Genomic DNA, 72089 nt, shown 5'->3' with positions numbered 1-72089 from the left:
TGACCACCCATCAAAACGAATCTGACTGTGGGGGGGGGGGGGGGAAGGGTAGCGGTTCAAAGGAGTGACACCCCAGCTATAAATTTTTAGAGTGGCAACCATCCAACCAATTTTTAAAATATGTTAACAATTCAACGGTTCTAGATTTTTAAATGAAATCTTAATAATTATAAATATATTTTTTCCGGTTACTTTATCATTTCAATAAAATGTCACTCCTTCGATATGGTATTTATGACTCTTCTGAAATGTCACTCTTTCGATTCATACCCGACTGTAGTAATGCCAGAGGTTCTTCTCTTAAAAGCCCAGGTAAGAAGGACCAGACCAGTTGGTTTCATAGGGTAGTAGTGCCACTGAATAATGGCCTCTATAGAAGACGTTATTTGGTCACTGATAACCCGCCACCTGTCCCATATTTTTCCTTACTCGGGGAGTAAGCCTACAAACTAATTTGTTGTTGTTGTTCTTGTTGTTGTTGGGGGAGTTAGGAAAGTCTAAAAGGGTCTAAAATATTAGTTTCGCGTTGAGTTAAAGATACGGGAATTTTAGGATAGGATATTTATGATTTATTTATTAGATCGAAAATGTAAAAAATAAATAACGAACATGTTAAACATTACAGAGTAATTATTTCTAATGAAAATATAACTTGTTTATTCCAATCATCGTTGGTGAAACGACGCTCTATTTGACCGTGGAATTTAGCACGCTCCATAAGTAAGCTGGAGGTCGGATCACTCCTTGTTTTTGTTTTTTTTTTATCTAGGAAGAAAATTCGGACGAAATTTGAAATCCTTTTCGGTGCGAAAGATAAAACGAACGTGCCTGTAACGACAAGGAAGGCAAAAAGGAGAGACGAGGCCGGAGAGAGCTGGGGGGGGATGTCGGTGTGGGGGTGGGGCGGGCGGGGGGGGGGGGCCGCGGGGGGAGAGTAGAAAGATATAAAAGTGCAGCAAAAGGAAAAGACCGACATCTGCTGAAATAGCCAGAGGAAAATCGTAAGAGCTAAGAGCTGGGTGGGTAAGAAGAAGAGAGACAAACGGAATCGATGAAAATAAAAGTGAGAAAAGAGAGTGCAGCTGCCCCTATGGCCATAAGTGATGCCTCACTTACGTGAGAGCTAGAGACAGAAGACCCGCAGACACAGCAGAGACGTACACAGAGGAAAAGAATGGATTTACGAATTGGATATTTTAGGAACTTGATCCGAAAAGGTGATGAGGAATATTCATGGTATGTGGTGCCCTAAACTTTAAGGAGTAATGCCTCCATGCATAGTGCCCCAAAAAATTGGGAATTTTGGATTTGTGGTGCCCTAGGCTCTAAAGAGTAATAACTCCATTCATAGTGCCCAGAAAATTGGGCATTTTAGGAACATTATACGAAAAGCTGACGAGGAATATTCAGAATATATGGTGTCCTAGACTTAAATGAATAAGACCTCCATTCATGGTGCCTAAAAAATTGGATATTTTAGGAACATTATAAGAAAGCTGAAGAGGAATATTTAAGGACTTAAATGAATAAGACCTCCATTCATGGTGCCTAAAAAATTTGATATCTTAGTAACATTATACGAAAAGCTGACGAGGAATATGTAGAATATATGGTCTCCTAGACTTGAAAGGGTAATACCTCTAATTACCTGCATAGTGCAAAAAATAAGTTAATTAATTAATTAATTAATAGGAATGATAATTATTTTTACTTTATAACCGGATTGACTATATTTATACGACGATATGAAGATGATTTTAGGAAACAGAAGATTTTATTTTTAGTAGAATTTTTGCTGAAATCCTTCAGTCTAACGAAAATGGAGAAGGTATAAATTTCTCGCAATCATTATTGTCACTTTACTTGTATTTCTGAAACAAAAATGCTCTATTTACTCAGATAATAGTATTTCTCTGAAAGTAGAGAAATGGTCTGCCATAACAATGACTTTGTGCAAGGAGAATATTCATTTAGCTTTTGATCCACTTAAATGGCACGCCATTTAGTGGATGCAGTATAGTTCATAGCAGGTGTCAGCGACAGGTGACGATATCCCCTTTATCTCTTAAGAATATGAGGGTGCCAATATTTCTGTTTTGACCAACGGAATAGATATTGCTTCTCTGGATTTGTACAGTAGCTTCAATGACAAAAAACTTATTTATATCCCAATATTACGATTCTCTGATTTGATTTGAAATTTCCACTTACATGACTTGTCCCAAAATGGAATTCGTCAAAGAATTTAAGTTAACAGGGCGTGATTCGACCTCCTGCTTAAGCGAGGCGCGTGCTAAAATCTGCGGTCAAATAGAACGTTGTTTCACCAACGAAAACTGAAATAAATACGCTATATTTCATTAGAAATCATTTTTAGTTTTTCTGTACTGTCTTGTCATTTGCACATTATTTATTGTTCAAATTTTCATTCTAAAAAATAAGTCATAAATATCCTATCCTAAACTTCCTGTATCTTTAACTCAACGCGAAACACATTTTTCAGACTTTTTTAGGCTTCCCTACCCCTCAACAACAACCTGAACAAGAACAACAACAACAAGTAGTTTGTAGGCTTACTCCCCGAGCAAACGAAAATATAGAAGCTATAGTTGGTGCATAAATTTTCTCTCTGCAGTGTCTGTCTAAAGCTCTCTCCCGTGACTTACTGTATTCCGAAGTGGGTATTTTTGAATTGAATATAAAGTGACCGTTAAATTCCCCCCAACCCCCCTTCACCTCCCCACTCCTAAAGGAGTGACGACTATAGCACTCCTTGCAACGCAATTTGGTTCTTGAGCATTACGGAAATTGCTCTGTCATCTCTCATAGAATCCATAATTAATAGATGCCATTAATATTGGGACCCTCTGGCCTTGTCTTTAGCATCAAGGCACAATTCATCCTCGCTGTTTGTCTATAATTTAACTCGCCTTACATATATATACATTCGTTTCATTTCCTCATTCCCCCCAAAACGTAAGATTTAACAGGACTGCGTGATTTTCCTCCATAATTATGTATGCGACTATTCATTGCTTTTTTTATACATCCCATCCATACACTGTTGTTCATACATAAGTGGAGAATCGCCTGCTGTTAAGCTTTATACCTTTGCTTAATAATTGCTCATTGTTTGCCGTAGGTAATGAGACGCAATGAGACGCGTTTTCCCTCTGTTCATTAGGCTAATTACCTTTCAACGTAAAAACACCATACAAACAAATAATTACCTTTCAAGATCTGCTGTTGTCTCCTGAAACGTTAAAATAGTGTCTGTCTTTTGCGCTTGCTGCTAGCGTTTCTAGTTTTAGAGCTCCTTATGTTTATTCATTGAATCGAATATAGAATTTAGGCCAAAGGGCCAACCTCTACGACCTATGAGGTCATCCAGCGCTGAAAGAAAAACTGGCAGTAAGAGTTTGAAAGGTGTAACAGAAGGAAAACCTCAAAGCAGTTGCACTATGAATCAATTCTCAGAAGGGGGAGGAAGGTATTGGAAGAAAGAGAATACGAAAGGAGGTACAGTAAAAGAAACGAGAGGGGTTGCAGCTAGGGGCCTAAGGAAGGCTAGCTAGCTGCAAAGAACCTCCAGTAATGCCCATACAGTGCACAGCATGATGTGCACTACCCCCCTACGGGGTATCATTATCAACTTCAATAAATTCCTCGATGAGGATTTGGCTTCGCCATCAGGTAGACATTCAGTTTTCATTGCCTCTCCTTTTCTCTATCTGCTGATGGCTTTTGGCTGAGGTCTTTTATCTCCTGTCTTTAGCCTCTGTGGCTCGAGAGGCCTTCGCTCTCCTTCGGCGAAGAGATCGCTCCGTCTCCAATAAATGGGACAAATCTCCCTCAGTAGTTTGTCTATTTCGATTGTAAGCCGGATTTATTTATTCTTTTATTTTATTTTTTCATGGGTCCTTCTCCAGTCTATTTGGATATCTGAAGAAAACCGAGAGAGAGAGAGAGAGAGAGAAATACATTTGGCTGATATTACATAAAACGAACGTTCACCTTAACAAATGCATTGCCTCATATCACATTAAAGAAAGATAAATTAAAACCAGGTCCTTGTTAGCAGGTGACGTTAGCAAGTACACAAAAGCGGTACCTACTATGAGATTCAGGGCCTCCGTAACACGGTTTTTTCGCAATAACTTTTTATCTATGCATTTCATAAATATAACGCTTATTTAGAATACATATTATATCTACACATACATTTTGATTGTATTCTGCATTACGTAGGTTGAATAAATTTGGTACTTGTAATGTAAAAGTGACTTTTTTTGAAGACGGGCCAACTTACTCAGAGAAAAGGTTTCGAACGCACTCGTTACGTAGCTTATGACAGCATTTCTTCCCTCTTTCTCGATGGATGATTGCCTATACGTAACGAAGGCTATACCTCTGGCAACAATGACAAACAAATTTAAATACAAGCAAAGCAGCACACCTTTATGAACTCTGGAACCTCTCCACTGATAATTGTCATAATGAACAAACCAACAAATATGTTAATAAATACAAAAACACTTCGATTATTAGTCTAACTCCCAAAATAGGTTTCCTAAGAAATTACAGTCTACTTTATAGGTCACAATCAGATTGACAAGATGGTAGGGAATAGTTGGTAATTTTCAAAAACATAGTAGACAAGCTTGATTTGATAACTGCTATATCCAATGTCAAACAATTTTTATTTATTGGCTATCTACCTATTTACTGAAAAAAAAAAAATAGCCGGTACCGTATATTGGCTTTAAACCTTCACCAATAATTATCGTCAAAATGATGACTTCATGAGGCTCCACCCACTTTCGCCTCGTTATAATTCAGGATAACACTGAAGGCTACCATGGGCATTGTTGGATTAGAAAATTTAACTTCTGGCTATAAAAACTTTACTGCTATACTGTTGCAGCACTACTGCTACAGTAGTATTACTACGCTAGCACTGATACCCCACCCACATCTATGTATCGTTCCGCCATTCATAAAGTCTTTGGGTTTCAGAGCCAATGGAGTTTCTGTCTGGTGGATGGGCGGGGCAACATTTCGTCAAAAGGTGTTTAGCTTGCTTACGTAATGAATGTTTTTCGACTCTTGGCTCGTAATCATTGGCCATGGCGTCGGCTAGATCATTTTTACTCTATAAAAATTAAAACTATTGGGTTTAGGTTATTGATAATGCTGACAAAATTTGTGTGTGGTAAAATATACATATGTCAACTTTCAGCTACATCCGATGCTTTGACAAGGAGCAAAGTCCAAAAAACCGTGTTATGTTACAGAGACCCTGAATCTCATAGTAGTCGTTAGTATCAATAAATATAAACATATCAACAGTAGCATATGTGGGTTTATTTTAATTCGATTTCGCTTTCAGTATACGAAACGCCAAGTTCAACGGCAACTAAGATTTACGAGTTAACCAAACTCTCCTGGCAATATATTTTAGGAGGGGTGGGGGGAGAGGGCCTCTATGGAGAAATGTATTCCGCAGATGTATTCACGTACTTAGAGAGAAAGTATGTGAATTCTTAGTTTGAATCCATTCCTTTTTATTATATCAGATCAGACCTGTCATGCATTAACGAATGCTTTTAACATTTCCTCTTATTTGCACACTCGTGGGTAGATAGATCTAAATCCAGACGTTCATTTCCTTTGGCTGTAAAGTTTCTTCGTATAGTCAGTAAGTTGTTTGTTTCCGTGAATAACTTTAAATCAAGACGGGGTTGGCAATGATTAAATCAAACTGATTTAATCAAGTGATTAAATCAGTTTTATTTTTTTATTTTTTTATTTGAAAGCAAACGAATTGAAAAATATGGGTTGGAGGTTAATAAAAACTTGAGCCTAACTGTGCTGCATCGAATTATTTTGATCAATAGTAATTCTGTCGTAAAATACATTTTGAGGAAAATGACAAAAAAAAAACATCTAGCAAATAAAAAATAAATAAATAAAAAAATTCAAAGAAATAAAAAAAAATAAATTAAATCACTGATATTTTAAAAATAAAAAAATCACCAACACTGAATCAAGAATCAAGTTTACAATTCTCTTTCTTGTCGAGCTTGGGCTAGACACGGGTGTTGGGTTCATCGACGAATCTCCCAAGAATGAATGAATTTCATCTGCAAAATACACGGTTTGTAGAGGTGTTTTAAATCTAGTTTATTTTTGCAACTTGTGGCCTTTGCGTCGTAATAGTGTAAGATTTAGAACGATGGAGGAAACTTGTATTTTGTTGGTGTCAGCCATCCTGTTCACCACCGACATATGATATTATGTCAGTATTTCGGTCATAGTTTCCTTATCCAAGATTACAAACGTTTTGTGTAAATGCTTATTATTATTATTATTATATTATTATTATATTATTATTATTATTATTATTATTATTAAAAATAATAAAATTCATAACTTTTGTGTAAGTGCGTGTATTATTATTTATTATTATTATTATTATAATTGTTATTCTGTTTTGTTTTATTTTATTTTTGTTTTTATAATTTTTGAATTTATTTTTATAATGTTATTTTTATTGGTTGCTCAATCACAGTCCTCCAATTCGACTGGGAGGCATTTATAGTGTGGGGTTCCGGGTCGCATCCTGCCTCCTTAGGAGTCCATCACTTTTCTTACTATGTGCGCTGTTTCCAGGATCACACTCTTCTGGATGAGTCCTGGAGCTACTTCAGCCTCTAGTTTTTCTAGGTTCCTTTTCAGGGATCTTGGGATCGTCCCTAATGTTCCTCTGAATGTGGGTACAATTTCCACTTCCATATCCCATATGCTTCTTATTTTCATATCAGGTCTTGATACTGTCACTTTGTTGTGATATTTTATTCTTAGTTATTTTATTATTCTTGTTTTTGTTATGTATATGAATTGTATTATTATCCATTTAGTTTGTTTTCCTTCTCCCCGGTGGTTTGTCTGTTTGGTAATTGCCACTAATGACCATCCTGTCTTTTCATATATTTGTGAGTGAGTGGTGCGGTCACCGTGGCCGTGTCGGAGATTTTTTCGCCTGAAGGAGTCAGTTGATCTCTGAGCCTTATTAATCCCGGTGACTGCTGGATTTGATACATAACGCCTGCTTGGACGTAATATTATTTTTGAAGGATTACTCTTCATCCTGCTTCACCCTCGGCTCAGTAAATGTAGAGGGGCTCTCGCTTTGCCAAGGTATAAGTAACTGATATTTGTTGGAATATTCAAGCGATCTTTGACTTGTTTCTTTTGGACGTCCCGGGTTTCCTGGAGTATCATCCTCGTGGACGTAGGATCGCTGCTTTATGGGTCCGGTCGAGTACCATAAGTATATATATGTACATTCACCACTTCGCTCCTTCAGTTTTGTCTCTGGACGCAGAGACATATAAATATTTATAAAGATCACAGTTATAACTCCAGTGTTACGGAGGACAACTCATATATAATTAAGGAGATCACGGCAACAGCTCCAGTGTGTCAAAGGAGGGAAACCACCGTTAAGGTTTTTAGTTTGTAATTGTTAGGTTATTCTTGCTTTCCGTATACCTTCTCCTATCTGAACCCCCTTCCCCTTTTGGATGTATCTTTGCCTTACTATCTTTATTGGGTAAGTGTGTTGTTTTGTATAATTAGTTCAGGGTGATTGGTTTTCATTAACATATGTATTCCGAGGTTCAGGAATAACTTCTGTCTTTATGTTTTGTATTAAATTTAAGTGTTTTTGTGGTGTTTCGTTTTCCCCCATGAATTAATTATTGCACTCATGATATTATTTGAGAGCTATTCCACTGATTGTGGACTTAGCTTGTGGTTGTGAACAGAGTTTGGTAAGAAAGGAATTTTATTTTTAGTAACGGCGGAAAAGGACCGTTACATTACTTATCCATTATTATTATTATTATTATTATTATTATTATTATTATTATTATTATTATTATTGTTGTTGTTATTATTATTATTATTATTATTATTATCAGCTTCCTTACAGGAAACGCTTATGTGGACTTGTTCAATACTCGAGAAATTCTCCTCCCACGCACCGCGATTCCTTTTAGCTTTCGTTATTTCCCACAGTTTCGGTAAATGTGACGAAGTTCGTGTGTGTGTCTGTGAAAACGACGGAAGGCTGAGCGCAAAAGTTCCAAATTATTTTCATCTATTTATTTTATTTTTGTTTTATTTTATTTTTTATTTTTATTTATATTCTTATCATAATATTAATTAAAATTCATTTTCATCTATTGTTGATTCATGCATTTATATTTATTTATAATTTTTTATTTATTAATTAATTAATTATTTATTTATTTTTTATTTTTTTAATTTTTGTTTTTTATTTTCTTTTAATTTTTATTTTTATCTATAATGCTTTAGTTATTATTTATTTTTTCATTTTTTTATTTATTTATTTGCTTTTATTTATATGGTTTTTTTTATTTCTCTAGTTCATTTTCACTTTATTTAGTTTATCTTTATTTGTAGTTTTTATTACTTATTTATTTATTCGTCCTTATTTATTTATTTCTATGTATTTATTTATTTTCACTATTTTTTATTTATTAATTATTCTATTAATTATATATTATTTCTTTTTATTTTATTTATTTTTATGTTATATATTTATTTTTTATTAATTTTTCATTATTTTGAATTCTTTCATATTCATTTTTATTTATTGTTTTTATTTTTTTAATATTTTATCTATTTATTCACGTTTATTTATATATTTATTTCTATTTTTTACTTATTTATTTCTATTTATTTATTAATTTATTTATCTTTATATATTTTTTATTTATTAAGTTTTATTAATTAATATTTTTTATTATTATTTTTTATTTTTTATTTTTTATTCATTTATCTTTTTATTTATTTCTATTTATATTTTATATACATTTATTTTTATTTTCTTCTTTATTTCTTATCTATGTGTTTTTTATTTGTTTTTATTATATAATTATTCATTTATTTTTACTTATTTATTCATTTTTAATGATTTATTTATTTTTATATATAAATTTATTTTTATGTATGTATGTTTTGATTTTTATATTTATTTATATATATCTTTATTCCTTTATTTGTTTATCTTATTTATTTAATTATTTATTTTTATTTATTTATTTATTCATTCATTTTTTTACTTATTATTTTTTTTATTTTTTTTTATTTTATTTATTTTATTTATTTATTTATATTCATATTCATATATTTTTTTCATTTTTATTTATTTTTATTTATTTATTTGTTTTTATTCATTTATTTATTTTTATTTTTTCTATTTATTTATATATCTATTTTTATCTATTTATTTATTTTCTTAATCTATTTATGTATCTATTTATATTTATTTATTAGTTTTTTTATTCGTTTATTTTTATTTATTTATTTTATTTTTTGTTCATTCATTCATTATTATAGCTTATTATTTATTATATATACTTTTTTATTCATTTGTTTATAGTTTTTATTTATTTATTTATTTATTTATTTGTTTATTTAATTATTATTTCATTGTGATATACATTTATTTTATTTTATTTTATTGTATTGTATTTTTTCATTTTTATTTTTACAATTATTTTTATTTTTATTTCTTTTTACTAATTATTCTTATTCGTTTTTTATATATTATTATTTTTTTTTTTTTAATTTGTGTATTTTAATTGGAAATTATTATTTATTTGTATTTATTTTTACCTCTATTTTTATTATTTTTTCATTTTTATCATTAAAAATATTACTTTATTATTCTTTTTTTTCATATATATCATTTATATTTTGAAGCTTATTTATTATTATAGTTTATTAATTGTATTTATTGTTATAATTTTAGAATTATTTTTATTTCAACAGTTATTGTTTGTATTATTAAACTTCACTGGACCAGTACCAGTGGTTAAATGAAGGCAAGGACAGTAAAACTAAATGAATAAACTATCCTTTTGTGTGTACCAGTTCTCTCTCTCTCTCTGAGTTTTTTAAATTGATTTATTATCGTATCTTTTTCGACATCATAATAACAACAACAACAAAAAACTTGATGGCGTTTTCTTGTCATATACATATTGGAAAAAATATGTGAAAATTTGAAAAAACCATATAGAGAAAATAGTTACTACTTTACTGTATTCTGCTATAAATTTGCGTTTGTGGCTTAGCAGCAGACGGACTTCCCCAGTACTCCATTCCCGGATTCTTTCAGTCTCCGAGAATCCGGGAAGGAAGGGAGAGAGCTCTGAGACTCCGCGGCATTTTCCAAGACGAGGCCAAGTGACAGGTTGCTGCTTGATATTGCAAAACAAACCAAAAATGACTTTTATAATGTGTATTGCTTTGTGGATGTTCCTAGCAGGAACATGTATGTGTTTTGATCGCCTCGGATACGAGGCTTCTTTACTTTGGCCCCAGGTCTGTGGAAGATCGGGGATATGGATTTATTACATCGGAAGGACAGTGTGCGAAGAAGATAGTGCAACGCGAGAGGACAATGCTCCAGCTTGTTGATCTCATCAAAAGGATGCAGAAGTCCAAAGGAGCGATGGACTCTCGTGTTGGAAAAAAACGAAAAGAGCAAGTAAAACGGAAGGCTGAGCATCAACCAGTGCGACGAACCCAGACAGAACAGCCTGCTGCCAAGAAGCCCAGAGGACGCGAAGAACAGAGGGCTCGAAAACCACCAGCTACCCAGAAGCCCAGAGGACATGATGAACGGAGGGCTCGTAGACCACCGGCTACCCTGAACCCCAGAGGGCACGATGAACGGAGAGCTCGAAGAACACAAGCTAACAAGAAGCCCAGAGGACACGATGAACGGAGGGCTCGTAGACCACCTCCTACCAAAAAGCCTAAAAGGCACGATGAACGGAGGGCTCAAAGAGCACCTTTCAAAGAAAGCCCCCCAGAACACAATAAACGGAAGGCAGCCAAACCACCTGTTAGGCCGAGGATGTGGCAGGAGGTACAGGAAGAAAGAGACGAACTGGTCTTTGCGTTGTTGGACCAGATGGGGAATTTGTATCCAGTCTCTGAAAATATCTTTTTAATAAACCACTTAGACAAACACGTCTATGAACTTGAAGCGGCCACAAAAGACCATTTGGAAAAGGTGATTACGAAAGTCAAGCAGTGCCGCTGTCACCCGTTAGGTTCAGAAGAAAAAGAAAAGCCGCGTCTTGGTCGGAGGAAGCTAAATAAGTTGCTGGCAAAACGGAAACGTTTATTGGATGCGCTGTATTTACAAGTTGAAGGCATTGATCCAGCGGAGGAGAACCTCTCCATCATATATCACCTGGATGGTCACATACTGGACCTCCTTCTGGCTGGAAGAGGCGCGATGGCAGCAGTCATAGCAGAGACCAAGAACTGCCAATGTCAAGCCTTCGAAGGACCAAAGAAGAAGAAATGGAAGAAGGTGAGAGAACAGAAGGACGAGTTAATCTACGATCTGATGATCCGGATAGAAAGGAAGGAGCCAGTCCCGGCAAATCTCACTGTGATAGATCACTTGGAACATCACATCCGGGACCTCGAGAGGGCAGCAGCACATGAGCTCAAAGCTGTGATCAAGAGCATCAAAAAATGCTCATGTCAAGCTGCACTGCCCAAGAAATTGAAGAAAGATCGGGAGGAGAAGCCGCCCTTTGGGATGATGAGTTGGAAGAACGTTCTGAGAGAAATGAATAATCTAATGAAGAAATTGTCAGAACAGTTAAACGAAGGAAACGACTTCACGCTAAGAGGACACTTGGAGAACCACCTGTGGCTCCTCCAGCGAGCAAAAGTAGGAGACCTCGAGTTCCTTCTAGAAAAGGTGCGAAACTGTTGGTGCCAGAATCCATGGGAATATGGAACTTATGGACAAGAGAGCACCATTCAGGAAACGGAAAGCGTCGTAGAATATTCATCCTCATATGGATTTGAAGATATTCCAGGCGACAGACGCGAATATTCGTCTTCTCGTGAAAGTTCGCCCCATTATGGGTTTGAAGACTTTCCAGGAGACAGAGACGAATATTCGTCCTCTTATGAAGAGTCCGCCCATTACGAATATTCGTCCTCTGTTTCACTAGAGAGAACCGGAGAATGGTCGTCGCAGGAGCTTTCCACAGAAAGACAGCAGAGAGGAGAGTCCAGAGATCGAGAGACTCCCAGGACAAATAGTAGTGATACACTCATCAGCCTCTATGAAGGCGAACCCTCTCTTGCCATCATCGTCGAACAGCAACTCAGGGAGAAATTGCAAGAGGATAAGAATTCCCTCATTAACGAGATGAAAAGGAACGACGAAGCGAGAGAGCTTTTACTAAATGAGAGACGTGCTCTCGATGCGGAAAGGGAACGCTTCCACCAGGAAAAGGCAGAGCTCGACATTGTGCGACAGCAGTTCCATGAAGAGAAGGCCGCCTTTGAGATGGAACTCGCTCAAAGGAGGGCCGTGGATTTGGAATGGGAAGCCCTCCAGAAAGAGAAGGAAACCTTCTGCAAAGAACTCGTCGACTGGAGTGAAGAGCTGAGAAGAGAGAAAGAGAACCTTCTCAGGAATCAAGAGAGGTTCGTCCAGGACATGAAATTGGAGAGGGAAGCCCTGCAGAATGAGAAGAGGCTCTTCGCTACTAACCTCATAAAAATAAGAGGAGACCTGATGAAGGAAAAAGAGGACCTCATTATGACCCAGGAGAAGCTGAGGCTAGACATTGATGCCTTCACCAAAGAGAAAGAAGAATTCGATCGAGAGTCTCGAAGACGACAGGGCTTCCAAGACAGGAAGGACGAACAGGAAAAGGATTCGAGACTCCAAGAAAAGCATCAGGATATAAACCGCAGATCAGTCGACACCCAAACAAAGAGACGGGGGAAAGACACAGTGCAGGACATGAGCGAGGACTTCTTCAGAGCTCATGAATCATTACAAAACACAAGAACGGAGGACGTCAGTGAAGAGGAGGTTAATTTAAGCACGAAGTCTACTACAGCTGACAAATTTCCGAAGTCGAAAACTCGAGGAGAAAAATACACGAGTGGGAAATGTTCGAATGAACTGCATACCGTCGAAAGATACTCAAATAATTCGTGCGTAAACTGTCTTCTGGATGAAGTGATCGACGAACTTCGTAGAATCTGCGAGAAAATAACCCTAATAGAGGGCATATAAAGATGGTGAAGAACTGAATGCAGGTATAGGAGAGAATTCCGAAAATGGTTCGTCACAGGGAGATCAGAGCAGGAGGAGGATGATAGCCTACAGCTTCTTGGAGGAAGGAAGACCAGCTCTCAGTTTGAGTGCTAACAGCTGTTCAGAGGAAGGGGGACGAGCTCTCAGTGAGAGCCATCAGCTGTTCGGAGGTTGGAGGACGGGCTCTCAGTTTGAGAGCCAACAGCTGTTTGGAGGTTGGAGGACGAGCTCTCAGTTTGAGAGCCAACAGCTGTTCGGAGGTTGGAGGACGAGCTCTCAGTTTGAGAGCCAACAGCTGTTTGGAGGAAAGCCAGAAGGCCCCCAGAAGGACCGCAGAAGGACCCCAGAGGGATACCAGAGGAAAACCAGAAGATGATTTTGTAGGAATAATCTAGAAGACCGGCTCTGCAGAAAGAGGGAACTCTTCCTTCGAGTATGCTCTGTCCCTTGATGAAGACTCTTCTAATAGAAGATCTCTGTCAAAGCGGACAAATAGTCGGATATCTAGATCTATTCCTGCAGATGTCTTCCTTCTGGTTATTCTGTGGGAATAATCTAGAAGACCGGCTGTGCAGAAAGAAGGAATTCTTCCTTCGAGTATGCTCTGTCCCTTGATGAAGACTCTTCTAATAGAAGATCTCTGTCAAAGCGGACAAATAGTCGGATATCTAGATCTATTCTTACAGATGTCTTCCTTCTGGCTATTCTGTGGGTATAATCTAGAAGACCGGCTCCGCAGAAAGAAGGAATTCTTCCTTCGAGTATGCTCTGTCCCTTGATGAAGACTCTTCTCATAGAAGATCTCTGTCAAAGCGGACAAATAGTCGGATATCTAGATCTATTCCTGCAGATGTCTTCCTTCTGGTTATTCTGTGGGAATAATCTAGAAGACCGGCTGTGCAGAAAGAAGGAATTCTTCCTTCGAGTATGCTCTGTCCCTTGATGAAGACTCTTCTAATAGAAGATCTCTGTCAAAGTGGACAAATAGTCGGATATCTAGATCTATTCTTACAGATGTCTTCCTTCTGGCTATCTGTGGGTTATAATCTAGAAGACGCGAACAGCAGAAAGAAGGAATTCTTCCGGTTCGACGTACGCTCTGTCCCTGATGAAGACTCTTCTTATAGAAGATCTCTGTCAAAGCGGACAAATAGTCGGATCTCTAGATCTATTTCTGCAGATGTATTCCTTCTGGTTATTCTGTGGGAAAATAAATCTAGAAGCCCCGGCTGGGTGCAGAAAGAAGAATTCTTCCTTCGAGTATGCTCTGTCCCTTGATGAAAGAACTCGGTCTAATACCGAAGATCTCTGTCAAAGCAGACAAAAACTAGTCCGGATATCTAGAAGCTCCTCGCAGATGTCTTCCTTCTGGTTATTCTGTGGGAATAATCTAGAAGCCCACGGCTCTGCCCACGAAAGAAGGAATTCTTCTTCGCGTAAGCTCTGTCCCCTGATTGAAGATCTTTCTCATAGAAAGATCTCTGTCAAAAGCGGACAAATAGTCGGACATCTAGATCATATTCTTACAGATATCTTCCTTTCCCTTAGGTTATTCTGTGGGAATAATCTAGAAGACCGGCTCTTGCAGAAAGAAGAAAATTCTTACTTCGAGTATGCTCTGTCCCTTGATGAAGATCTTCTAAATAGAAGATCTCTGTCAAAGCGGACAAAATATAGTCGGTATGATCTTAGATCTGTTCCTGCAGATGTCTCCTTCTGGTTATTCTGTGGGAATAATCTAGAAGACCGGCTCTGCAGAAGGATTCCTTCCTTCTAGGTGCTCTCCCCTTGATGAAGACTCTTCTAACTAAAGAATCTCTGTCAAATTGCGGACAAATAGTCCTTGGATATCTAGACTATTTCGCGATGTCTCCTTCTGGTTATTCCCTGTGGGATATCTAGAAGACCGGCTCTGCAGAAAGAAGGAATTCTTCTTCGTAATGCTCTTTCCCTTATGAAGACTCTTCTTATAGAAGATCTCTGTCAAGGGACAAATAGGTCGGACTAAATAGTCTTCTATCTGGGGATAATCTATAGCGGGCCTGGTTTGCAGAACCAGAAAGGAATTCTTATCCTCGTAAGCTTCTTGTCCCTTCTGAAAGACTCTCTCATTAGAAGGATTCTCTGTCAGCGGGACAAATAAAGGTCGGAATAGTCTAGATCTATTCCCTGCAGATGTCCCTTCCTTCTGGTTTTATTCTGTGGGAATAATCTAGAAGACCGGCTCTGCAGAAAGAAGGAATTCTTCCTTCGAGTATGCTCTGTCCCTTGATGAAGACTCTTCTAATAGAAGATCTCTGTCAAAGCGGACAAATAGTCGGATATCTAGATCTATTCCTGCAGATGTCTTCCTTCTGGTTATTCTGTTGGGAATAATCTAGAAGAACCGGTTTCTGCAGAAAGAATTGGAATTCTTCCTTCAGTAAGCTCTGTCCCTTGATGAAGACTCTTCTCATAGAAGATCTCTGTCAAAGCGGACAAATAGTCGGATATCTAGATCTATTCTTACAGATATCTTCCTTCTGGTTATTCTGTGGGAATAATCTAGAAGACCGGCTCTGCAGAATGAAGAAATTCTTCCTTCGAGTATGCTCTGTCCCTTGATGAAGACTCTTCTAATAGAAGATCTCTGTCAAAGCGGACCAAATATCGATATCTAAATCTATTCCTGCAGATGTCTTCTTCTGGTTATTCTGTGGGAATAATCTAGAAGACCGGCTGTGCAGAAGAAGGAAATTCTTCCTTCTAGTATGCTCTGTCCCTTGATGAAGATCTCTGTCAAAGCGGACAAATAGTCGGATATCTAGCTCTATTTCTGCAGATGTCTTCCTTCTGGTTATTCTGTGGGAATAATCTAGAAGACCGGCTCTTCAGAAAGAAGGAATTCTTCCTTCGAGTATGCTCTGTCCCTTGATGAAGACTCTTCTCATAGAAGATCTCTGTCAAAGCGGACAAATAGTCGGATATCTAGATCTATTCCTGCAGATGTCTTCCTTCTGGTTATTCTGTGGGAATAATCTAGAAGACCGGCTCTGCAGAAAGAAGGAATTCTTCCTTCGAGTAAGCTCTGTCCCTTGATGAAGACTCTTCTCACAGAAGATCTCTGTCAAAGCGGACAAATAGTCGGATATCCTGATCTATTCTTTACAGATGTCTTCCTTCTGGTTATTCTGTGTGAATACCTTAGAAACCGGCTCTGCAGAAAGAAGGAACTCTTCCTTCGAGTATGCTCTTTTCCCTTGATGAAGACTTCTTCTAATAGAATATCAGTCAAAGCAGACAAATAGTCGGATATCTAGATCTATTCTACAGATGTCTTCCTTCCGGTTATTCTGTGGGAATAATCTAGAAGACCCGGCTCTGCAAAAAAGAGGGAATTCTTCCTTCGGGTATGCTCTGTCTCTTGATGAAAGGACTCTTCTAATACGGACAAATAGTCGGATATCCTGATCTATTCTTACAGATGTCTTCTTCTGGTTATTCTATGGGAATAATCTAGAAGACCGGCTCCGCAGAGAGAAGGAATTCTTCCTTCGATATGCTCATGTCCTTGATGAAGACTCTTCTAATAGAAGATCTCTATCAAAGTGGACAAATAGTCGGATATCTAGATCTTATTTTTACAGATGTCTTCTTTCGGTTATTTCTGTGGGAATAATCTAGAAGACCGGCTCTGCAGAAAGAGTTGGGAACTCTTCCTTCGAGTATGCTCTGTCCCTTGATGAAGACTCTTCTAATAGAAGATCTCTATCAAGTGGACAAATAGTCGGCTATCTAGATCTATTCCTGCAGATGTCTTCCTTTCTGGTTTATTCTGTGGGAATAATCAGAAGACCGGCTCTGCAGAAAAGAGGAATTCTTCTTCGGGTATGCTCTGTCTCCTTTGATGAAGACTCTTTCCTAATACGGACAAATAGTCGGATATCCTGATCTATTCTTACAGATGTCTTCTTCGGTTATTCTATGGGAATAATCTAGAAGACGGCTCCGCAGAGAGAAGGATTCTCCTTCGAGTATGCTCTGTCCCTTGATGAAGACTCGTCTAATAGAAGATTTCTATCAAAGTGGAAAAATAGGTCGGATATCTAGATTTATTATTAAAGATGTCTTCCTTCTGGCTATTCTGTGGGTATAATCTAGAAGACCGCTCCGCAGAGAGAAGGAATTCTTCCTTCGAGTATGCTCTGTCCCTTGATGAGACTCTTCTAATAGAAGATCTCTGTCAAAGCGGACAAATAGTCGGATATCCTGATCTCTTCTTACAGATGTCTTCCTTCTGGTTATCGTGTGAATAACCTAGAAGACCGCTCTGCAGAAAGAAGGAACTCTTCCTTCGAGTATGCTCTGTCCCTTGATGAAGACTCTTCTAATAGAATATCAGTCAGCTCAAAGACAAATAGTCGGATTATCTAGATCTATTCTTACAGATGTCCCTTTCTTCTGGTTATTCTGTGGGAATAATCTAGAAGACCGGCTCTGCAAAAAGAGGGAATTCTTCCTTCGGGTATGCTCTGTCTCTTGATGAAGACTCTTCTAATACGGACAAATAGTCGGATATCCTGATCTATTCTTACAGATGTCTTCTTCTGGTTATTCTATGGGAATAATCTAGAAGACTGGCTCCGAGGCAGAGAGAAGGAATTCTTTTCCTTCGAGTATGCTCTGTCCCCTTGAGAAGAATCTTCTAATAGAAGATCTCTATCAAAGTACAAATAGTCGGATATCTAGATCTATTATTTACAGATGTCTTCCTTCTGGTTATTGTGGGAATAATCTAGAAGACCGCTCTGCAGAAAGAGGAACTCTTCCTTCGAGTATGCTCTGTCCCTTGATGAAGACTCTTCTAATAGAAGATCTCTATCAAAGTGGACAAATAGTTGAATATCTAGATCTATTCCTGCAGATGTCTTCCTTCTGGTTATTCTGTGGGAATAAATCTAGAAGACCCGGCTCTGCAGAAAGACAATTCTTCCTTCGGTATGCTCTGTCTCTTGATGAAGACTCTTCTAATACGGACAATAGTCGGGATACCTGATCTATTCTTACAGATGTCTTCTTCTGGTTATTCTATGGGAATAATCTAGAAGACCGGCTCCGCAGAGAGAAGGAATTCTTCCTTCGAGTATGCTCTGTCCCTTGATGAAGACTCGTCTAATAGAAGATTTCTATCAAAGTGGAAAAATAGTCGGATATCTAGATCTATTATTACAGATGTCTTCCTTCTGGCTATTCTGTGGGTATAATCTAGAAGACCGGCTCCGCAGAGAGAAGGAATTCTTCCTTCGAGTATGCTCTGTCCCTTGATGAAGACTCTTCTAATAGAAGATCTCTATCAAAGTGGACAAATAGTCGAATATCTAGATCTATTCCTGCAGATGTCTTCCTTCTGGCTATTCTGTGGGAATAATCTAGAAGACCGGCTCTGCAGAAAGAGGGAATTCTTCCTTCGGGTATGCTCTGTCTCTTGATGAAGACTCTTCTAATACGGACAAATAGTCGGATATCCTGGTCTATTCTTACAGATGTCTTCCTTCTGGTTATTCTATGGGAATAATCTAGAAGACCGGCTCTGCAGAGAGAAGGAATTCTTCCTTCGAGTATGCTCTGTCCCTTGATGAAGACTCTTCTAATAGAAGATCTCTATCAAAGTGGACAAATAGTCGGATATCTAGATCTATTATTACAGATGTCTTCCTTCTGGTTATTCTGTGGGAATAATCTAGAAGACCGGCTCTGCAGAAAGAGGGAACTCTTCCTTCGAGTATGCTCTGTCCCTTGATGAAGACTCTTCTAATAGAAGATCTCTGGCAAAGCAGACAAATAGTCGGATATCTAGATCTATTCCTGCATATATCTTCCTTCTGGTTATTCTGTGGGAATAACCTAGAAGACCGGCTCTGCAGAAAGAAGGAATCCTTCCTTCGAGTATCCTCTGTCCCTTGATGAAGACTCTTCTAATAGAAGATCTCTGTCAAAGCGAACAAATGGTCGGATATCTAGATCTATTCTTACAGATGTTGTCCTTCTGGTTATTCTGTGGGAATAATCTAGAAGACCGGCTCTGCAGAAAGAAGGAATTCTTCCTTCGAGTATGCTCTGTCCCTTGATGAAGACTCTTCTAATAGAAGATCTCTGTCAAAGCGGACAAATAGTCGGATATCTAGATCTATTCCTGCAGATGTCTTCCTTCTGGTTATTCTGTGGGAATAATCTAGAAGACCGGCTCTGCAGAAAGAAGGAATTCTTCCTTCGAGTATGCTCTGTCCCTTGATGAAGACTCTTCTAATAGAAGCTATCTGTCAAAGCGGACAAATAGCGGATATCTAGATCTATTCCTGCAGATGTCTTCCTTCTGAATATTCTGTGGGAATAATCTTGAAGACCGGTTCTGCAGAAAGAAGGAACTCTTCCTTCGAGTATGCTCTGTCCCTTGGTGAAGACTTCTTAGAAGAATCTCTGTCAAAGCAGACAAATAGTCGGATATCTAGATCTATTCTTACAGATGTCTTCCTTCTGGTTATTCTGTGGGAATAATCTAGAAGACCGGCTCTGCTAAAAGAAGGAATTCTTCCTTCGAGTATGCTCTGTCCCTTGATGAAGACTCTTCTAATAGAAGATCGCTGTCAAAACGAACAAATAGTCGGATATCTAGATCTATTCCTGTAGATGTCTTCCTTCTGGTTATTCTGTGGGAATAATCTAGAAGACCGGCTCTGCAGAGAGAAGGAATTCTTCCTTTGAGTATGCTCTGTCCCTTGATGAAGATTTTTCTAATAGAAGATCTCTGTCAAAGCGGACAAATAGTCGGATATCCTGATCTATTCTTACAGATGTCTTCCTTCTGGTTATTCTGTGTGAATAACCTAGAAGACCGGCTCTGCAAAGAAAGAAGAAAGGAACTCTTCCTTCGAGTATGCTCTGTCCCTTGATGAAGCCTCTTCTAATAGAAGATCTCTGTCAAAAGCAGGACAAATAGTCGGATATCTAGACTATTCTTACAGATGTCTTCCTTCTGGTTATTCGTGGGAATAATCTAGAGACCGGCTCTGCGGAAAGAAGGAATTCTTCCTTCGAGTATTCTCCTGCTCTTAATGAAGACCTCTTCTAATAGAGACTCTGTCAATGCGGACAAATAGTCGGTATCTAGAATCTATTCCTGCAGATGTTTTTCCTTCTGGTTATTCTGCGAGAATATCTATAAACTGTCTCTGCAGAAAGAAGGAATTCTTCCTTCGAGTAATGCTCTGTCCTTGAGAAGACTCTTCTAATAGAAGCTCTCTCTCAAAGCGGACAAATAGTCGGTTATCTAGATCTATTCTTACAGATGTCTTCCTTCTGGTTATTCTGTGGGAATATTCTAGAAACCGTCTCTGCAGATGAAGATCTTCTAATGAAGATCTCTTTAAATCAAAGTGGACAATATCGGATATCTGATCTATTATGACAGAGTCTTCCGGTTCTGTTATTCGGTGTGAAATATCTAGAAGACTGCATCTGCAGAGATCTCCTTCGAGTTATGCTCTGTCCCTTTGATGAGACTCTTCTAATAGTCTTCTCAGTGGCAAATATTCGATATCTAGATCTATTCCTGCAGTATGTTTCTCCTCTGGTATTCTGTGGAATAATCTAGAGACCGGCTCTGCAAAAAGAGGGAATTCTTCCTTCGGGTATGCTCTGTCTCTTGATGAAGACTCTTCTAATACGGACAAATAGTCGGATATCCTGATCTATTCTTACAGATGTCTTCTTCTGGTTATTCTATGGGAATAATCTAGAAGACCGGCTCCGCAGAGAGAAGGAATTCTTCCTTCGAGTATGCTCTGTCCCTTGATGAAGACTCTTCTAATAGAAGATCTCTATCAAAGTGGACAAATAGTCGGATATCTAGATCTATTATTACAGATGTCTTCCTTCTGGTTATTCTGTGGGAATAATCTAGAAGACCGGCTCTGCAGAAAGAGGGAACTCTTCCTTCGAGTATGCTCTGTCCCTTGATGAAGACTCTTTATCAGGTATTAACGTAATTGTCATTAATTTTGTTTTAGTCTCAGCCTTGTGATTTACTTTAATTGTTGATTTATTTAAGGTTAAGTTTGGTTTTTCTTGTAACAAGGCTGTGTTGCTAAAGACGTTTAGTGGCCTACTCCCCGGCATTGGTATGTGTAAAAAGTTCACTCCTAACTCCATCTATTGTTTCTTTTTGGTGTTGGTGAGAGCTGCCATGGACTCTGGAGTGTTGACTGGCAGTTTCATCTCCTGATTTTACTGTGTTCGTCCTTGGAGACAAAAGTTTTCTTCGGAGGATAAGGTTCCTCTTCTAGTCAGTACGGGCCTGACTTGCATGCTTCCCACACTTAAGCTGCGTATTGGATTACCTGGATTACCTTTTGTGCTGTGGGCTCAGTTCCTGTGCCACCCACGGCGTTCTGAGCTTTTGTAGCCTACCCTAGGCTAGTGTTTTTGTGAGGTGTGGACTTCCTGCGGGCTCAGGACGACGCAGAGGAATTATTCCCGCCGAGTGGACGCAGGAAGGGCGCCTCTGCATCCTCCAGGACGTCGTCTTCAGGAGGCATGTAGGGAGTCTGCGAACAGGTAATATCCGTTTGGTATTTATTTCAGGGAGGCACTATTATTATTATACCCCTGTTGCTACCTGTGCTCCAGAACTCCCTCCGCTAGCGGTGACCTGAAGAGTGATGCCGTACCTGGTAGCTTGCTGTGATACCATGTCAGACTTCCCCCAGTGCTATGACCCTCAGCCTAGCACCTTTGGACGCCAACAAGTGTGGGTGTAACCCTTTGTTCCCTCTATAAACTATGAGGAGCTTTTCTGTGGTTTCATTATTTTTGAAGTTCTCGTATAAGAAAATTTTATTTGCCCCTATCCTAGGGTGTTAATGTTAAGTTTAGCTTTATAATATTAGGTAGGAATTTAAGTGTTTTCTTTCTTTATGTCTACTCCTTCCTTCCTAACCTTATTTAGTTATAGGTAGGTTTTTGTTTGGGCCCTTTTATTTATTCCTTGCGTTATTTTACTACTATCTTAGGGATATAATTTTAGAGGTTAGGTAATCCTACTGGATTTAATTTAAGGACTTTATATTTGTCCTATAGTCATAAGGCTGACTGTTGATTATTTTATTGCTTTGTGTGTAATAAATATTGTTAAGTTTTCTCTCGTGTTTTCGTCTCCATTGACCTTTATTTATTGGACACTGTATTACTGCCCTCTCTTTCCTGGTGCTTTAAGAACTTGCACCACGGCCCCACAAGGGTCGTAACAATTGGCGACCGTGACAGGATTGAGAGCTCAGGGTGTTCAGTAATTGGGTCTGTGGAGCGGCACTCGAGTGAGCGCTTCAGTATTTGTTACCTTTTTGGTAGTGTTGCTTCCCCCCCGAATTATCTAATTTTGCATGATGGAGGAATTTACTTTTGATCCGGCAGAGTTTTTGGGTCGCTGATTGTTTGAAGCATCTGCCGTTTTGAGTAAGAAACTTTTAATAGTGTGTGCACGGTGGTTGGGTATTGTGGTGAAGTCTTCGGACTCAAAGAAGGAAGTTTTTGTCCTTAATCAGGAGTAAGGTTAGTCCAGGACATGGCTGACGCAGAGCATTTGGTTAGCGATAGGGAGGATGATTTAGGAAGTGTTAGTGAAGGGAGTGTGGATATGGATAGAGACAATGTGAGTGTGGCAGCTGGTCTAACCTTGTTTGAAGATCCTCCTCGTATCGGTACCCTGTATGAAGGTCCTGCAAACTTTCCGAAGGTCCCTTAAAGGTAGTGGGAATTTATCTAATAATCCTTTTTTGCCTCTTAATTCTGTATCAGTGGAACCTGTCCCCCTTTCTAATGTGGGTGAATCTAAGGAAGACAGAGAATTTAAGTTAATATGTAAACGCATAGAGTTGCGTAAAATTGAGTTTGAGGAAAATGAGAGGGCTAGGCGTCATGAGAGGGAGATGGTAAACCTAAATTTGGAAATGGCTAGGCTACAGAGAGCAAATATGGCTAGCTCACCAAAGGTAGAGGTTAAAGAGAAATTTAATTTAGGTGCGGCACTTAAATTAGTGCCTATGTTTGATGAGAAGAACGTCCCAGAGTTCTTCAAGGCGTTTGAGCGTGTGGCTACCCGATTGTCTTGGCCCACAGAGATGTGGACAGTTCTTATCCAGTGTAGGTTGATTGGCAAGGCAATTCGGGTATATAATGCCTTGGAGGAGGGAGTAGCTCGGGACTATCAAAAAGTTAAGAGCTTGGTTTTGAAAGCGTATGACCTGGTCCCTGAGGCCTATCGCCTCAGGTTTCGTAATTACACTAAACACCCTGCACAGTCCTTCGTTGAGTTTGCCCGCATCAAGGAGGAACAGTTCGATGACTGGTTAAAGAGTCGGCAGGTCGTCACTTTCGCTGCGTTACGCGAACTTATGCTCCTTGAAGAATTTAAGAAAGCATGTAGCAGGGAGTTGAGGGTACACCTAGAGGAGGTGAAGGCTACTAAAGTGAGTAGTGCCGCTCAGTTAGCGGATGAGTATGTGTTGAATCATCGGTCTGGTACTGGAAATTTCAAGTATGAAATGTTGAATAACCCTTCGCCTCGCGCCCCCAGTGGTGGTAGGAGAGGAGAAGCCTCTTTGTCGATTCCCCATACCCCTAAAAATAATGTTAACCCTAATTCTGTTTCAGGTGGTAGGGATATGAGTAGAGTCCAAGGAGGGTCTCCTCCCCCTAGAGTTTTTGTTAATAGGGGTTACCCTAATGCAGGTACTACCAGGTCAAATAATAATGAAAATAGAGGTTCAGGTCGTCGAGGAACTTACTATTGGTGCAACAAACCAGGGCATTTCCAAAGCCAATGCAATGCTCGTCGATATTACCTGGAACGTAATGGTCAAAGTCCTGTGGCTGTAATTCCTGATAGGTCTAACGTAAATAGTAGTGCTGTAGACAGATCTGTAGTAGACAGTAGTAGTGTAGGTAGTAAGGTCAAAGATGTTCCTAATGCTCAATTGTGACTCGAGTTTGATAAATATGTATGGCCTGGAAAATTGATTTGTGATAAGTGTGTTGTTCAGGTTAAGTTTCTTAGGGACACCGGTTCTGCCCGGTCGTTGATTTTGAAGACTACTTTAAATGGTGGTACTAAATATACTGGTAATTTTGTAGTGTTGGGAGGTTTCCCAGATTCAGTTGTGTCTGCTCCCCTTTGGTGGAAACGTCCACTTGTCTTTTCCAGGATATGATCAAATAACCGAGTTGGCTGTGGTGGATAGTCTGCCTATCCCTGGAATTGATGGTATCCTGGGGAATGATATGCTGGATGGGGAAGGTCGGGAGTTGTTCCCTATATTGTCCGTTAATGCCAGTCCCGTGGCTGTAACTACTCGGTCCACAGCAAGAGCTGCTAATTTACTTGAAGATAATGATGATGACTTAATGTTAAGTAGTGTAGAGTTAGATGTAGAAAGGCCCGGGTCAGTAGAGAGTAGTGGAAGTGATGTAGTTAGTCCTTTTAACTTTGATTGTGACAGAGCTGCTTTTATTAAAGCTCAGAAAGATGAATTTAATTTTGATTTGGGTGATGTCGAGGATCTAACTAAGCCTAGGTTTGGTATTGTAAAAGGTCTTTTATACAGGTTTAGTCGTCCCGCCACTGATGATGTAAATAAAATTGGTCGTGTTGAACAGATCATAGTGCCGTTTCAGTTCAGAAAATCTGTGTTGGAATTAGCTCACACAAATTTCTTTTCAGGTCATTTGGGCATGTCGAAAACTTTCCACAGTTTGGCTAGATATTTCTGGTGGCCTGGAATGAAAATGAGTGTAAAGCAGTTTATCAGAGAATGTGAGACTTGGGTAAACCTAATCAGGGGATCCCTAAAGCCCCGTTGCATCCCATACCTGCCATAGGTGAACCATTTTCTGAATTTGTAATTGATGTTGTAGGTCCCTTACCTAAGACTAAAACTGGTTATGTATATTTACTAACTATCATGGATAGAGCCTCTCGTTTTCCTGAAGCTATACCTATGAGGCGTATTACTTCAAAGTTTGTTTTTGAAAAGTTAATTGATTTTCTTTTCCAGATATGGTCTCCCTCGTGTAATTCAGACCGACTGTGGGACGAATTTCACGTAGTAAGGTATTTGATGGGCAAATGTGCTGAACTGGCCATTCAGCACATTACCAGCGTACCTTATCATCCGGAGAGTCAAGGTGTGGTGGAAAGGTTTCATCAAACCCTCAAGTCTGTACTTAAGAAACTTTGTTATGATTCTGATAGCGAATGGGACAAAGTCCTCCCTTTTGCCCTCTTTGCTATTAGAAATCACCCTAACTCTTCTACAGGCGTAGCTCCTTTCGAGTTGGTATTTGGGCACAAAGTTAGAGGACCATTAGAAATTATGTTTGAGATGCTAAAATTCAGCCGGAAGGGGGAAGTAAAAGTTGGAGGGTTGGTGAAAGACTTAAAGTCTAGGATGTTGAATGCCTGGAAGTTTGCCAGGGAGAATTTGGAACAGTCTCAATCCCGAATGAAGGAAAATTTTGATAAAAAGGTTAAGGAAAATTTTGATAAAAAGGTTGAGGAAGTTGTCTGATGTTAACTATGAGATTGAGGCTCCCGGTTCAAGCCGTAAATGCAGAATGTTTCATATTAATCGTTTAAAGCCTTATGTGGGTAAGTGTGGTGATCCCTTAGCGATCGTGTATGAACCCGTGTCTGTGGTAGTTGATGTACCTCCAGAGGAGTCCGATGACTTAGTGTGTCAGGTTCCTTTGGATGCATTAGGGGAAAATATGCAAAATTTAGAACTGTTGAAAAGTAGTTTAGGACATTTAAATTTTAATCAAAGAAAAGAAGTGCTTAATTTAATCTATTCTTTTTCAGAACTTTTTCAGGATGCCCCAGGAAGAACCCAGGTTTTGAGCCATGATGTTGATGTGGGTGGTGCTTCGCCTGTAAAGCAGAGTCCTTACCGGCTGAACCCTGTAAAATTGGATTTGGTCAGTAAGGAGATCAACTACATGTTGAAGCATGACCTTATTCAGCCATCAGTGAGTCCCTGGAGTTCTCCCATAGTACTGGTAAAGAAGGCGGATGGTAAGTTCCGCATGTGTGTGGATTATCGGAAGGTTAATACCCACACCAAAGATGATTCTTTTCCATTACCTCGTATTGATGACTGTCTGGATCGGATCGGGTCTGCCAAGTTTATTACTAAATTGGATCTGTTAAAAGGGTACTGGCAGGTTCCATTGTCCGATCGTGCTCGTGAGATATCTGCATTTGTTACTCCTTTCGGACTTTACGAATGTAAGGTTATGCCCTTTGGCATGAAAAATGCTGCATGCACTTTTCAGAGATTAATGAATAGGGTCATTTGTGGTCTGGAAGGAACAGAAATTTATATTGATGATTTGGTTGTTTATAGTGATGACTGGAACACCCATATGGTAAGGCTTCGTAGGGTTTTTGAAGCTCTAAGGCGTGCTGGGCTTGTAGTTAATTTGGCCAAGTGTGAAGTAGGGCAGGCCAAGGTTTGTTATTTAGGTCACGAGGTTGGTTTGGGTCAGGTGGCTCCAAAACAAGCTAACCTCGAGGCAATTATAAGTTTGAAAAGACCTGGTAATATTAGAGAGGTAAGAAGAGTGCTGGGCATGACTGGGTATTACCGCCGGTTCGTCCGTAATTACTCAGATCTTGCTCAGCCTCTTACTAGTTTATTAGAAAAAGGAAAGAAATTCTCATGGTCTGATCAGTGTGAAAAAGCTTTTAACCAACTTAAATCAATATTGGTAACTAATCCTATTTTAACTTCCCCAGATTTTCATAAGCCATTTATCATCGCCGTGGATGCTAGTGACGTTGGTATAGGAGGTGTTCTTTTCCAAAGGAAGGAAAGCGGTGAAGTTCATCCGGTATCTTACTTCAGCAAGAAGTTGCTGGCAGCTGAAAGGCGGTACTCAACCATTGAAAAAGAAGCTCTTTCCTTGGTTCGATCTTTGACTCACTTTAAACCTTATGTAACCAATTTTTCTTTTCCCGTGGAAATCTGGACAGATCACAACCCGCTGGTGTTCATCGAACGGATGAAAGGAGCCAACCAAAGGATTTTGCGATGGGCGCTTTTTCTACAAGAATTTAATTTGATTATTAAGCACGTGAAAGGCTCGGAAAATAAGATTCCTGATCCAGGACTACTTAAGCATGTTTGGCCTACCCTCCTCATGCACTGCCCTGCTCGTTTCTCAAATTTGTTTGTATGAAAAAAAATTATTCAGTGTAGTATAATTTCATTTTTTTCTTGTGCATTTTCTTAGTAGGTTAAGTTTGATAAGTTTTTCTTTTGAAACATAACTTAGTCTTGTAGGCGACCACGCCAGTTGCTTGTGAGTTCTGTATGTGATTGGTATTTTTGATCTCGTATGGATTCTGTCCTGTTAGTATTTTTTTTTTTTTTTTATAACGGTGTTATACTAAGACATCTGGAGTTTGTACTGTGTGTGGGGTAGGCTAAGGTGTGTATCTGAACTTTATTTAGGTTTAGCTAGATAAGTTTGTTTCTTAGTCTTTAAGGTTTTCTTTGCTGAGGTGTTTTTGCCCATGTTGGTTTGGGTTGCATATGGTAAGATGTATATATATATTTGGTTTGTATATTATGTTTCAGATTAACTGTTTTTCTGTTTCAGGTTTTTGTCATTTTGTTATGTACTCTTTGAGTCTAATTAATAAATAGTCTTTAATGTGCTCTTTTTACAGGTCTTCCATTTAAAAAAAAAAATTTTTTTTTGCTTTATTATTCAAAAATTTTTTTTTTCCTTCGGGGAGGAAGGTATCAGGTATTAACGTAATTGTCATTAATTTTGTTTTAGTCTCAGCCTTGTGATTTACTTTAATTGTTGATTTATTTAAGGTTAAGTTTGGTTTTTCTTGTAACAAGGCTGTGTTGCTAAAGACGTTTAGTGGCCTACTCCCCGGCATTGGTATGTGTAAAAAGTTCACTCCTAACTCCATCTATTGTTTCTTTTTGGTGTTGGTGAGAGCTGCCATGGACTCTGGAGTGTTTGCTGGCAGTTTTCAATCTCCGGCCGTTTTCATTCCTCCTGAATTTACTGTGTTCGTCCTTGGAGACAAAAGTTTTCTTCGGAGGATAAGGTTCCTCTTCTAGTCAGTACGGGCCTGACTTGCATGCCTCCCACACTTAAGCTGGGTATTGGATTACCTGGATTACCTTTTGTGCTGTGGGTCAGTTCACCTTGTGCCACCCACGGCGTTCTGAGCTTTTGTAGCCTACCCTAGGCTAGTGTTTTTGTGAGGTGTGGACTTCCTGCGGGCTCAGGACGACGCAGAGGAATTATTCCCGGCCGAGTGGACGCAGGAAGGGCGCCTCTGCATCCTCCAGGACGTCGTCTTCAGGAGGCATGTAGGGAGTCTGTGAACAGGTAATATCCGTTTGGTATTTATTTCAGGGAGGCACTATTATTATTATACCCCTGTTGCTACCTGTGCTCCAGAACTCCCTCCGCTAGCGGTGACCTGAAGAGTGATGCCGTACCTGGTAGCTTGCTGTGATACCGTGTCAGACTTCCCCCAGTGCTATGACCCTCAGCCTAGCACCTTTGGACGCCAACAAGTGTGGGTGTAACTCTTTGTTCCCTCTATAAACTATGAGGAGCTTTTCTGTGGTTTCATTATTTTTGAAGTTCTCGTATAAGAAAATTTTATTTGCCCCTATCCTAGGGTGTTAATGTTAAGTTTAGCTTTATAATATTAGGTAGGAATTTAAGTGTTTTCTTTCTTTATGTCTACTCCTTCCTTCCTAACCTTATTTAGTTATAGGTAGGTTGTTTGGGCCCTTTATTTATTCCTTGTGTTATTTTACTACTATCTTAGGGATATAGTTTTAGAGGTTAGGTAATCCTACTGGATTTAATTTAAGGACTTTATATTTGTCCTATAGTCACAAGGCTGACTGTTGATTATTTTATTGTTTTGTGTAATAAATATTGTTAAGTTTTCTCTCGTGTTTTCGTCTCCATTGACCTTTATTTATTGGACACTGTATTACTGCCCTCTCTTTCCTGGTGCTTTAAGAACTTGCACCACGGCCCCACAAGGGTCGTAACACTCTTCTAATAGAAGATCTCTGGCAAAGCGGACAAATAGTCGGATATCTAGATCTATTCCTGCAGATGTCTTCCTTCTGGTTATTCTGTGGGAATAACCTAGAAGACCGGCTCTGCAGAAAGAAGGAATCCTTCCTTCGAGTATGCTCTGTCCCTTGATGAAGACTCTTCTAATAGAAGATCTCTGTCAAAGCGAACAAATGGTCGGATATCTAGATCTATTCTTACAGATGTTGTCCTTCTGGTTATTCTGTGGGAATAATCTAGAAGACCGGCTCTGCAGAAAGAAGGAATTCTTCCTTCGAGTATGCTCTGTCCCTTGATGAAGACTCTTCTAATAGAAGATCTCTGTCAAAGCGGACAAATAGTCGGATATCTAGATCTATTCCTGCAGATGTCTTCCTTCTGGTTATTCTGTGGGAATAATCTAGAAGACCGGCTCTGCAGAAAGAAGGAATTCTTCCTTCGAGTATGCTCTGTCCCTTGATGAAGACTCTTTTAATAGAAGCTATCTGTCAAAGCGGACAAATAGCGGATATCTAGATCTATTCCTGCAGATGTCTTCCTTCTGAATATTCTGTGGGAATAATCTTGAAGACCGGCTCTGCAGAAAGAAGGAACTCTTCCTTCGAGTATGCTCTGTCCCTTGATGAAGACTCTTCTAATAGAAGATCTCTGTCAAAGCAGACAAATAGTCGGATATCTAGATCTATTCTTACAGATGTCTTCCTTCTGGTTATTCTGTGGGAATAATCTAGAAGACCGGCTCTGCAGAAAGAAGGAATTCTTCCTTCGAGTATGCTCTGTCCCTTGATGAAGACTCTTCTAATAGAAGATCGCTGTCAAAACGAACAAATAGTCGGATATCTAGATCTATTCCTGTAGATGTCTTCCTTCTGGTTATTCTGTGGGAATAATCTAGAAGACCGGCTCCGCAGAGAGAAGGAATTCTTCCTTTGAGTATGCTCTGTCCCTTGATGAAGATTTTTCTAATAGAAGATCTCTGTCAAAGCGGACAAATAGTCGGATATCTAGATCTATTCTTACAGATGTCTTCCTTCTGGTTATTCTGTGTGAATAACCTAGAAGACCGGCTCTGCAGAAAGAAGGAACTCTTCCTTCGAGTATGCTCTGTCCCTTGATGAAGACTCTTCTAATAGAAGATCTCTGTCAAAGCAGACAAATAGTCGGATATCTAGATCTATTCTTACAGATGTCTTCCTTCTGGTTATTCTGTGGGAATAATCTAGAAGACCGGCTCTGCGGAAAGAAGGAATTCTTCCTTCGAGTATGCTCTGTCTCTTAATGAAGACTCTTCTAATAGAAGATCTCTGTCAAAGCGGACAAATAGTCGGATATCTAGATCTATTCCTGCAGATGTTTTCCTTCTGGTTATTCTGCGGGAATAATCTAGAAGACTGTCTCTGCAGAAAGAAGGAATTCTTCCTTCGAGTATGCTCTGTCCCTTGATGAAGACTCTTCTAATAGAAGATCTCTGTCAAAGCGGACAAATAGTCGGTTATCTAGATCTATTCTTACAGATGTCTTCCTTCTGGTTATTCTGTGGGAATAATCTTGAAGACCGGCTCTGCAGAAAGAAGGAATTCTTCCTTCGAGTATGCTCTTTCCCTTGATGAAGACTCTTCTTATAGAAGATCTCTGTCAAAGTGGACAAATAGTCGGATATCTAGATCTATTCCTGCAGATGTCTTCCTTCTGGTTATTCTGTGGGAATAATCTAGATGACCGGCTCTGCAGAAAGAAGGAATTCTTCCTTCGAGTATGCTCTGTCCCTTGATGAAGACTCTTTTAATAGAAGCTATCTGTCAAAGCGGACAAATAGCGGATATCTAGATCTATTCCTGCAGATGTCTTCCTTCTGAATATTCTGTGGGAATAATCTAGAAGACCGGCTCTGCAGAAAGAAGGAACTCTTCCTTCGAGTATGCTCTGTCCCTTGGTGAAGACTCTTCTAATAGAAGATCTCTGTCAAAGCAGACAAATAGTCGGATATCTAGATCTATTCTTACAGATGTCTTCCTTCTGGTTATTCTGTGGGAATAATCTAGAAGACCGGCTCTGCAGAAAGAGGGAATTCTTCCTTCGAGTATGCTCTGTCCCATGATGAAGACTCTTCTAATAGAAGATCGCTGTCAAAACGAACAAATAGTCGGATATCTAGATCTATTCCTGTAGATGTCTTCCTTCTGGTTATTCTGTGGGAATAATCTAGAAGACCGGCTCTGCAGAGAGAAGGAATTCTTCCTTTGAGTATGCTCTGTCCCTTGATGAAGATTTTTCTAATAGAAGATCTCTGTCAAAGCGGACAAATAGTCGGATATCTAGAATCTATTCTTACAGATGTCTTCCTTCTGGTTAGTTCAAATGTCGGGAATAATCTAGACTGACCGGCTCTAAGCGGAAAGAAGGAATTCTTCCTTCAAGTATGCTTTGTCTCTTAATGAAGACTCTTCTATAAGAAGATCTCTGTCAAAGCGGACAAATAGTCGGATAATCTAGATCTATTACTGCAGATGTATTCCTTCTGGTTTTATTCTGCGGGAATAATCTAGAAGACTGTCTCTGCAGAAAGAAGGAATTCTTCTTCCTTCGAGTATGCTCTGTCCCTTGATGAAGACTCTTCTAATAGAAGATCTCTGTCAAAGCGGACAAATAGTCGGTTATCTAGATCTATTCTTACAGATGTCTTCCTTCTGGTTATTCTGTAGGAATAATCTAGAAGACTGGTTCTGCAGAAAGAAGGAATTCTTCCTTCGAGTATGCTCTGTCCCTTGATGAAGACTCTTTTAATAGAAGATCTCTGTCAAAGCAGACAAATAGTCGGATATCTAGATCTATTCTTACAGATGTCTTCCTTCTGGTTATTCTGTGGGAATAATCTAGAAGACCGGCTCTGCGGAAAGAAGGAATTCTTCCTTCGAGTATGCTTTGTCTCTTAATGAAGACTCTTCTAATAGAAGATCTCTGTCAAAGCGGACAAATAGTCGGATATCTAGAATCTTATTAACTGCAGATGTATTCCTTCTGGTTATTCTGCGGGAATAATCTAGAAGACTGTCTCTGCAGAAAGAAGGAATTCTTCCTTCGAGTATGCTCTGTCCCTTGATGAAGACTCTTCTAATAGAAGATCTCTGTCAAAGCCGGACAAATAGTCGGTTTATCTAGATCTTTATTCTTACAGATGTCTTCCTTCTGGTTATTCTGTAGGAATAATCTAGAAGACTGGTGTTTTCTGCAGAAAGAAGGAATTCTTCCTTCGAGTATGCTCTTTCCCTTGATGAAGACTCTTCTTATAGAAGATCTCTGTCAAGTGGACAAATAGTCGAATTATCTAGATCTATTCCTGCAGATGTCTTCCTTCTGGTTATTCTGTGGGAATAATCTAGAAGACCGGCTCTGCAAAAAGAGGGAATTCTTCCTTCGGGTATGTTCTGTCTCTTAATGAAGACTCTTCTAATACGGACAAATAGTCGGATATCCTGATCTATTCTTACAGATGTCTTCCTTCTGGTTATTCTATGGGAATAATCTAGAAGACCGACTCTGCAGAAAGAAGGAATTCTTCCTTCGAGTATGCTCTGTCCCTTGATGAAGTCTCTTCTAATAGAAGATCTCTGTCAAAGCGGACAAATAGTCGGATATCTAGATCTATTCCTGCAGATGTCTTCCTTCTGGTTATTCTGTGGGAATAATCTAGAAGACCAGCTCTGCAGAAAGAAGGAATTCTTCCTTCGAGTTACTGCTCTGTCCCTTGAATGAATGACTCTTCCTAATAGAAGATCTCTGTCCAAAGCGGAAAAATAAGGTGGATCTAGAATCGTACTCCTTCAGATGGTTTTCCTTTCTGGTTATTCTGTGGGAAAATATCTAGAAGACTGGCTCTGTCAAAAGAAAGGAAGTACCTTCCTTCCTTCGAGTATGCTCTTTGTCCCCCTTTGATGAAGACTCTTCTAATAGAAGATCTCTGTCAAAGCGTGACAAAATAGGTTCTGAATATCTAGAACTATTCTTACAGATGTCTTCCTTCTGGTTATTCTGTGGGAATAATCTCGACAACCGGCTCTGCAGAAAGAAGGAATTCTTCCTTCGAGTATGCTCTGTCCCTTGATGAAGACTCTTCTAATAGAAGATCTCTGTCAAAGCAGACAAATAGTTGGATATCTAAAACTATTCTTACAGATGTCTTCCTTCTGGTTATTCTGTGGGAATAATCTAGAAGACCGGCTCTGCAGAAAGAAGGAATTCTCCCTTCGAGTATGCTCTGTCCCTTGATGAAGACTCTTCCAATAGAAGATCTCTGTCAAAGCAGACAAATAGTCGGATATCTAGAACTATTCTTACAGATGTCTTCCTTCTGGTTATTCTGTGGGAATAATCTAGAAGACTGGGCTCTGCAGAAAGAAGGAAACTCTCTCTTCGAGTATGCTCGTCCCTTGATGAGACTCTTCTAATAGAATATCTCGTCAAAGCAGACAATAGTCGGATATACTAGAAAACTATTCTTACAGATGTCTTCCTTCCGGTTATTCTGTGGGAATAATCTCGACGACCGGCTCTGCAGAAAGAGGGAATTCTTCCTTCGAGTATGCTCTGTCTCTTGAGGAAGACTCTTCTAATAGAAGATCTCTGTCAGTGGGGAAGGGTCCATCCCTGGCTAAAATAAACCCCCAATTCGATGACGCGAGAATGCCCATGGGTGAGATCGCTTGTCATCGCTAAAGGCCCGTAATTATATACATATATATATATATATATATATATATATATATATATATATATATATATATATATATATATATATATATATATATATATATATATATATATATATATATATTTATATTTTATATAGATGATATATATATTATATGTATATACATATATATATATATATATATATATATATATATATATATATATATATATATATATACATATATAAATAATATATAAATAATATATATGCATATATATATATATATATATATATATATATATATATGTAATGTATTGAGAAACACTACTCTCTCATTCCTACTATTTTGGTTTGAACCTTCTGGGAGTTGTTGGAGAGATCTCCCGCCATCCACAAACTGGGAAGCAAGGATAAGCATGGGTCTCCTTACTTGTAATTGATATACCATAATAAAGTACGTGAATGACCACCCTGTCTTCTTAGGACCTAAGTACTAAAGGACAAGAATGCAACAGTGGCGACGAGGAAGAACCCAGTGTACGAAGAGGTATGTCACATTGAAGGAGAGTTAGTGTACCAACGACAGCCGGCCGTATCTAGCCTAGCATACCAGTTTAGGCCTGGCCAACGTCCAGACTCCAGTATTCGAGTAGCCTGAATTCGCTGTATTTGTTGGGGACTACCGAAGTTCCATACCCTGTCAGGAAGGATGGCAGCAGCAAGGAGACCGACAATTCCCGAGTTTAACCAGACAAGTTGGAATTATCTTGTTGGCTGGATCTATTTTCCATGAATTGTGAAGTAAATGAAGTAAACAGAGGCGACAGCAAAAAGGGCTTTGTTGCTTTCTTCAGTTGGAGTAGAGACATTTTCCACGATCTGTAAGTTAACAGCACCGAAATTGCCGTCTGCAGTTCCATTTGATGACCTAGTAAATCAACTAAAGTCGCATTTTATAACAAAACCAAGTTATCATAGAGCATTGTGTGATTTCCTACAGAGGAAGAAGAAAAGTAGTGAGTCCGTGAAGGAATATTATGCAGAACTAAAAGTTTTTTGTTTTAGCTCAACAGTGTGAATTTAAATATGGGATTTGACCGAAGGTTGAAGGAACAATTATTGGTTGGTATTGATAATGAAGTATATTTTAAGGTTTTATAGCTGATCCTTGTTTTGATGTTTAAAATCAATCTCCTACTCGTGAATTTAACTTGCCAAGGTTACCAATTTAGAAACTGCTTATGTTACTGAATGTAGTCCTACTTCAAGTTCTTTTATAGATAATAGGCCTGCAGGTACTGTTAACAAGGTTAGGCATAAGGTAATTAGGTACTAGGCCTAGGCCTAATTCTAGTGCAGACTCTAAAGGGGAGAGTTAAAAGTGATTATTGTAAAGTTCAAAGTAAATGCATTCATTGTGGGCGCGATAACCATTTAGCTAATAATTGTAGATTTTAAGAATGCTAAATGTTATTCCTGTGGCAAGGAAGGCCATGTTAGTACAGTGTGTCCCAATAAAAAGGCTAGAAATAAATCTAGGAATGTTAATACAGTGCATGATGTAGAGGAGTCTACTAGTAAGGATATTCTGTTAATGAAAGTTTCCATGATTCTTATGATTTTATTGAAACTTTTTGATGTTAATGTGAATTCTATTGATTTTGTCGATGATTATGAGGAACCATGATAGAGAAATTTTAAGGTTAAAGGGGTTTCCCCTAGAGTTTGAATTAGGACACTGGCAGTGGTGCATCCACTATTTCACGGCATGATGCTAATTAAATTGAATTTAACCCCATTACCAACAAGGAAACGCTTAGCAAATTATGATAAAGCTGAAATGCAAGTGTACGGTGAAATAAATTGTGATGTTTCTTTTAAAGGCCAAATGGTCCAGGGACAAAAGTTTTTTGTTGTAGATAATGATTTAAATTTAGCAGGCAGGTCTTTGATGAGAAATTGAAATACCAGTGGGTACAAATTGATAATGTGTGATGATAAATTTAAAGGTCCTCTTATTACCCCAAGTAGTGCATCTAGGCCTAAGCTGATTGTGTAAAAATGTTCAATGAGTATCAGGTGGTGGAAGGATCACCCATTACAAATTATGAATGTCAATTAATGTTAAAAGAAAATGCTGTGCCTAAGTATTTTAAAGCTAGATCTGTTCCTTATCATTATAAATGTAAAATTGAGAATAGTTTGAAAGAACTAGAAAGTAAAAATAGTGAGCAAGGTCGAGCATGCTGGAGATTGGGCCAGTCCTATTGTTCCTGTAATGAAGCCTAAGGGTGAAATAAGGATTTGTGTAGATTGTAAGTATCTCAATACCCAAACCAGTGTTAATACCTTCCATTACCCCCCGAGATGGATGATATTTTGGCAAATGTAGGGTTCTTGTCAGTATATTTCGAAATTGGATTTGAAAAATGCATATTTACAGGTATCTGTGAGTTGAAAATTCTCAACAATATTTGATTATGAATAACTCATTTGGGATTATATAAGTTTATAGATTGCCTTTTGGGTTGTCGTCAGCACCAGGTATATTTCAGAGGTTTATCTCTGAATTATTGGCAAATATTGAGGGTGTTCATGTATTTTTTAGATGACATATTGATTGTCGGAGCTACCAAGGAGGAACATGACAAGAGTTTATGTAAGGTTTTATCAATTTTGCAACAGAGAAATGTTAAATTGAATAAAGATAAATGTATTATTGGTTCTAGGGAAGTACCTTATTTAGGATACATTTTAAGTTGTGATGGAATTAAACCTGACCCAAAGAAAATAGAGGCAATTTTGGAAGCTCCAACCCCTCACTCTGTTCAGTCTTTAAAATCATTTTTGGGGCTATGTACTTATTCAATAGTTTGTACCTCAGTTCAGCTCTATTTTATGTCCTTTATATAATTTAACCCAAAAGAATGTGGAGTTTCATTGGGCAGGCAAGTTCATGAAGAAGCTTTTGTTTCAGAGTATTAAGGGAGGAAGCTTTGGGAAGAGCTGATATTTTGGATAATTTTAACCCCAATGCTACCATGATTTTAGAAGTTGATGCTAGCCCTGAAGGAGTGGGAGCTGTTCTTAAGCAAGAATATAAGGATAGAATTTCTACTATTATTTCTTTCAAAAAGTAGAAAATTATCTAATGCTGAGTGTAATTATTCTCAAATTGATAGAGAGGCTCTATCCATTATTTTTGGAGTCAAGAAGTTTTCTGATTATCTTTTCTTGGGTAGGAAGTTCGTTATCAGGGACGGACCATAAACCCTTGACTCATCTATTTAACCCTAGTAAGTCTATTCCACAATTATCTAATGCTCGTATTCAAAGGTGGGCTTTATTTCTATCAGGTTTTGATTTTAAAATTGAACACATTTTAAGGGAGTGCATAATACAGTGGCAGATGCTCTTAGTAGGCTACCATTGTGTAGAGATGATGCTGATTTTTCATGTACCAGGAGAATATGTAAATTTGATTAATATTTTGGATAAGAATTCTTTTGATGTTACAATGGTAAAAGAATGTATAGAAAGAGGACACTGTTTTATGCAGAGTACGAGATTATGTAAGGAAGGGGTTCCCCAAGGAAAAGGTGATGGAAATTAGTATGTTACCTTTCTATAAATTGAGAAATGATCTTTCTTTGCATGACAATGTATTACTCTATAGGAATCGTATTTTGGTTCCTGAGATGTTGAGAAAGCGTGTTATGGAAATGCTTCACGAGGGCCACCAGGGTATTGTTGCCATGAAAGCTGAAGCAAGGTCTTTTGTATATTGGCCCAACATGGACCAAGATTTAGGAACAAATAACTTCCAACTGTGCATTATGCATAACAAATCTCAACATAAGGGTCATTTCACTTTATCTTGGCCGTCAGTAGATAGACCTTGGTCCCGCTTGCATGTAGATTATTGTGGACCCATTGACAACATGCAATATTTGATTATTATTGATTCCTTTTCTAATTTATTGATGTCTATGCTTGCAAGAATATAACTTCAGAGGGTACCATACAATGTTTAAGGTCATGTTTTGCTAATTATGGTATTCCTGACACAATTGTATCTGATAATGCAACTTGTTTTTATGTCTAGGGAGACTCAGAATTTCTTTCAGAAAATGGTGTTAGACATTGTTCAGGAGCACCATATAATCCAAGTACAAACGGGCTTGCAGAACGGGCTGTCCGAATATTCAAAAACTAATTTCAAAAAGTTGATTGTAATTTGCCTGTAAAAACCAGAATGGCCAAATTTTTGTATACCTATAGAACGTAATCAGTACAGTCTTCTACTGGCTGCTCCCAGCTGAATTATTGTTTGGAAGGAAATTTAGGGTCCATTAGATGTTTATAATGCCTAAACAAAGAGATGAGTGTTATGTTCATGAGTCTAAATTCAGAGTTGGCGATGCAGTATATGCCAAGAATTTGGTAAAGGACCAGAATGGGTGGAAGCTAAGATTATCAAAGTTCTTGGTGAAAGAAATTATTTGGTTTCTGTAGAGGTTAATGGTATTTTGACTTGGAAGCGTCACCTTTCACAGTTATTTGAGAGAAAAATGTATATACTAGAGTAACTGATGAACCGTCACTATTAGAAGATACAATGATTCCTTATGTTCCTGTAGTTTCTTCTCCCCGTAATGTACAAGGATTAGAAGAAACAAATAACACTATTCAGAACTCGGGTATGATTTGTAATCCCAATGTAGAAGTAGTAGGATCAGAGAACAGTAATTGTGATACTGGTGCCATTGTAAGAAAATCTACCAGAGTAAGTAAGAAACCTAGGAGACTCATTGAACAAATTTAAATTTTTGTCTGTTAACCTAAGGGGGGAGGAGTGTAATGTATTGAGAAACACTACTCTCTCATTCTACTATGTTGAACCTTCTGGGAGTTGTTGGAGAGATCTCCCGCCATCCACAAACTGGGAAGCAAGGATAAGCATGGGTCTCCTTACTTGTAATTGATATACCATAATAAAGTACGTGAATGACCACCCTGTCTCTTTAGGACCTAAGTACTAAAGGACAAGAATGCAACAATATATATACATGCAAAGTATATACATATACATAATTATATACATGCATACAAATACACAGCATGTCAGCAATTTTAGTACACACCCACCCATACCGGGTAAATGGGCTTCAAATGAGCCTAGGAGGAGGAAGTGTGTGTGCGTGTTTACAAACACACATACACACTATTCCCAGAGAATATTAAGGTGTTCATTATTCATTACGTCAAAATACACGTCACTAAACATGTGTTTATGTCAAAACATACTGCAGAAACGTGTGTTCACTTTCAAATAGACAGGCACTAAACATATGTTCACTTCCAAAAGACATGAAGTTGTGCCTGGGTCCGTCTTCTGTAGTACGTTGTCATGTGAATCATGGCTACTACGAAGATTACCTAGTTGGGACAGTGAGTCATCATGAAAGAGCTCTCTACTGATGTTAACCTCCCCTAGTCTTATTCCAGAGCTTGTAAATACTGTATTCCAGTTGCACATTGTATTTTTGAGGAAGCTGGTGGTGCTTTCCTCTCTCCCATATATGTTCAAGCATTCTATTGGCCTGTGTGTGGTATCATGTCGAAGACTTTCTTGTAGTCGATCCATGCCATGCTTAGGTAGGTTTTCCCTCTCTTACTATTCTTCATTACCATTTTCTCTATCAGGAGCTGGCCTTTTGTGCCCCTACACTTCCTTCTGCAGCCTTTCTGTTGGCTGGGGATGGTGTTTGTATCCTCTAGGTTGTTGTACCGCCTTTCACTGATGATACCTGTTAGAAACTTCCATATTATTATTATTATTATTATTATTATTATTATTATTTATTAATTCGATTTATGTTTATTTTTATTATTTTTAATTTTATTTAAATTACTTTCTTCTTTATTTTTTTTTATTTTTCTTTTCAAAATTATTGCTACATATTTTACGATCTTTATTATTATTATTTTTTTTTTTATTACAGTCCTCTTATTCGACTAGGTGGTTGAGGTCCCCTCGAAGGGCGTGCTACTATGTCGTCCACAGGGCGAGAGCCTGAGCTTCGATCACCCTCAGGGTTACTAGGGACGCCCTCAAGATGAAAGCTAACACTTCTATCACCATCAGGATCCATATGGTGCTATAGTCGTCGTGGGGCGTTGTCTGGTGCTCTCCTGACGGCGGTGGGGAGGAGGAAGGTCTCCTGTGTGACGTCCATACTGGGCTTCTCCCTCCTGATGTGCAACGCTTCTAAGATTCGCAAACGACGTAGATCGGGTGTTTGGTCGATAACCTGGAAGTTACCGACGATGTTGCAGTGGTGGATTCTTTTATTAAGTTGATCTGTTTTTATGTTGTCGGTCGGGGAAACATGGTTCGAGATTATTTCCTGCAGGGCTTGCTCGTGTTTTTGTATATCGCCGATGGAAGTTTCTCTTGTAGAAAAAATTAATTTTCTGCTGGGCGGGGTTCCTGTAGGTACCATTTCTCCATACTCTTCCTAAATACGTTCTGGATGCTACGGTTGGTGTGCCCGTTGTTTCCTAAGACCTGGACTGCACGTTCCATCTCCTTATGGGTGTGTCTGTCCATGTCGAACAATAGGAGAGAGCTCTCCTGACGTAGGCGCTGATGGTGGTGTCCTTATAACGTTCAAAGTATTCACTCTCGCCGTTTATAAACATTCTCAGGTTCGTAGGGCTTCGTGTAGACCTTTGTGGCGAACGCGCCCTCCTCCTGTTCAATCAGGACGTCCAGGAAGGGAAGACGGCCATCACGGCTATGTTCAATGGTAAAACGTAGACAGCTGCGGGTATGGAAGGCTTGTCGTGTCTCCTCGATCTCCTCCATCGTTCCTGCTTGGATGAAGGTATCATGTGGTGATATATACATATATAATATATATATATATTGATCTATGCATAGATGAGAAATGCCAGCTCCCTTCCTGCTACCTCATCGTATTGCGAATCTGCCAGACACACTAAATTTCGGCATTTCTTACCACAGTTGGAACTTACTGCCATCTTGATCTGATTTACAGTATTTCACTTGATAAACTAACTTAGTAGATGCTTTATCCTACTATTTCCACACTAATCTTATCAGATATTTTTCGATTTCCAGACGTATGTTAAACGCGTGATATCTGTTGATTAATCAGACTGTGCACGGGAACATCTCACCAAGCAAAATGGCACTGAGAGAGAGAGAGAGAGAGAGAGGAAGGAAGAAGAAGGCCCCGTACATTAACCACCATGGCCATTGTACTTACAAATCGACGGTGTAGCGACGGGATCCCCCCTCTGGGTCCTGTTTGCAAACTTTTGTATGGGCATAGTGGAGGAGTGTGTCTTTAGGAGTATCAGGAGACCTTTTATATACGTAAGATATATATATACTTACTATATTATAAACACATATATAATATATATATATATATATATATAATATTTTTTATATTTATATATATATATTATATATATATAGATATATATATATATATATATATATATATATATATATATATATATTATATATAATATATATATATATGTACGATATATATGTATATATATATAGTATATTATAGTATATATAGATATATATCTATATATCTTACATATATATATATATATATATATATATATATATATATATATATATATATATATATGTATATCTATATCTTATATATATATAGATATATATATATATATATATATATCACGTATATAAAAGGCTTCCTGATACCCCTAAAGACACACTCCTCCACTATGCCCATACAAAAGTTTGCAAACAGGACCCAGAGGGGGGATCCCGTCGCTACACCGTCGATTTGTAAGTACAATGGCCATGGTGGTTAATGTACGGGGCCTTCTTCTTCTTCCTCTCTCTCTCTCTCTCTCTCTCTCTCTCTCTCTCTCTCTCTCTCTCTCTCAGTGCCATTTTGCTTGGTGAGACGTTCCCGTGCACAGTCTGATTAATCAACAGATATCACGCGTTTAACATACGTCTGGAAATCGAAAAATATCTAGAAGCGTTCATGAACTGTCGGTGATAAGATTAGTGTGAAAATAGTAGGATAAAGCGTCTACTAAGTTAGTTTATCAAGTGAAATACTGTAAATCAGATCAAGATGGCAGTAAGTTCCAACTGTGGTAAGAAATGCCGAAATTTAGTGTGTCTGGCAGATTCGCAATACGATGAGGTAGCAGGAAGGGAGCTGGCATTTCTCATCTATGAGATCAACAACAGCCCTAACCAAAAAGATACAAAAGCATTCATAGACATATTAGAAGGATATGATCCTTCAAACTGGAACAAATCAACAGAAAACATCTTGAAAATAATTGAAGACGTTCCAAATAAAATCCAAGTGGTCAAGAGATTCATAAAGAAAATTTACATCAATCAACATATGCTGACAAAGAAAATGAATAAGGTGAACATTGTGAATATCCTAATTGATGCAATAGGAAAAAGAATGCCAAAAGCATGCAAACTGTGTAAGGTGTGGTATAGCATTGTTAAGGGGACCGTCCGCTATGGCGGATGACATGTCAACTTGAAAAAATAAAAAATCGAGTTATTACTTGTATCTATGCAGAAACATGCCTTGCATGCTTTCCAGAAGTTTCAGCCAATTATTTTTACAAATAATGAAGATATAGCGGTTTTTAAATGATGACATCATCGTAACTGCGTCGTCTGTATGACTGAGATTGACAGAATTGTTTTTGCGTGTTTAATTTTGCATATATACAGCGATTTTTTCAGATTTTTTTCGAAATTCTCATACATCTGGTAGCAATGAAAGGTAGTGGGACACTGTGTGCGAGGTGATCTGCTCAGAGCAGTTATTTATAGGCGAGACTCGGAGAATGACTCCGTTACGCCACAGACATCAGAGGAGTTACATGCACTTACGCACTTGCATTTGGTTACTAGCTATTTACGTTGTTTTTATAACTTCTTAGTGAACTTATAGCAATGCCGAAGTTACCTAAGATCAAGAAGGCTACTCAGCAACTAAGGCCGTCAACATCATTGTCTCGTGTCACGCTTAGGGTATTAATACCACTTTTATGGGGAGGACCAGGATCCTTGATGTAGAAATCAACAATAAAAGTACAAATAAAGTAATTATAATAATGTTGTTTTGACTTTCATAAGAAAAGAGAGAAAAATTACATAGCAAATCTTTGGGAGCTCATAACTAAAAAACATACTTATGCGCATGTCGGTAGCCATTACTCGGTTATTTATTATCCAATTTTAGAGAGAAAGATATCATTGGAAAGAGGAATAAAAATCCCATAATTCCTTGTGAGCCAATTTTGTCTTTCTTTCTTTCTTTCTTTCTTTTCTTATGATTTTTTTGAGTGTCCAGACAAAAAAAATAAAAAATTCATAAAAAAAAAAAAAAAAAATTCTGTTCACACAGGATTATTCCGTATATAAAGTAGTTTTTATGGTATGATTTTCAATACAACTGATGTCATAGCGGAGAAATCGCTACCTAAATTTTTTTTCAAATTATAATTTTTACTAATAAAACTAAAATTTTTTGCTCAAATGACTTGAAATTTTTGTATGATGAAGGTATTATATATATCTAAAACATTATGGAAATTATGCATTTTGTATAATAAAAAAAAAATACACAACATAGCGGACGGTCCCCTTAAGCCATATATCTATGAGGGTACACTGGCAACTCAGGAAGAGAGTGTGCAGGTACCAGTCAAGATTTTACGTGATACAGGGAGCAACCATAGTGTGGTGTTACGTGGTGCTCACCCAATGTTGGAGAAGAATCTCACTGGAGATTCGGTTATTTTGAAGGGTATAGGAGGAGAGGAAGTAACTCCTATATGCCACTTACACCTGTCCTGTGAATTGGTGACAGGGAGTGTTGATTTTGCTGTAAAGGACTCACTGGCTGTGGAAGGTATACATGTTCTGTTGGGAAATGAAGTTGGTGGTGTTCCATTTGTTCCTTGTCCTGTAGTGACAGACAAACCGTCGAGGATTAGTCCTACGGTAGAGTTGGAGAAGAATAACCCCCACCTGTTCCCTAGTTGTGTAACTACCAGAAGTATGAGAAGAATTACGACTGTTGGTGAAGAAACGGAGGATTTGCATGCCCAAGATGGATCAAGTGAAGGATCTTTGAACTTAGAACAATTGTTCCAGGGGAGTGATGCCTCCTGTGGAGCTGACCGAGAAAGGATTTCCCAAGAAAATGAAGAATCTGTTGTTCCTGATGAGTGTTCTTGAAGATAGTAGTGAAACTACAGTAGCTGAGGTAGCAGATATTGATAGTTCAACCCTTGAAGTTGGACAGGTAACAAGAAAGAAGCTAATGGACTTGTAGAAGAAGGATGCATCGTTAGCTGATTTGTTCTTCAGAGTTGTTGATCAGGAAGAGATGCAACAAACTCCTACCTGTTATTATCTGAAGGAAGGTTTGCTGATGAGGAAGTATAGACCTTCAGATATACCCGGAAATGCTGAATGGGCCGAATATCCTCAGAATTTGATTCCATGTCCACTGCGAAAGCAAGTGGTAGCAGTAGCTCATGAATCTGGACATATGGGAATCAGGAAGACTGTGGAGAAGATCCTGAGATATTTTTTCTGGCCTGGACTTCATAAAGATGTTAGCAGGTTCTGTCGAGAGTGTCATACCTGCCAGATAGCTGGAAAACCTAATGAAGCCATTCAGAAAGCCCCCCTACAACCTATAGAAGTTAGAGGAGAACCCTTTAACAAGGTGATTATAGATATGGTTGGACCACTTCCGAAGACGAAGAAAGGAAATGAATATCTATTGACAATGTGTCCTGTTACCAGATATCCTGAGGCGATCCCTGTTAGAAGCATATCTGCCAAAATAGTTGCTGAGAAACTAGTGGAGTTTTTCTCAAAGTTTGGTATACCAGAAATTGTACAAAGTGATCGAGGAACGAACTTTACTTCCAAGTTGTTCCAGGATGTGATGAACTTATTAGGGGTAAAACAACAGTTATCAACTGCTTATCATCCAGAAACTCAAGGAGCCTTGGAAAGGTTCCACCAGACATTGAACAGTATGCTGACAAAGTATTGTTCTGAGTCAGGAAGAGATTGGGATGTTGGTTTACCCTTAATGTTATTTGAAGTTAAGAATGCTTATCAAGAAAGCATGGGATGTTCACCTAATGAGATGATTTTTGGAAGAGAAGTGAGAGGACCTTTGAAGATTTTTGCAGACGTACCCAGACATACTAATCTGACCAAACATGAAATCAAGATCCAAGAAGATGGAAAATCATTCAAGCAAAGAGCCTATCGCTTATCACCTTATCATCAAGATGTTTTGAAGAAAGAAGTTCAGTATTTGCTGCAACATGGATTAGCAGAACCCAGTTCAAGTCACTTCAGTTCTCCATGTGTGTTAGTGAAGAAACCTGATGGCTCATTTAGGATGTGTACTGATTATAGGAAACTGAATTCCATTAGTATGGCTGACAATTATCCCTTGCCTCTTATAGATCAGTTACTTGATAATATTGGGCAAGCCAAGTTTGTTTCCAAGATAGACTTATTGAAGGGATATTATCAGATACCCTTAGATGAAAATGCAAAGTTGCTGTCAGCTTTTATTACTCCTTTTGGATTGTATCAGTATACTGTATTGCCATTTGGTCTGATGAATGCACCAGCCACATTTCAGCGAGTGATGGATCAACTGCTAGGATCTAAAGAAGGAGTAGGTGTATACCTCGATGACAGTCATTTACTCTACAATGTAGGAAGAACATCTTCAGATCCTGAAGAAAGTTTTCAAGAAACTACAAGAGGCAGAATTAACAGTCAACCTAGAGAAGAGTGAGTTTGGGAAGGCGACTGTTCAGTACCTTGGGTTTGAAGTTGGGAAAGGCCTTCTCGCTCCGGTGAATGCTAATGTAGAAGGTATTCGTAAGGCTACCCCCCCCCCTACTACTAGGAAGCAGCTACAAAGATTTTTGGGCATGGCTGGATTCTATCGTCGTTTCTGTCCAAATTTCTCAGCTGTAGTAGCTCCCTTGACAGACTTAACTAGTCCCAAAGCTAAGTTTGTTTGGACTCCAGAATGTCAAGAATCCTTTGAGAAGGTAAAAGTCATTTTAACTTCAAGACCAGTGCTTAAAGCTCCAGACTTTAATAAGAAATTTGTGATACAAGTTGATGCCTCTGATTCTGGAATTGGAGCTGTTCTACTTCAAGAAGATGAAAATAACCTTCTACACCCTGTGTGTCCTGTCTTCGAAACTGAAAAAGCATCAGAAAAACTATGCAACTATTGAAAAGGAAACTTTAGCCTTAATCACAGCATTGAAAAAGTTTGAAGTGTATGTGAGCAGACCTAGGAATGAAGTTTTAGTGTTGTCTGATCACAATCCCCTGTCATTTATACAGCGGATGAAAAACCATAATCAAAGACTGACCAGGTGGTCTTTGTGCTTGCAACAGTATAATTTGAAGGTTGAGCACATATCTGGTAAGAACAATGTAATTGCCGATTATTTATCCTGTTGTGAATCGTTGGATTCAACCCCGGAATAACTAATCTTCTGGGGGGAGGAATCTTATAATGTAAGTTTTGTAATGCAATTATAATTTTGGTAATATGATTAATTCACCTCAGAACCTGTGTATCATGTTATGAAATGTATGTTTTTGTGTTCAGATTCCCCAATTTAAAGATAACATGTGTTAAGTAGAGTAACTTTCCATTTTGAAACATATGTAAGACAGAGAGAAAGAGTAAGCGCTTATATTTAAGCCTCTGGAGAGGGTTGTTTTTCACTTCTTGAGAAGACCTTACCTAAGCTAATTTTTTTATCGTCCCAATCTAGCCTGTAACTACACGTGCAGAGACCTCCCAGGCCACGTAGAGAGATGACGTAATATGTTTTTGTCTTGAACTAGATGCTAATCGCCCATATGCTTATGGGGATAGAGAACGCTTCATTAGATCTCAAGACCTAGCCACTGGCATGAGGGACAGTCTCTCTCTCCCTCTCTCAATGCTTTCTCTCTTGCGCTCGCTCGTTTCTGAGGCTGTTTCATTAACGTAAATGTAATTCACATTAATTTTGTATTTGAGATAGTCACTCATATAATTCTTAGTAAAATATGTGTTGTTTGTGGAATCTGAACATTGTATTATTTCTATTAGTTTTGTGAAGGCGCCCACGAAAGTGTAAAAGTGTGTAACAGGCCTTTCTCTTTACTGAGAAGCTGCAGCTGCGTATAGAGGTATTATACAAATGTTTTGAAGTGCACTTCGAGGTTCTATTTTATCATTGGATAAAATTATAATTTTCAATACATTTTTCTTTTGCTTTGTTCTTTTGACATATCCATTTTTATATGCTTAATGTTTGTACTGTCAATGCTTTAATTGTTTTCATATTATGCATTATGTTTTTTTTTGCATTGTCTTTATTTTGTTTAATTAGTTTGAATAATATTCTATTGTGTAATTGTTTGAATCTAACACTTGCAAGTTAATTTGTATTTAATTAAATTTCATTTCAAATTTAATTATTGCTTTATGATTTAATTAATTTTCTTGATAAACTTTGATTTAATTTTGCTTAATAATTAATTCAAGAATTAATTAAACTTTTGTTTTCAAGTAATAACAATTTCCCTGAGATTGTGAATTTCACTTATAAATTTTGAATTTAAAAAAAAAATTTTATATTTAAAATTTATATGAGCATTTTATTTTTTTGGTTCCCCACCAGTATTATATTTTATTTTGTTTAGGTAGAAATATAGAGTGGTAATTGTGCCGTTTCCCACAAATAAATCAGAATCAGGGAAATACTTAGATTTGACATTGTAGGAGGAGTGATGCCCTTTAATTAAGATTACCTCACATCTATTTTAATGAACTTAGACTGATTGTTTTCTTGACTGTTCAGTTCTATAAGGGATCACTATTACCTTTAGAGTATTCAGTCGTTTAGTATTTGTGATGAAGGGTCAGGTGTCTGGCTGTAGTGAGGTAAGTAATAACCAGGTACTTGAACCAACTGTGCCCTAAGTGCAAAGGGTGTCCCAGACCCAGGAATAAAAGGGTCTCTTGTGCTAACAAGTACAAATGGTAAGTGAAATAACCAGATACTTGGCAATTTGGGTTAACAAATATTAATGGTGTCCAGACACGGTTCTTTGGCTACTTCGTGCACCAAGTATTAATGATGTCCAGACCCAGATACTCTAGGCGACTTCGTCACAATCACGGTAATGTGATATGACTCATATTATATATATATATATATATATATATATATATATATATATATATATATATATATGTGTGTGTGTGTGTGTGTGTATGTGTTTGTTTTATTACGCAAGTGCATGTATACATACATACATGAAAAAATTTACACATAGGTGTCTGTATATATATTATTTGTCCACTATATAGTCCAATCTTTCAGATGGAAAGAGTGACGAAAGTCGGCCTTGCTATGGATGAAATCTTAGAGGAGTTATTCAATGAAGATGATGAAAGTGATAAAAATCACTGAAAGAGCTGATGTAAGTTATAATTCTCCCTGATGTTGACCCTTTGACAGATGAGGATGTGACACCCGATGATTTGACTGGAGAAGCAACAGTGCAAGATGTTCCCGGAAGTATTGAGCTCCATATTGATTATAAGTAAAAAGCGAAGCCACATCATCAAATTGTACCTTAGCAAATCAAAAGAAATAAGGGCCAAAAATTTCACCCGGCACCAAGAAAAGGAAACTGTGAATCAGAACCAAGTTGGAGACACAAACAGCCAGAATACACAAAAGTGAAACAGAGGAGACAAACTTTCCAGGACAATTTGAAGAAAATGAAAGAAGACTTAGATCATCTAACACCTCTGGAATTATTTGAAACTATTATGTCCCCAGATATTTATGATCACATTGTGAAGGAAACTGTTCATTATGCCAAGGCCAGCAGAAACAAACTGGATTTTGTGTTCAGTGTAGATGAATTGAAATCTCTCATAGGAATTCTTCTTTTGTCAAGTTACCACAAATTACCATCGGTGTATCTATTGTAAATAAAGCAATGTCAAGGAATAAATTTCAGGTTTTGATGAGTGTTGTGCATTTCTGTGATAAAGCAGATGCAGAAAATACCAAAGGGGATAAAGAATTCAAAGTAAGAAGCTTGATTTGAAGCTTCAGAAATCATTTATTCAATATGGAGTATTTGAGGAATGCATTAGTGTTGACGAAATGATGGTAAAATATTATGGGCATAACTCACTGAAGCAGTTTATCCAGGTGAAACCTATAAGGTTTGGATATAAACTTTGGGCGCTTTGCCGTACCACAGGGTACTGTTATCATTTTCATCTTTACTGTGGTAAGAATCCTCAACTCAATAAGAATGATCAAATAGCATTGGGTTCAAAAGTTGTCTTGAAAATGCTTGAAGCTGTAGCAGATCCAGAATCTCATACTGTCTTTTTTTATAATTATTTTACTGGATATGAATTATTAGTTCACCTTCGAAATATTGGGTTTCAAGCGTCGGGAACACTCAGAGAAAATAGTTTGAAGAATTGTACATTGAAATCAGTAAATGATATGAGAAAAGAAACAAGGGGCTCATATGACTACAGGTTTGACACAAATGAAGAAGTACTGATGGTAAAGTGGCTAGATAACCAATGTGTTACTGTTGGAACTAATTACGACACTGTAGAACCCCTTGCAAAGGTCCAACGTTAGATTAAAACATCAAAGTCAAAAGGAAGCTTTCCTCAACCAAATGCAATTTTCAACTATAATAAATGTATGGGGGTAGTAGATCACCATGATTGGTTAGTAGGGAAAGATTCTGTTTCTATTCGAGGAATGAAATGGTATTGGCCTTTATTCATTAGAATGTTAGATATGGCAGTTGTGAACTCATGGATCATTTATAAATTGCAGCACCAAGAACATGGTATCACACATCTGAGCCTATTAGATTTCAAAAGGGCAATTTCTGTAGCTTATCTGAAATTGGCTTGCATGGAAGGCTCAGTAGGAAGACCCTGTGGTGCCTTACACACACGCACAAATTTTGCTGATGTTCGTTATGATGGTAAAGACCATTGTATTGAAAAGAGCAACAATCAGCAGAGGTGTATGTCATAACAAACAATGTACAGCAAAACCAAGAACCTTTTGTTCAAAATGCAATTTGACTCTTTGTATCGAATGTTTCAACTCCTATCATAAAAGAAGATAAGTTCATCAGGTATAATAAAAAAAAGTAAATTTGGTTTATTTTTTTCAGGTAGAACTTAGGTGAGAATTCATAACATTCAAGTAAGATTGATATGTAACTGTTTATCTTTATCTGAAAAGATACTACTTTATTTAGCAAATATAAACATAAAACCTATTATCCCAGTGTCCTCATTTGAGGACAGCTTGAAAACTTGATTTTATACCCCTTTGTCCCAGCGTTCTCATTTGAGGACAGCTTATTGTAAGCTTGCTGGTAGAAATAGATCTTTCTTTCTGCTTCATATGTATTCTTGACCCCCAAACACATATTTTGCAAAAAATTACAGAAATTCAAAAAATAAAAAAAGTTGGGATTTAATGGGTTAAGGAATGACATGAATGCTAGATAATACTATAACCAGTAGACAGAGCTACAAAGTACTCTGCTCTCTTTCCAATTCCAGAACAAATTTATGAAGTTGAAATGTCAAATTTTTAAGTAATTTGTATTTTTCCTAATATACAAACCTGAGGTCTTTACATAGGGGATTTACTTTCAGCTCAAACTGGAACCGGCCATCTTGTATGTCTGCATCAGAATCCCTTTAGGATGGAAACAGTGGCTTCTCTGTGATGATGCAATAGATTGTACAACTTACCTAGATCTAAAGGATACTGTATATATTTAAAAAGCAATGTTTGGGGAAGAATTGTTGACCTGTTTATAATTGAACACTCAAAATACCAATGTGATATTCAATTTTACATCAAAGCATTAAATACTGAACATTTTTTAATGTGAAAACTCATCATTCAGGGAATGTGGATACCTTGTCTGTTCGTCTGTCCTGTCCATCCATAGAATAGGTAAAATGGAGTTGATGTGCAGGTGAGGTCAAGAAGCCACATGGATTTGAACATCACCAGGCCAGTGTTTCCTAAACACATCTTGTAAATTTGTTGTAATTTCTTGGGTGCATTTCTGCATACTACACAAGAAATACTGTTCCCATGTATAAATATACTTTTAGAAAACCTGAGAGAGCAGTAAATGTGACCAAATTGTCTGGTTAAACATTTCATTATACATCAAGCAGCTATCTGGGTATTTACCAGTCTAGAAAAAAGTTTATGTATTTCATTTAAATATATATAAGCGAGAGGGGATAAAGTATTACAGACGACCTGCATGATTCATGGATTTATCTGTAGAATATATTTACTACACATTATTCATGGAAAATTCGCCTATTTGCAGATTATGATTCACAGATGTTTCTATGGCACATACATGCACATTACTCGCAATTTACTGTATTTTCATGACTAAATGCACTTTTTGTGATAAAACTATGAAAACACTCGGGTATAAGCATTTTTAGTTTGTTGTTTGAACTATCAAAATAGGCAGCTCTAAGCATATTATTAAGGATTTTAAGTATTAGTGGATTTTAGCTATTTGTGGGAGTGTATATCCACCCTCATGAATACGGGGGTCCACTGTATAAACCTATAGGGAGCACCCCTCACCCTCTTGAAAGTACAGGATTTAGGTTAATATTTACTTAGTCTGACCTTCTGCAATGAAAGAAGTTATAGAAAAGCAATGGCTTAGTACTTTGGTTTTTCAATTTGAGTTCCAAACCAAGCTTACTGAACAAAGGTGACTATTTAATTAAGAGTACACTACTACTTTAATGATTCATAGGCCCATATGGGAGACTGATCATCCTATAGAGATACCCTGAGTTTTTTTTAAGGATAAATGGATAACTAATTGGCCATGAGTACTTCTAGTAATATGAGGCTACCCAAGGGTGTTGGACCGGTAACTAATTGGCCATTGATATGAGGTTACTCAAGGGTGTTAGACCATCAATTTAGATTTCTCTGGGTGTCTGGAGACAACAATTGTGACTGTTCAGCAAAGATTACTGTGGTGTGTTTTGGGGAACTCAAGGGTGACTTGATCAGCCAAGTTTTCTGTTAATTCTACTATCCTCATGGGTGACTAATGATACTAAAGCACTCATCTTGGTACTGTACTTGGGGAAGCATCAAAATGATTGATTGACCAAATGTACTTATAATGTGATTCTAGAGATCTCAGTGGGTCTTGATCAATTCCACAACAATCCCTTGGGTTTTAGTGGGGAGTGAAAAGTTAGCCTAACTGGGGCTGGTCCAAAGCCTGGATAACCTAACGTGGGTGAGTTGGAGTCTGGAAAGGCATCTAACCATAAAACACCTGCCAAAACCAATTATGAAATGAGCTATTTATGATATGCTGACTAAATTATAACCTCCAAATTCCATACAGGATCTAGTTGAGTTACTTGCCCATTCCCTTTAACAAAAAATCTTCTCCAGTAACAAGAATAGTCCAACTTTCAGAATCATTACGTTTTAAAGAATAACCATATTTTTTTACTTTGCTTGCTATGGAGCCATTAACACTCATTTAAGGAACTGAGACAAAGGTTCGTAATTTTTTTTTATTAAAAAGTGTAACAAGAGGTATCAAACAATTATTAAGGCTTTGCAAATACTAAAATTATAATAGCAGACTGGCATAGGGTACTGAAGACCTCTATATGCACTTGCAGTATGAACTGACCTCAAAACTTTAAATAATTAAAGAACTATCCAATCACACAATTGTACATCATCTTTACTGAATGGCTAACAATTTCATAACCAAACTGGTTCTCCTTGAAATAAGTAAATAAGCACTTAAGAACCTTATAATTAAAATCCACAGAAAACCTTTGGATCAAATAAATACTCTTCACCATTTAAGATACTCTAGTTTATTTCAACATTAAAGATCTTATAAAAGAAGATGCTTGGCTTGGTCATTTTCCTTAGATTAAATGATTAAAACTCAAATAACATCAGCTAATGACGATGATTGTCGCTGTGACCACAGATGTCTGCCAATATTATGGTTTTCACTGTGTAATTTCTTTAGTTTTGATATACAGTAAATTGCTTAATTTTTCAGGGCAAAATGAAAATATAGTTTCAGGTATTGAAACTTTGATGAAAATGTGCAGCATATTTTTACACAGCAAGTATTTCGCACCATGTTGGTTTTAAATGGCTTCAATATAAATGGAAGGATTCAGTACTAAAGGATGGAGAAATAAAAACCTGTATTGCTTTTTACTGCATTTTTCTCTATATTATGTACCACATTATTTATGTGAATTTTTCCCAAAGATCTGGATACTATACAATTGCTACACATAATTAACTACTGAATGATTCTCCTGTGAAGCTTTTACTCCCTCAGGGACTAGGTACGACCCCTTCTTTCCCACAGTTATCCCTACATTAAGGGGTTGGTTGCATACCACACAAGGTATGACCATTGGTCACCGAATGGCATCTTGGTAATGCTTGCACATCCTTTTCCATTATAAGATCTTTGTTTGACATCTATAAAATAACAAACTTACATACCCACATAAAAGTAAGTTTCAATTCTTTTATCACATATGAACATCAAATATAAATGGCCAAACACTGTAATTTGAGCACACTTGACAAAAAAAATTCAAATAAATTTAGCAATAATTCAATATAAAAATTAAATTATCTATGAACTCATAATTACCAAACCTTATCCATAATTAGGTACCAAACCATCCCTGCATCCACTTGAGAGGAGCGCAGGGAGAGTTACTGATAAATAACATTGGCCTTCAGTTCTAATTAAAATATGTATGTATGGAAATATATTTACTTATATGACATTATAAAATACAGCTCTACATTCACTTCATTTTAAAAGTGCCCACAACTTCCAAAACATTAGGTTGATGAAGGACTGTATTAAACCAACGTGTCAAACATGGTAACTTCTTTCTAGCAGCATCATCAAGTCCTTCACGGAAAGCTACCATTAATGAGGTAAATACACTTATATCAGCAAGAGACAGCCTTTCTCCTACTAAATAAGTGTGGTCAAGCAAGTAAGTATTTAATTTCTGCAGCATTTTCATTGCAGCATTAAATGCACCATTATCATTCTTAGATTTTGACTTAGCCCCCATAGCTGAACAGACAACAGGCAAGAACTCTGAATCGGCACTCATCATCCAGCTCAAAACCTCACCTTGATGTTGTGAACTACCACCTTTCAATGAATCTGGAGCTAGATACCATGCTGCTCCAACACTTCCAGTCAAAGGTCCATCTGGAGTTTCTAAACCTAGTAATGACCCTCTACCAAATTTAGATACAAAATTTTCACTAATATTTGTCGTACCAGCAACAAATCCTGGGGCTAAAGCGACGCTCTTCCCAGAATACTTGGCAGCAATAAATACTGGGTATGCACATATGTTATTAGGGTATGTATGGAGTATAATGCTATCAGGTGATGATTTGGGTGAAGTATTCTGACTACCTTTACTTTTATCCTTCTTCTCTGCTTTGGGCTGAGGCTCACTCTTAGCTTTGGCAGATGTACTAACAGCCTGGGGAGGATTTAAAACTACAGGACCACAACCAAGTTTCTCTTGAGCAAAGACCTCAGATAATCTCAAAGCTTCTTTAACAGCTTTGACATTGGTCCCACTTACCTGGGCTGATCCAGGTTTCCCGCCACCTTTACCATTCATAAGCACCATGAGATTCTTGACCCATTCATCAGCTTTTAAACCTTTGGCAACAGCATCATCTGGAACAGTGGCCATTGCCAAAATCTTATTTGTGTCTTCATCTGCACTGATAAACATAGTAGGAGGCCCATTCTTTACTTCTTTAAGAGCATCATTAATAACCTTATTCTGAGCAAATGCATTTAATTCTGACACCAGATAAGGAATATTGCTATTTGCTGCCAACAGGTTCTTAGTGATCTGAATGGCTTCTTTTGATATGGCATTTTTCCGAGCACGGTCAGCATCTCCTTGAATTTTCTTAATGCCTTCTACTGCCTTACGCAGCTCCTCTTTACGCCAGTGTTGGATTTGTGCATGGTTAATGTCTGTCAACATTTCAGTAAGTAACTGAACCACTTTCTTGAAGGGGAGATTATTGCTTTCAATTTTCTTTTTCAGTTTGTTAACCTCATTTTCTAAGTGTGAAGCCTTGTTTAGTGCTTTAACAGCTTCAGGACCAGTAAAAGCAACAATACGTCTAATTCCTTTAGCAATAGCTTCTTCACTGACAATAACAAAGTCCCCAGCATGTCCTGTGTGTTGGAGATGTGTACCACCACAGAACTCAATGCTGGTTACACTACCAGCAGGACTTTGTGGATCAGCCTCTAAAGTCTCCACAGGAATACCAACTGATACAACTCTTACTGGGTCAGGATAAACCTCTCCAAATACTGCACGCAAACCCTGAATACTTTTGGCTACTGACAATGGAGATGTTTTAGCAAACACTGCTTTGTTTGACTTGACCATTTCCCGGGCAATCTCCTCTGTTTTCCGTACCTGATCTACAGTCATTGCTCCTTTATTTGAAAAATCAAAACGCAGTCTGTCTGGAGCAACAAGCGAGCCTTTTTGGTCGGCTTCAGCTGAGAGAACTTGTCTTAGAGCAAAATTGAGTATGTGAGTGCCAGTGTGATTATTCATCAACAATTTTCTACGTTCCATGTCAATACTTAAACTCATTTCATCTCCAAGTTTCAAGGCACCCTCCACAACACCAATGTGACAAACATAGCCACCTTTCACTTCAACCGACTCAATCTTGAATTCTGACTCTTCATCACCGACTTTTACCATAAACCCTTCATCATACATCTGTCCACCACTCTCAGCATAAAAATTTGTCTTGTCTAATATTATGCCACATCTATTACCCGAACACACAGATTCAACAAAATTATTATTATATCTTATAGCAACAATTTTGCCCTTGAGAGTTGTAAAGCTATATTTGGAGTCAAAATCATTACTAGAACTGTAAGTGTGCTTGAATGAATCGTCAGTAAACGAAACATTTCTTCCTTTTAAATCTTCAATTGCATGAACATCTAACCTGAAAGAGTTATCTTTGTCTTTATTTTCCCCTCTGGACTTTTCTTGAGCTTCTTTCTTATTAACTTCAAAACTTGCCATGTCAACTGTTAGGCCCTGTTCTTCTGCCATCAACAAAGTGAGATCTACAGGAAAGCCATATGTATCATAGAGTCTCCATGCTACATCTCCAGGGATTTCCCTGCAACCTCCTAGTTTCACAATGGTTCGTTTTAATAGTTTCTGACCACGATCCAAGGTCTTCAAGAACTGCAGCTCCTCCTCATTTATAACACTTTTAATAAATTCTGGATCCTTAGCCACTTCTGGAAAAGCATCATGAAGTATCTCTACAACAACGTCAACAAGAGAAGCAAACATTCCAGGCTTCATTTTCAGCTTTTCTGTAGCATAGCGAACAGCTCTTCTTAAAATTCTACGCAGTACATAGCCTCTTCCAACATTGTCAGGCATGCCTCCATCAGATAGTGCAATAGTTAAGGTTCTACTATGATCAGCAAGAACTCTGTATGCCATATCAATGCCACCATGGTCTTCCCTTCCCAGTTTTCCAGCATATGGTCTAGCACCTGAGAGTTTTTGGATGGCATCAAAAATTGGAGTGAAAAGATCTGTGTCATAATTAGAACTCTTGTTTTGCAAAATTGACACAAGGCGTTCCAAACCCATGCCACAGTCAATATGTTTCTTTGGCAAAGATTTGAGGGACCCATCACTTTCCCTATTAAACTGCATAAACACAAGATTCCAGATTTCCAGGACATCAGGATCATCTTTATTCACCAGGTGGGCAGCATGCCGTCCACCAATTCGATCAAAATGAATCTCTGAGCAAGGTCCACAAGGGCCAGTGTCACCCATTTCCCAAAAGTTATCCTTCATATCACCAGGCAGTATACGATCTTCTGGCAAACCTAAATCCAACCAGATTTGCTTACATTCTAAATCAGGTTCTAAACCGACAGCTGGGTTGCCTTCAAAATATGTGACATACAAGCGATCAGCTGGCAATTTGTAGACATTTACAAGGAGATCCCAAGCCCAACAACATACTTCCTTCTTGAAATAATCACCAAAAGACCAATTACCCAACATTTCAAAGAAAGTGTGGTGGTATGTATCTTTACCAACATCATCTAAATCATTATGCTTACCACCTGCACGGATGCATTTCTGTGAGTTCACTGCCCTTACCAGATTGGCCATATCGCTACTTGGATCTACTGTGCCAACAAAGATAGGTTTGAACTGGTTCATGCCAGCATTTGCAAAAAGCAGTGTAGGATCATCATGAGGAATTGTTGGGGAACTGTGTTGATAGGTGTGGTTGTGCTTCTTTATGAAGAAGTCCATGAAGACCTCCCTTACTTCTGATGCCTTCATCTTCTCTGAAAGTAAAAATAAAGCTGAATTAGATCAAGCTCTACCATAATAATGTCAAAATTTTGAAACATACAAACTATTATTCACACACTAAATGAGCTATTTACATACTTTAAAAACTTGAGTTCATCCATAAACTTTTACTAGATAATAAATTACCTACACTCACTTCAATAGTCACCTGCTTCATTCCCAAGCTAATGACACATTACATTCCAAAGTTATCTGACTGTTATCAATCTGCCATACTCCTCACAACTATGAATATGCTATGTCATCAACAAACAAATATGTACAAGGATCCTAATTAATTTAAAAAATCTTCCCTTATGGCAAATCCAGCTATGCACTTTGTGGTTTCAAAGCTGAAGGCTAAGTATTTCCAGTATGAACATAACTCAAATATACAATGTAGAAAAAAAAAGTACTGCTGTACTACTTTACCAACTGCCAAGACAAAAGATTACAGATCCTTGAATGGATATAAAACATACTTACCTGATACAGTATTGCACAATTGTCAGTGCCATTAAGAATTAACCATCAAGTCTTTGTAATACTGTACAAACTAAAACAACAAAACTGTGAAATAACCTAATGTTAAGAATATAAATGTTTACTTTTTTAAACAATATATGGAAAATTTTCTGGTTTTAATGACATGTGTTAGTAGATTTGGAATCACGCCATCTTTAATTTTATAAAAGTACAGATATTCTATGGTATTCATCCTATGTAATGATAGCTATAAGAAATAATAGTAGATAGGGTAGCGTAAAAACAGAGAGAGAAAGAGGAAGAGAGAGAGAGAATTGAGCTTTGGTGTGTGAGCCAGAATTTGATCAACAAAACCTTAGTCACAGGAAGTTGGACCATAACACCATCACAATTAAAATCTTAAGACCATCATAAAATCTTTGACTTGTGACCTCACACCAGACTTACTCAGCTTCTATCGATAACGGAGCCCCACCTCCAGGAAGAGGTATTAACATGTTGAATTATTGACTCCGCCGGGAAAAGGAGGAATTAACATGTTAACCCCACCTAAAAGGGGATGGGGAAAAGATAAGGAAAGACCTTCTAAGGTGACACTGAATTCAAACCAAGGGTGGCTGAATTTCAGAACGACAGAAGAAGACAGAGAGGAATGGCAGCCATTGTTTAGTAAAGAAGTAGAAACATTGCCAGGGTCCAAAAAATAGATTTATAAGCTTTGTAGTTGTAAGTTGTATTCTTTGCAACAGTAAAGAAAGAAACTGCCGTTCGTCTCATTCAAACTTCTCCTGAGAGACTAAGACTCTAAGATTACTAAACCATAACTAACATTAAGAAGAAGCATAAAGTTAAACATATAACCAGACTGCAGAACTAATCGTCAAGAAGAAGAAGCAGGTAAGCAAACATAACTTGAAAACACTCTACCTTAAAAAGGGCACGACACCTATACATAATGTTAATCTAACATAGAAAGGGCTGTCATGCAAGTTAAAACCTTTTAATAAAATTATTTGGTAATTATTTGGTAAGCTGGGGAGGGGGAATATACCGTGGAGTATGATTTCATTTAAGTTGGCCATAACATGCACACGGTTTGTTTACAACAGTTTGCTCCGATTCTATCAATAACGGTGCTCTACACCATGTTCAGTCATCGCAGATGGTAACTCTCACATCTTTTTCTTGGCATTATATCATAAGGACTCTCCATATGGGTAAAAATGATCAAAATTTAATTTCTTACTGAAGTGTGTGCTCAAATTTGTCCCCATTAGCCCTTTCCCTTACTATTCTGAATAACCCAGCAAACCATGACCATGAATGTTTTTTACACTCGCAAGATCCCTACTTATTCTTATGATCCCAATTTTATTCATTCTTTGATGGTTATGTCTAGTTTATAATAAGTGCTTCAGATGTCATATGCCCCAAGAGTTTCCAAAATACGTATATTCTAATATATGTATTTGCTGTCTCATTGCCCTCCACAATCACAATCAAAACGACAGCAAATAATGTTGGAAATTGACAAACAAGGAAATGTCATAAAGCATCTGCTGTAAGTGCTTAACAACACAATGGGTGACATTATCTTTTGCATGGATAAGAAATACGTTCTTTAAATTAAGTGTTACTTCAATCTCAAAATCACTCTTTCTCCCTCTTTCTCTCATTAAATTTTATAATGTGGCATATGATAATATTGCTGCACCCTTATACAGTAATACTGTGTAATTCAAGAACAAAATCAACTACCTACTGTAATAACTGTATGACTAGCCTAAATATATGCATAAGTCAGAATAAACTTTGTATGTAATCCCTGATTTTCAGACCCACAAAAACCCATATCATACTAGTTAGTTTTGTTCCCATATACTCTAGGTTTTCATATTACTTTGTTGCCAGGCTTTGACAACCAAACCAGCTGTCCCCAAAGGTTATCAATATATAAGATAAACACTGGTATTCTTGGGGGAAAAACAGGTCAAAATTAGAGTAAATTCTTTTCTAAATTACCCTTACTTTGTTTTAAGTGAGAAACCATTTTGAGTATATTACTCTACTTGTCCATACTGATCATTCTTCTTTAACTGTACAAATTTTTGGTGTACGCTAACACCTGATATCAATGTACACGTTACAATGCAGCTTCTAAAATACTTTGTTTTCATAACAGCTTCTAAAATACTTTGTTTTCATAACAATTAACTGTTTGTTCCTAGGCTACATGCATTAACAGAACAAGTGTGCAAGACATCATGATGATAGACAATTATGCTTCTCTGTTCTTTTATCATACGCGTGAGAACTGACATTTCTTTCACTCTGACTAGATATACAAAATAATGCACTTCTTGTCATGAAGCAAGTTATTTTATAATTTTCTTTAAAACATTCTTTCTAAACCTTGCAAAATATGTTTGTGATAAATTCATTCATTTTGCTGCATGTTTAAAAATGACGCAGGAACCAAACTGTGAAACCAGATTAGGTGGACCCAGCATTATTCTTATCAGTTAATCAAGCTAGCTAATCCAATAACTGCAATGCTAAAGCAGAGTTAAATCCATCAAAAAACTTTGGCTATAGGGTAAACAACTGACTGGACTGGCCAACCTACTTGACTACCGCATTTATGACCACCCTCCGAAAAAGTACTTTAACACGTCCTGACACCGGAGATGGTCATCAGTCATGAGTTGTTGGTGGTGAGAGGAGCTCGAGACCTCTACTCTCCTTTGGAAGTAAGTATTTTCTCCAAAGTTAGAAATTAAGGCCATATTTCAAGATTAAACAGAGGGTAATCAAAAGTGTGACCAAAAAAAGTGCACACTAGCCCCAACTACCCCCATGACGCTTTCGAAATTTTTACTTACAACTAAAAATGTTTAGAAGATTGACGCCATCTTGATGTTTGCGGAGTCGCTTGTGTCAAAAACTTCCCATTTCCTGTGCTAAATCCGCACACAACTTGTACCCATAGACGCTGGGGCACTTTCATCACAACAATAGTAAACACAAACTTCCAACCACTACTTACCCATGGAAACTACGAATTTTAGTAGAAGAAGCGTGCACTAGATAATTATTTGAATAAATAGTTAAAGGGCAGTATAAGGTCATGAATTGCATATTTTTACATATTCATGATTATTAATTTGAAGATATCGTTGTTGAAAAAGTAACTAGATTCCTGACTCAAATATCAACAGTTTTGCTTGTGAACGGTACCTCTGGCGTTCTTCGTGCTCTTCAATTGTTAATCAGTGTTGCCAATTGGTACCAAACACGGTGCCCATTTTGTCCACCCATACACTGGATCTAGTAACTGAACTAGAGGGGTGCGGTAGTAGGGTAGATCACCACGGCAGGCCAACCCTCATCACGGTGGACGGGTCTTATTCACTCGATATTTAATTGGTGAAACAAGAATACAATTGCAACTCTAAGCATACCATTTAAAAGACTGAAGTTTCGTCAACATAATGTGATATATGAAAGCCCCACACGAACTAAAATAAGCATGTGAGCTCTTCGTAAAATATGTTTTCAAGGCAGTTTTGAAATCCAATATGGCGGCTACGTTTTTCATGGAAGGTTCTGATCAGTGATGGCCACCATTCTTCCCCCAGCCTTCCAGCACTCATTTGAACAATGTTAGCGTATATATGTAACGTTTATTGATCTTACTCAAGATTGCAGTTGTAATCAGCACAATAAAACAACATTTTGTTGCCTATATTAGTGAAAGTATGAAACTTGTTATTCCCGGGGTTATGGTTTGAACTGAATTCATTCTTACCTTGTAATCGGTAGTTTTTATCCTTACTGCCATCACAACTGAAACTCCACAGTGCTTATTTGATTGTTATTATACACATTTTGGTCTCAGTTCACTCCACATTGCACTTTAAACCCGTTGCTGTTTCTGGTTTCTAAGCGCGCGCGCCACAAACACAGTTACGAACAGCAGACGACGACAGACGACGAAACTGCAAAGTTTTATTTCCTAAATTGTTTACTTTACTCGTTATTTAGTTTAAATTTACTTTGTTATTTAAAAATTTTGATTTAATTCATGTATATTATCCCTTTTTTTGTTTTTGCAACCAAATTACCCCGAAAAATTACAGATATTTCTAAAGTAGATACAATCAAATGTTTCTAACATTTTCATACATCTGGCTGCCGAAAACCATAGAGGAACGATTACGGATACGTGCATAGAGGAACGACTACGGGTAACTGAATTATATACATTTTTTTTTTTGCTAGCATTTTTCATTGATTTCAGTCTATATTAGTATTTTGAATTTCTTTAACAATCGTATACCAGAAACAAATGTAACCTTTAATGTTTGCATGCTAAGAATGGCAAAATCATCGTTGCCACATTAGTGGAGGCTTCACACATACGCCGTTTCATTATTATAAACTGTTTCCATGAATTCTAGTTGTCATAGTAATGCAATAATGATAAAATTGCTTTAATATTTAAGTATATATACTTCCAATACATAGCCTAATTTCACCAATTTCAACGTTTTGTGTATAGTCTTATACCAGTTTGGAGGGTCAACACAAACCGAATGGCAACAGAGAGAGAGAGAGAGAGAGAGAGAGAGAGAGAGAGAGAGAGAGAGAGAGAAAGGAAGGCACAGGAACAGAGAAGGAAAGGGGTGGCGATGGAAGGGGGGGGGGGGGGGGGGGGTTAGGTGGAGCTTTTTACGCGTGTTCATATCCATTTCTGCATAATGGAGTTTTGTCTCTTGGTACAAGGACAAGTGTCGTTATTCTTTACGATTAGTGATTCACGATACCCTTATAAATTACAGCACTGGGTGTAATGCACTATAGCAAAATCTCGTTCTGTTACAAGTGTTCGTTACAGAAATAGGTATTGCCCAAAAACGTGCTTGCACTGTCTCTGAAACCCATAGTAGACATGCTGCTTAGTTGTCAATCAAGTTTATATAACCAAGTATTTTTTACAAGCTAGCTATTGAATAAATTTGTATTTTTCTCAGTCAAAACATATGCCCCTCAATGCTAACTTTCCTCTCTTAACGACTTTCTGGTCATTGCAAATTCGGCCCCATAATTTCTTATGGTGCGAAAACAGACAGAGGCCCAGGGACCGAAAACAATTGCGTCACACTATGGCGGTAATCCGGCAGTAAAACATCTTCTTATATCCAAAAAGTAAATAATAAATATATATATGTGCATTATGATTATAACAATTACATGAATAGCTGATAACAATCTGCATGAATAACTGGTAAACTGTTCTGCAAGACAGTTGAGTATAGCAATTATTTACAATAGGTACGAAAGTCAAGATGTCGTGACGTCATAATACAGAACTTAAAAGAACGTTCTAATTCCAAAAAATAATTACTTACATTTGAGTCAGAGTCTAGTTACTTTTTCAATAACGAATATTTTCAAATTGATCATCATAAATAGCTATGTAAAATATTGATGTTTTACTACTTATTTAAAAATTAGCTAAGAGCACGCTTCTCGTCATCTTCTACCAAAACAGCTGTTTACTCCTGGCTTGTTTGTTGGTGAGAAATCGTGTTTCGATTGTTGTGATGAAAGTGCTCCAGCGTCTGTGGGCACAAGTGGTGTGCGGATTTATCACAGGAAATGGTTAGTTTATTGACACAAGCTACTCCGTAAACATCGAGATGGCGTCAATCTTCTAAATACCTCGAGTTGTAAGTAAAAATGTTGAACGCGTTTTGGTGAGATTTGCACTACGTTTGAGACCGTTTTCAGTACCCTCTGTTTAAATCTTAAAATTTGGCCTTAATTTCTAACTTTGGAGAAAATACTTACTTCGAAAGGAGAGTAGAGGTATTTAGCTCCGTTTCTCACCAACAAGAAGTCGCGACTGATGCCCATCTCGGGTGTCAGGACGCATTATAATGTACTTTTTCGGAGGGTGGCAAGCGTTGAATGTAGGTGGCCTGGTTGGCCTGCCGTGGTGATCTACCCTAATCTTCCGTTTTACCAATTTTACCACCTACAGGCTATGCTTAACTGACAAACAGAAATTTTAAGATGCTACCTAATGATACTTAGGGTAAAGAAAATTTAGATAGGCTAGCTTACTAGGGAATTCAAAACGAACCCTCCTTTATTTGGCGTAAACATATGATACACTAGAATAGGTACATACCTACCTAATAGGGTAGGTAGACCCAGGCTAAATTAGCAATGCTTAACAAATACGAACTGGATATTGGTACGGCAGCCGTACCCCGATCTCGGTAGATATTGGTACGGCAGTGAATTGCGCATGCGCTAACCGTTGTTTACCGCCTCACGCATATCCAAAGACTATATACTGAAGTATATACACAGTCTTTGGGCATATCAGTGACAGCAAGAAAAATGGTGACGGAACAGCATGAACCGCGGAATAATACATTAGTTTTCGCCGAAAAACAGATGTTTTCAGGCTTTAACGAGCTGAAGAAAGCCATAGACATCTATGAAGACTCAAACTTTCAAAAATTGGGTAATTCATGGTATATACGTAGGTCACGAACGATCGAATCGGCCCTGAAAAGAATTCCGAAGAGGAGATTCAAAGAGGATTATATATAAATATATACACTACCATCGTACCTTTGGTGACTTTCTCGGCTCTTTATTCTGCCCGACGTCGGCAGCTGCAAGGGCCGTTATAGCTATACTTTACAATATTCTTTTAATTCACTTCATTGGGTATATTGCAGCTGTCGGAGAAGACGATAGAATTTACCAGGTCCATTAAAATCTGGATAGTGTTGTTTTTGTAGTACAAAAAAGCGGGACACAATTCACAAAAGCTAAACAAACAAACAAAAACAGGGGGAGGAACATTTTGCTAACTGAAAAAAGGGGGACAGATGTTCAAAAAGCGTGACTGTCCCACCTAAAAGCCGAGCTCTGGTTTACATAATACAGTATGATTAGCAAACTGGTAAACGGATACAGCTAACTGCCGTATCTACAGCAAGTCAAGACCGCAAATACAGCGCCAATGACAGAATCTGCCGTACCCTCACCGCACTATATTATTTGTACGGCAGGAAGTCTGAAATTGACGCATGCGCAATTCACTGCCGTACCAATATCTACCACGATCGGGATACGGCTGCCGTACCTATATCCTGTGCCTAACAAATAAGCCTCTCTTGTCCTACAAGTAACAGGATAACCTGGCCTAGGCTACACTTCAGTAAGTTAGTAATCTGGACTTATGATAGACTTCCCAGTAGTTTAGCTCAGCTACGATTGCCTACCTAGGCTATGATCGAGAATACCTAGCTAGCCTATCTGGTAGTAGTCTAGTAGGTACCATGACCTGGCTATTAGAAAACTAGCCTATGTTAATTCTGCCATAAGCTTGCCTGCACGGGTATTTTCATCGAGTTAATTAATTACTGCAACTCTGGAGGTACTACCTAGCTAAACTGGGATACGACATCTTGCAAGAAAGTTGCATCAGCCGCAGGAATCTGTCCCCCTTCACAGATGGTGCCGCAACAAAAGTAAATTTGTCCGTGATTATAATATACATTTATTTCGTGAGAACTTCCAAAGACATTTTCTTTCACTTGCCACTTACCCGATTTAAGATGGAGCTGTCACTCGGCACACGTTATACCTAAAGAATGTAGAGCTGTCAAAGAGAGAGCCGCAGCAGCAGCAGCAGCGTGTTGTTGCCGGGAAGTGAAGAAGAAATACGGCCTGCAGGTTTATTTTTTTTCTTCTCCCACAGATATCGTATATAACTAGATCACGTACTACGGTATCAAAATGTGACAGTTCATTTTTCACTTAAATGCTACAATATTCTTCTACGCCTTGTGCCTTTTTTATTTACTAACTCGCCTAATGTTAATTCTCCTGGCATATAAATGTATACTTTCTCTACTTAACAGGCTTTCTAATTAGTAGTGTCTGATATCAAATGCAATCCAGTTATAACGGGTTTATCGCCACTTTCGCTACAAGATTTTTCCGTAAAAGATTGGACGTTTCCACAGATTCTTGATCTCGGCACTAAAATTATAGGCAGCTGCAGTAACCACTTGACCAGCTCATGTCAATAAATAAAGCTACCTTTCCAATACCCGTTGGTTAAAGTGAAAGTGCTCATTATTCACGCTGGTATTCTGAAAGAAATGAACGCGTATCAACAGAAATAACGAAACATTCACGAACGGAATTGAGTGACGCAACACGTACTGACAATTGCAGTTTCCCTGGAACAACAGCGTAAAATTAAATATTTTTAGTTTTTGCATTTCTGGCAATGTTACCGAACCAAGATTAAACTGGACGCCTTCTGAAGCTCCTTTCACTAGAACTATGAGATCATAGAAAAGCACATATTTCTACATAGTGTATCACAGAAAAGCATATATTTCTATACACTCAGCAGAATAACTCTAAGTTAATTACAGTTATTACAATGAGTGCAAAGGATGAAATGGGGTTTGGAACAATAGACGTGCAACACGCTGGAACAAAATAATAGAAAAGGCATTCAGACAAAATGCACTTTATATACGAGAAGGGACAAAAGTCTTTAATTTTGAACCCATAAAGGGCATGTCTGACGAAAATAGGTTAAAGTATGTTTTACTGCATATGTAACAGGCCTGTACTGAGGAAGGGGGGGCGGGGGAGCCGGGGTTGTCGAACGAACAACCCCCCCAAAAAATTCTGGAAGTCCATATTTTCAGTTAACCAAAGTCAGTACTTTGAATAAAATCTAATCGGGTAGAAGTGCATAGACCAAACACCCAATTTTTCTTCTAAATATAACTAAAATAACATTTCCAAATATTTAATCTTGTATATATACCTATATACAGCTTTGGAAAAAACGAACAGCCACCCCCCCCCCACCCCTTTAAAATCTCTATAGGTACGGGTCTGTATAAGTCAGGTTTCCCTTCTTTGTGTTTAAACATCTTTTGGGCTCTTGCAACTCTTTTCTATCTGATCTGGCAGATTTTCCACCGGTTATGCGAGCTTGGCTATTATTTTTCTCCACAATCTTAACCTTCCCACTTATCATATCTATCACTTAAACTCTATTTCCAGATCGCCTCTCTGATTCCTAGTATTCCTTGGCCGCCGGGTACCCAATCATCTCGACCTATTCACCAGGCTGAACACATCTTGTCATTTGTAAGGAATATTTTAACCAAAGTGTCCGTCCTTCTTTTGATATATGATAAAAGGATATATACAAAAGGACAAACACTTTGGTTAAAATGTCGACCTTACAATTTCAAAGTACTTCCAATTTGTGGTAATATTCACGCTCTGAATGTTCTCGCTTGGACCTTAATATTTTTGTGCCAGACTTACTTTTCAACTTCCAAGAACTTGTCATTTATCTTATAATTGCTATTGTTTCCAGTTCACAACCACGTACCTCATAAAGGCATAAATTCCTTGCTCTAACCCCTGTATAGAAAACTTCTATATATTAACCACTACATATACACACACAGAAGGTATATCTAGCCTACAATGCAACTCCTTTACACACACAGACACACTGCATTTCCTGGACGGTAAAAGCCTCCCTTTCTAATAGCTTTTTTTTTTTTTTTTTTTTAGCTGTTTTTAGGACTTCCTATACTGTACTGTATTTTAACCAGTCTATTTTGTAATATTTCCACATGACAGAAACAGTCTCAAAACACTAAATTTCACCCTTACATATTGGCTAACATATTACCACTTTATGTAGTTCATACATCTGTAGTTCACACCTTTTCACACCATGCATATTATGGAGTCTAACTTATGCACTCAATATCCATACTTCACTCCCATCAAAGAGAATTACCTCGGCAATTCCTTCAATCACTTAAACTTTGGTTTCCATTGACACTTCAAGGAGGATACCAACCTTGTCTCATATAAATCTACTGGCCACACACTTCAGCAATCAGAGTTCATCTTACCATTCTACCTTAAGGTGACTGATAGTTTTTGACAAGAATCATCTCCAGCAAACCTGTGAGCCAGCCTGTGAGCAAAAAAAGAAACTATACACTTAAATAATGAACAGGGATGCAAGCTAAATGAGGCTGAAACAAAGGATGAATTAGTGAATTATTGGAGAACCATTTACAACAAACACGAAAATAAAATAAAGGAAATCTGGAACGAAGAGAAAAGGATGGAATATGAAAATGAATTGGCAGAAGATGATGATATCATAAGAATTGGAGACTATAGATTCCCAAAAGTACTAGGAGAACACATGGACCTGTTGATGGAATGCAAAAGGAAGATAATCCCAATGCAGGAACCTCTTATAACCAAGGAAAAAGTCATAGCTTGTCTAAGAAAGTTCAAAGCTAAAAAAAGCTGCAGGCCCAGTTGGAATCAAACCAGAGCTTTACAAAGCATTAATGAAGAGCAAAACCTGTATAGAAGTATTAGTTAGATGTTACAACAAAGAGCTAGAAATCAAAGAAAAGCCTGAATGTTGGAAGAAATCGAGAACGAAAATGATAGAAAAGTAAAGGAAACCAAGGGCTAAGGATTTAAGGCCTATAGCTTTATCAAATATATCATACAAAGTATTCATGATGCTGATAAAAGACGAAAATGAAGCACACCTCAGACTGAATGAACAAGATCACGAATGCCAAGCAGGATTCACAGGAGGGAGTGGGATAGAAGATAATATCCTTACACTACAATATTGTGGAGAAGAGAGCTACAGAAATAGAAAACCATTAATAGTAATAGCTATCGATTACAGTAAAGCATTTGACTCAGTAAAACGAGAAGTCATGAAACAGTTCAAAATACATCCAAAAATCATAGAGGCAGTAGTTAATATATATGAAGGGGATAGCACAATAATAGACCTAGGGGAGGGAGTTGAACAGGAAATGGGAATTACTAGTGGGATTAGGCAAGGTTGCACAGGTTCTACTTCACTTTTCAAACTGATGACGTATTTAATAATTAAGAAAATGGAGGAGGAAGGGACACGATTTGAAAATGAACTAGTAAAGATAGGGACACTTTTCTTCGCTGACGATGGGTTAGTTTTAGCAAGTAATATAGAAGATGCAAGAATAAATATAAAGATTTTAATAGATATAGGAAATAAATGTGGGCTAGAAATAAAGAGAAAAGCAGCATCATTATTTTCAATATGAAGGATAAACCAGAAGAGATAGAGAATATAAAAGTGAGGGAGAACATAACATATTCAGGAATAAAGATAAATGATTCTAGAAATCTGTTTAATAAGCTACAGAAAAAGGAAATGTTGAATAAAGGACAGAAGTTAGCCAACCTAACCTATTCCGTGATAGAAAAAAAGCTGCAACAAAGTTCTAATAGGTAAAACATTCTGGAAAAATATAGCTCTACCATCAGTCTTATATGGAACCAATGTGGTTAATCTAACAGACACAGAAATAGAAAAATTACAGAGAATAGAGAATGGGGTATATAGGAAAATATTAGGAGCATGTAGAAGTACAGTAGTAGCCACATTAAGGGGGGGAGATAGGAGCATCTTCCATGAAAAGTAGAATTATGAGTGGGAAGATAAGCTATGTAAATAATACTTTAAATGGACGGAAAGAGATACTGAAGAAAATAATTACAGATATGCAAGAAAAGGAAAGAAAATGGTGGGAAACAGTGGAAAAGTACATGCACGAAGTTAAAAATTTAAGAAAATTGGAATTAATGTCCAGAACAGAAATAAAGGACAAAGCCAGAATATGGGACACAGAGGTGGAAAGATGATTTGGAAAATAAAGTGATTGTGAATATATATAAAATGTGGAAGAGAGAAATAAAAGATTAAGAAATGAGAAATAAAAGATGAAGAAATTTATGATAAGTGCTTTTGTGATATTAATAACATGTGAAGAGAGAAATAAAAGATTAAGAAATGAGAAATAAAAGATGAAGAAATATATGATAATTCTACTGGCTCAATACTTCTCTTCAAAGCCAGAACCAACTCTCTTAAGTTAAATATAGCAAAAACGCACCAGAATGAGAACACCTGTTGTCCTTTTTGCCATAATACAGTAGAGGACATATTTCATTTCCTCTTATATTGCTGCACTTATAGAGAAGAACGTGTTAAAGCAATAGGGCTACAGCAACCCTATGAAGAGAAGGAGTGACATAGTTGGAAAATTTCTATTTACAGGTAACAACGAAATAAGAAAAGAACCCATATACTTGATGTGGAAAGAGAGAGAGAGAGAGAGAGAGAGAGAGAGAGAGAGAGAGAGAGAGAGAGAGAGAGAGAGACTCAATAAAAAAAAAACCCTAAGATTAAGAGGCGCCGTTGCAAAGGCATTGCCTCGACACGACCTATAACTACTACTACTACTTGGTGACTGAACATGGAAAAAGTACAGTGGAGGATGAGCAAACTCTTGACCGTTGACTGAAGATTGATCACGAACAAGATAGAAACTCATCTACCGATTTGTCAGCTGCTTCCACAGGTGAATGCAGTTGGTCTCATTCTTGTTTGTAAACCGATGTTTACAAAAGGACTAGCTTTCACGAACCTTTTCCTCCAAATCCACCTGTCTGGGGAAGGAAAGGCGATGGGGAAGAATGGAGAACCTATAGTATGCACTGCTCTGACCTTTTTTTTTTTTTTTTTCTCACCAGACGCCAGGTAGGCCTCCAGGCCTGTCAGTCGTCCTGCTTCAGGAACAGTCTCCATTCTTGGCGATCATCATAGAGCCTCATCTCATCAACTTCCCGCAAACTAGAGCCTCTCCTCTCTCTATGTTTTGTAGCCATCTCATTTTTGGTCTTCCTACCGGTCTCCTTCCTTCCGGTGTCCATTCCAAAAACCTTATAGGATATCGCTCCTCCTCCATTCTTTTGGTGTGTCCAAACCATCTAAGCTGTCCTCTCTCCACAAAATCTAGTATCCCCTCCACTCCCAGTTCTCTTCTAATGTCTTCATTTCGTAGCCTATCTAGTCTTGTTACACCTTTTATGAGTCTTAGGGCTTTCATTTCAGCTGCTTGAAGTTGGCTTCTAGTTCTTGATGTTAATGTCCATGATTCATGGCCATAAGTCAATATTGGTCTTAAAATAGAGAGGTATATTATGGTTTTCACTTTGCGAGGTATATTTCTGTCTTTCATTAGTGGGTAGAGCAGATACAGATTGTTACTGAATTTCTGTATTCGGGTAGTTGTTTCCAGTTTTGAATCGTTTTGGTCACTAAACTCTACTCCTAAGTATTTGAAATTTCTACACTGTTTCAATGTCTGACCTTCTAATTCTACATCTACCTTACTTGGTGTTCGTGATAAGTGCATGATCTCTGTCTTATTCTTGTTGATCCGCATTCCATTAGCTGTTAAGATCGCGTTCCAGTTGTTGACGTTTTCTTGGAGAGATTCTGCGCTGAGGGCTATCATTGCATGGTCATCTGCATACATAAGGTTGATGGTCATATCTGCAGCTTCATCCTCACCTAGTTCCCTCATACATTTATCTAAGAACAATATAAAAAGAAGTGGCGAAAGGACGCTGCCCTGTCTTACTCCTGACCTCTCATAACAAATCCTTTCCATACCTTCTAGGGTCAAAAGGGCTGACAGGGACATCTGCCACACTAGTCTCAGATGGAAAGCTCCTGCCAAACCATAACTGTCCACTTATTATTTGTTTAAGTAGCCATTTCCGACTAAGTCCAATTGGCTGTGTCCACTTAGATCCATAGTGTAGAACTCAAAGCTGTGGCCAGGTGCTTTGGAAGCAGTTTCATCAACTTGTCCCAACAATCCCTCACCTTCCATGGTCAGTGAATTTTCAATAAGGGTGATAGCTGAAG

The 72089-nt window shown here is 37.9% G+C and overlaps 2 protein-coding genes across 2 annotated transcripts; one reads left to right on the top strand and one right to left on the bottom strand.

The window, feature by feature from the left end:
- Window positions 1–10498: 10498 nt before the first annotated feature.
- On the top strand, window positions 10499–13162 carry LOC135211203 (trichohyalin-like). Its single transcript, XM_064244436.1, has one exon. It carries the CDS (start codon window positions 10499–10501, stop codon window positions 13160–13162), a length of 2664 nt encoding a protein of 887 aa, XP_064100506.1.
- Window positions 13163–52799: 39637 nt separating this feature from the next.
- LOC135214690 (alanine--tRNA ligase, cytoplasmic-like) lies at window positions 52800–66029 on the bottom strand. Its single transcript, XM_064249026.1, has 2 exons — window positions 65838–66029; window positions 52800–57711 (listed from the first exon to the last, which is right to left on the bottom strand). The coding sequence occupies exon 2, from the start codon at window positions 57704–57706 to the stop codon at window positions 54098–54100; it is 3609 nt and encodes a 1202-aa protein (XP_064105096.1). The 5' UTR covers window positions 57707–57711; window positions 65838–66029; the 3' UTR covers window positions 52800–54097.
- Window positions 66030–72089: the final 6060 nt, after the last annotated feature.

Source organism: Macrobrachium nipponense, chromosome 19 (genome assembly GCF_015104395.2).
Source record: "Macrobrachium nipponense isolate FS-2020 chromosome 19, ASM1510439v2, whole genome shotgun sequence".
Lineage (NCBI taxonomy): Eukaryota > Metazoa > Arthropoda > Malacostraca > Decapoda > Palaemonidae > Macrobrachium > Macrobrachium nipponense.
Note: the sequence above shows the minus strand (reverse complement) of the source record. Positions and strands in the feature narration are given on the sequence as shown.

What these genes read in the sequence shown, in the direction of transcription:
- LOC135214690 (XM_064249026.1), bottom strand. Translation starts at nt 57,706, where the DNA reads ATGAAGGCATCAGAAGTAAGGGAGGTCTTCATGGACTTCTTCATAAAG.
- LOC135211203 (XM_064244436.1), top strand. Translation starts at nt 10,499, where the DNA reads ATGCTCCAGCTTGTTGATCTCATCAAAAGGATGCAGAAGTCCAAAGGA.